This window comes from Xenopus tropicalis, chromosome 4 (assembly GCF_000004195.4).
Source record: "Xenopus tropicalis strain Nigerian chromosome 4, UCB_Xtro_10.0, whole genome shotgun sequence".
NCBI lineage: Eukaryota > Metazoa > Chordata > Amphibia > Anura > Pipidae > Xenopus > Xenopus tropicalis.
In genome coordinates this window covers 137075083-137147171 of record NC_030680.2, presented here as the reverse complement: position 1 = coordinate 137147171, position 72089 = coordinate 137075083, and the positions used below count along the sequence as shown (strand labels likewise).

Here is a 72089-nt window from a genome sequence, read left to right as displayed (position 1 = left end):
TCCAAGGAAGGACCAATAGGGTGAAGACACACGGAGCTACTAGTAGCAGCTATTTGTCACGGATACAGAGAGTACCGAATAGTTTCGGATTTCCTGTAGGTGGAGCTAAGAATGGACTGATGGGAATTCTTCTAGGCTGTGGTCCACTGGGAGATCTTCTGGTAGGTCAGACCCTAACAGTCACAGAGTAAAAGGGTAATGCATTATTTTTATAGTGAGTTTTTGCCTTTTGTTTTGTCTGTTCCTCATTAGCTAAACCTCCCTGTACCCTTAATCCATGTGTTATTAAGACAAAGACAAGAGGAGACCTTGGATGAGACATAAGATGTTCGAGGTCACAGGTAAGGATTGATTTCCGATCATGTTTTATTGACTGGCTCCATAAATAGACTTTCTATGACTCCTTCCTTGTATCTTTCCCTAGGATTTTTGTTCTCCTTGGGAACTAATTGTCCCTATTTAAATGGGTGGAAAGAGCCGATGATGTTGGAGATGCCCTATTTTTGGCCGGCACTGTTGGGCAAGCTTCATACCACGTGGGTTCTTTCACTTACGTAAATGTGCGTTTATTATTATGGCCTCCATTGCTGGCAGCTGCGACAGGTGACTACTCGGGCAGGTATGTTGGCCGACCCAGCACATGTATTCTGGAAATGCTGGGAGGGTGTCTGGTCAGGCAGGAAGACAATAAGAGTTATTTTATGTTTAGAAACGTGCATTCCACGATGAAGAATGTAAACACAACAGCCGCCATTGTTATAGTTTATATTTACACAAATGTCCCTTTAGTCCCTTTGGGTCCCGCCCAGGTGTGGCGTCACTTGTTTAGTGTGGCAGCGCAGGTGGTGATGCCGGCGTTGTTGTGGCGGGAACTGACGCTGTAACCGTCAAATAGAATACAAACTAAACACCCCAGGGCTTTATGGGCAGTTGCTTCTCTAACAATGCAAACCAAGGTGGGGGGGTAGGTTTGCCCTTGATGTCACCTGCTGGCCTTTTACTCAAAGGGTTAATTGTTAAATTGTGGAAAAAATGTGTTTTTGTTCCACAGGAAGCTAACCTTAATAAAATAAAACACAGACTGAGAAAGAATAGGGAAAAATAAAATAAAGATAACAATTAGCCCACAGCTCAGGAATGTGTGATCGACTGCCAAGAATTCAAATAACATGTTTTTATGCGGAGGTATTTGATGGAACAAAGAGCCGGGGTTATCTACGGCCGTACAGTACACTGGTAATGCCCGCCAAACCGGGGGCAGCGTGGGCAGCCAGGAACTGGGAAACCTAGCAGCCGCACAATGGGAGGGGAGGATAAATAAACCAATAAAACGGCACATAATATTATCACCTCTCGGATGCCAGAGAGGTCTTTAGAGCCAGGAATTCCAGCCTGGGCCAGTCCAGCTCTTTGGTTTAGAGTTACAGTTCAGCATAAGCCATTTCAGATCTCGGTTCTAGTACTGGTTCTAGACTTATGGTCATGGTAAATGTCCCCTAAAGTTTGCAAATTGGGCATCTCTGGTTATACTTTTTGGTTTCCAGTTTCCATGTTTTTGGGTTTCCTTCTTCTCGTTATTCCTATTCGTCCCAGTTTAGGTGGGACAGTCCCAAACTGTGGACTCCAAAAAGGGTAGAGAATGTCTGCAACTAGATAGAAGCAAGTGGGAGTAGGTATCTGGGTGCATGTTGGCTTTGTTGGGGCATGGATTTAAATACCCCATTATTTGATTTTCAAATGCTGCATTGGTCACTTTACCCATGATAAAACCTGTGTGTGCTTATGTGTCCATTACAACCCCCAGTGCACATAGGCATCCCTACACTTGATACGTTTGGTACAGGACTGATCAGGGCCGGAACTAGGGGTAGGCAGAAGAGGCAGCTGCCTAGGGCGCAACCATTGGGGGGCGCCAGGCAGGAACCCCTCCTGCCTACCCCTAGTCTGCTCTCTTAGTCATTGCCCCGCCGCTTGTCATGCGGTGGGGGCAATGATCTATCGCGACGCAAACCCCGCCCCCCTCGACATGCGCGAAAGTACGGGGGGTGGGAGGGCGAGCTGGCTGACCGGGTTGCCTAGGGCGCCCGGTCAGCTTGGCCCGCCCCTGGGACTGATGCAGGGTCAGACTGGGCTGTTGGGATACTCCCAGTGGGCACTGACCCCAGAGGGCACCAGAGCCGGATCTGCAGGGCCGGGGGAGTGTTACATTTGCATTTGTTTTCATTATGCATTTCATAGTTCATTACCCAGAGGTAATATGCACTGAGGTACATGTGTTGCAGGTCTGGACTGGGATACAAAATAGGTGCAAAGGCCCAAACAGCCCCCCAGCAGCCCAATAAATAGTGACTGTCTATGGCAGTGATCCCCAACCAGTGGCTCAGGGGCAACATGTTGCTCCCCAACCCCTTGGATGTTGCTCTCAGTGCCCCCAAACCAGGGAGTTATTTTTGAATTCCTGACTTGGGGGCAAGTTTTGGTTGAATAAAAACAAGATTTCCTACCAAATAAAGCCCCTGTAAGCTGATAGTGTGCATAGAGGCCCCTAATAGCCAATCACAGCCCTTATTTGGCTCCTCCATGAGCTTTTATGGTGCTTGTGTTGCTTCCCAAGTCTTTACATTTGACTGTGGCTCACGAGTAAGAAAGGTTGGGGACCCCTGGTCTATGGCATCTTACAGCAGCCCCTCTGGTATTTGCCAGAATTTACAAATTACCAGTTTGAGCCTGACGTGTGGTGTGGGGGCCTCAGTGGCGATTCGTGATAGGGGCTTGGGGGCTTTAAGGCGGGTTGGCAACAAGGATGAGGGGCCTTGGCAGTAGGTCTGCAATGTGGGCCCTTAGAAGCGGGTTGGCCACAGAAGTGGGGTGCCCTTGCAGTGACATTACCAGTAAGCCCAGAAACCCCAGTCCAACACACTTAGAATGGGTGTTTCGTACACAAACAATAGGTGCTAAAGACCCACTAGGTGCAAAAAAGATTAGGTGCCAGTGCTTTCTGTAGGGCATTTAAACATGTGCCAGTTCGTGTGCCCACTCTATTTTCTTTACGGAGAACAAAGATATTTAGCATTGTCCCTCTCCCTTTAATCAAGCCGAGCCGCAGGGAGGCAGCGCAGATTCCGATTCGGGAGCTATATTTAGCTGACAATACTAATGAAAATGGAAGAAGCTCTAAAAATAAGTCTGGGTTCAAGGGTGAACGGAGCGAGTAATTATCTTGTTTCCTTTCCTAGTACACAATACAGAAATAGCTGCCTCGGATTCCTTACAGGAAGATCTGGGACACAGAACAGAGGCGACAGGCCAGGGGAGACGCTGATGTCACCAAGTGTTGGCGCCGCCGTACGCCAAGCTCATCCTGTATACAACATGCATAGAGAATAGGCCCCTGTGGAGGTTTATAGATAATAAAGCAGAGGAGATACAATAGAGATACAAGGGGAAGGTGGAGCTTTCCTTTGATGGGGCAAAACATTCAAACCTGGGTCCATTCAGCTATTGTCAAACTACAACTCCCAGCATCCTCACCTGAACATCTTTGGCTACTCTGAGGGGCAAAACATTACATAAATTAACAATGGCCACTCTCTTCCTACTGTCAGGTAAGTCCCCACCTTGGGTTCAGACACATCACCAAGACTATATTCATTTTTTAAAAAAGCACTAATGTCTACTCACTTATTAAAAGCCACTCCCCAAAAAAATATGAAAAAAAAGTCAAGGGATATACAAGACTGTAATAAGAATTCACTCTCAAACTTAATCCTAATTGGTCTTCAGTTTGGGCCTCTTCCACTGGTTTGAGCCCACCCCAGGGTGCAACCCAACACTGATCACTGGTGTAAGGAATTCATTATTCGGCCAATCATATAGCATTTCTTGTGGTATCTACAGGACCCTTTTTGCACTGGCCAATGACAGTAGTCTTAAGGTGAAGATACACTACAAAGCCCACAGGTTGCTGAATTAGTGGATCTTTATCCAATTTGGCCACTAACATGTGTGTGGAAGTTGGGGTGACCTATTGCTTGGCCCCCAGGTCAACAATCAGATCATAGTAGGGAGTTTTTATAATGTTTTCTACGGCTAAATATGGGTTGGGCACACCTTTGGGAGGGCCCCATATAGATTCTTGCATAGAACCAATTTTTGAGCCCCGGACCCACAACCCTTGACCCAGACCTGCATTTTTACGCGCTTTGACCTGCTACCCAACCTGCAACTGCCTTATCCGCAACCTGATCTGAGACCCGCTGGTTAATTAAACAGGAAGTTCTATTGCTACAAACCAGACGTGACATCATCAGAAGCGGGCAGGAGGTAATAAAAAGTTTAAAAAATGTTTAAAAGAGTAAAATCTAGATAATATAGGTAATATAATATAAGAAATGTGGATAAGACCCACAACCCAAGCTGCTACTCACAAACATGCAACTGCCAACCCACATCTGAAAAGCCTACCTGCAACCCACAGGGTACCCACTTTTCTTGCTGGTACCCGACCCGCAGCAGGGTTCTAACACCAATAAACTGCTGACTTGGGCTTGAGGGGTTGGCAGATTTTGTTGCCCAATATAAGACCAGCTTTCCTAGGTGAAATGCAGCTCGAAAAGACATAAAACGTGTTGTTCGTGGCTTGATTTCCATATACTTGTAGCAGCAGTTCATCTGTTGATTGGCTCTTCAGAGTCATTTATCAACAGAGATATAATTAAGCAGGAATATCCTCACATGCCGTTAGTGGAAGCTGATGATTGGCACTGGAGACACCTTCATTAGAAGTGCAGATTTATCACCTTCCCAGCATTTCCCAGCTGTGCCTCATGTTTTCAGGATACGAATGTGGGAAGATCAATCAGCAGAAGGAAATGGAGGGGGGGGGGAATCTGCCATCATTAGTTATATAGTTATTGATCCACCGCTGCTTCTTTGAGGGTTTCCTGAAAACATGCTCCTCGGGGGAGGAGGGAGCAGGCTTTTTAGTGACAGATATGGAAAACACTGATTTGACATCTGTTCCACCAAGCAGCATTAGGTGCTCGAACAGTTAACAGCTGCCCGTTCATTAAAGTATCGGATTTTAGTAGAATCACATGCTGCCATTGGTGTCTGAATGACAGGCGGATCATGAAGTCCCTCTAGATGCTAGCTGGGAGCTGTAGTAGAAAAGTATTTGAACCCAACCCAAACAAAAATCTTCTGAAACAGAAGAGAAGGTCTTTGCTTAAATTTTGATATGACTGGTTGAACCTTGGACCAATGACTGGAAAACGTGTCCTTATGTTGTTGTAGTGGGTCACCACCTTTCTTGGGTAAGAAATATACCAACCATCTTGAACTGCATGACTAGCATCGTACTAGCCTACCAGAGTACCAGATGATCTCCTGGTGGGCCCAAGCCTTGAGTAATTCTAATCAGCCTTTCCTAACTGACATTGCAGTCCTATACAAACCAAAAAGGACATGTAAACCCCCCACAAAAAAATTACCCGCCCATCTGGGTATTAAAAGGTTAATAGTAAGGCTGCAGCATCCTCTTAATCACTTCAGATTCCTTCTCTTCCTCTAACCCACTTGCCCTCCCCCTCCTCAAGAATTTACTTTGGCTGTTGGCTGCTGAGCATGCTCAGTTCTTCTCAACTCAGGCTACTAAACACGCCCTCCAGTCTAGCAGCCAATGAAGAGATAGCTTTGCTGGTTTCCATACAAACTTTGCACTAGCTGTGTATTTACAATGTTATTCTTGAACCAACAAATGTAATTTTTTAGCTGTAATATTGGTGTGTAGGCGCCATCTCAGTGCATTGTGCCTGAGTCTGAGCTTTCAGCCAGTGCTACTCATTAGAACTGCTTTCAGCTAACCTATTGTTTCTCCTACTCCCATGTAACTGGAGGAGTCCCAAGCCAGACTTGGATTTCTTACTATTGAGTGCTATTCTGATACCTACTGGGAGCTGCTATCTTGCTCCCTTCCCATTGTTCTACTGATCGGCTGCTGGTGGGGGGGGATATCACTCCAACTTGCAGCTCAGCAGTAAAGTGTGAGTGAAGTTTATCAGAGCACAGGTCACATGGCTGTGGCACCCTGGGAAATGAAGAATAGCCCCATGTGAAACTTCAAAGTTAAATATAAAAAAATCTGTTTACACTTTTAAAAAATGGATTTCAGTGCAGGATTCTGCTGGAGAAGTTCTATTAACTGACACATTTTGAAAAAAAACATGTTTCCCATGACAATATTTCTTTAAGTAGATTTTCCAAGAAGGTTGGCTGCCTTGGATTCCTTACAGGAAGATCTGGGACACACAACAGAGGCAAAGGGCTAGGGGAGACGCTGATCTCACCGGGCGCCGCTGTACAGCAAACTCATCCCGTTATCCAGTAAAAGGGCTATTCTAAATCCATGTATATTTTCTGTAATGCCATATTACTGTACTCGCTGCATTTCCTGTAATTCAGTGGTTGTTGGAATTTTCCCTTTATGACTCCCTGAAGGTCCAACCTTTGGTCAGGCCCTCCTCTTGCTTATAACATGGTTACAGATATAAAAACATAGGTGTGTGAATCATTCAGCCATGGCTCCAAGAATATGTGGGAGAACCCATGAGTTTGGCCCCATATCTCACTCTATATGCCATGGCGTGGGTGGGCAGCTTAGAGGGAACACTGACTTAGCAAGAGCTTATTCTGTGCCCACGAGTGCAGAGAAAGCCGAATCCTGCCCACATGCTCTGAGGATTACATATTTTTGGCTTATCCACGCATCCTTCCAAAAGATGTGATTAATAATGAAAGAATGTTATGGCTTGTAAGAGTTCTTTGTCATTTCGTACCGGCTGACTCTCACTCCCGAGTTAGTCCCGTGCACTGCAGGATATGGGGGGGTACATACCGAGAACACCTCCTTACAAACACTGCTTTGTTCCTATAGGGAAGTAGCAAACGTGGATAAAACATGACTGTGTGTGTGAATATGTATTTGTTCAATCACAAATTATGTTCACAGTTTCTACTTTGTTAATGGATAAACGTTATATAGAATACCAAATATATTATACTTTATTAGGTAGACAGGCCTTAACAGGGTCATATTGGGCCCTTCAGGACCCATTAGAGCAGTGATCCCCAACCAGTGGCTCAGGGGCAACATGTTGCTCACCTACCCCTTGGATGTTGCTCCCAGTGCCCCCAAACCAGGTGTGCTGCCAAACAGAGCCTCCTATAGGCTGGCAGTCCATATAGGAGCTAACAAATAGCTAATAACCACCCTTTTTTGGAACCCCCAAGAGTTCATTGAATGCTTGTGTTGCTCCCCAACTCTTTTTATATTTATATGTGGCTCAAGGGTCAAAAAGTTTGGGGACCCCTGCATTAGAGAAGCATCTAGGGCCCACTTGCATAAGCACTAAATTAAGTGATATTGGTGCTGCATATGTATATAGTGGAAATAAAAAAGGGGACCAACATATTCTCCCAAGCAATGCATCCAGAAATATCTTTCTGGCTTGTACCCAGGATTGGACTGGGCTGGTGGGACACCAGGAAAAACCGATGGGCCTCGCCAGGCCAGACCCGATTCCAGCTTGCCCTCTACCACCGCCCACCAATCGTGGCAAAGTAAGTATTATGTGCATAGGGGGTAAGGGGTGGGCACCCAATGGGGGAGTGCAGAGGACCTCTTGTCTTTGGCCAATTTTCTAAAACTCAGATGTTGGCAGGTATACTATACACATGGCTCATTTGTAGGCAAGGGGACACTGACCCAATTTGTCCATTAAAAGGGAATCAAATCCAAAAGGTATAAAACCCACTCCTATAAAGTGGTACCTCTTTAAAAAGTACTTGTTTTGGTTTGAAAGCAGTCTGCCTGGATTAGTGAAAGGAAGCAGCATGGGAAAAATACACGATCTTTCATTCTGAGAGAGCCACTTTGTGTTGTATATTTACCTAAGTACTGTTCTCTAGTCACCGCTCCTAGCTCAGTCTCCACTGCAAAAGAGTCCATGAGTCAGTGGCCCTTTGTCCTGTGTCACAACAGAGCAGCATGACAATTATTCACACGAGAAACAGGGGAGATAAGAAAAGAAACAAAAGCCTATAATCATAGCACCCCTATACTTCTTTTTATCTTCTCAGGCTATAAAGCAATAATTCGTGATAAGGTTTATTCATTTCCTGCTGTAAAGTCTTATGGAAACACAAGTAAAATGAAATAAATCACCATATCCAATTTGATAATTTTCAATGAAAGTTATTTATAACTACTGTTAAAGTCAGTATCTGTATGGCTGTTTATATTCTGCACTATTGCTTCTGACTCCTGAAACAATGTAGCCTAAGCCAGCTTTGATTTCACTCTCTAAATGCCCTTGTTTGAATGTAATCAGCCCAGACAGGCCACATTACAGCTGCTCAGCACAGTGCTGGCCTGTATTCCCTCATACACACGCCCAGCTAATCTTGGAGTCCATCCATTTATATTTTACTATTGGCTTCTGGCAGACGTCAGTTGATGGCTCCTGTGTTACTAATAAACACAAATGCCATATTCCTGAGTACAATTTACTGGACATTAGTCAGGCCAAGGAAAGTGAACACATTGAGTCATTGTTCTGTAGCTGAGTCCCGTGCCCAAATTTAGAGCCTGTCTTTCTCTTATCACCCATTACAATACGTCGCCGGCGCTCATACAATGCACAGAGAGATGTTTTGGCAGCTGCTCACGATTCCGGCACAACAAAGGGAAAAGGAGAGTTGTTTTTGGGAAGTAAGTCATTAAAGAAGCCAACTATCTAGGCGCCAGAATTTCATAGCTGCAATCCCCCCGCGAGACAAAAATAAGCCAATAAAGAAGAAAAAGCACAAGGACAGTAACACACAGAGAGCATCCAGGATCACACCCAGCCTGTGTCAGCCTGCTTCATTATCTGATTCTTCTGAGAGCCTTGTGGCTCTCCAGGCAATTGCCTTAACATTGTTCTATTCTGGCTAGAGAGTACAGTACTGTCATTGGGACAAAAGGGGAATCATTTACTAAATGGAGGCAAGCTGCTCTGCCAAAAAAAAAAAAAAAAAAACACAACAACAACAGAAAATACACAGTATCTGCACTTGGATTTTGTAATGTCCAGGTACAGTATTTATAGCCAACTTACTGTACCTCCATATACAATGGTTTAGATTTCTGTTTGGCACACGTTTAATGTGCAATGGACTTTCAGTGCAGGTAAATTAACTCCCAAACCATTGTGTAAATACTGGAGTTAGTAAAAAGTAGGAAACTAGGGGTAGAGGCACGAGCCTTGGGCACTACTACCCATGCTCCTGCATCTTCTTCACATTTAGCCAAAGAACCGCTACATCTTTTAAAAAGGCAACAGGGTTTTCCATTTTTATATTCAATGTGACCATTGGAAGGAGCAGGGCATTCCCCCCGACCCCATGGGAAACTCGCGGAATTTGTCAGCCAGCAGTGATACTGCCATAAGACACAGCACATTAAGGGACACAGGGACAATTGTACAAGGGGGAGTCCCAGAAGGCTGATCACTTTAATAGACCCAAACTGGAGGCACCTTGGGAACGGACTACATCAGCGTAGCACAGATCTGGCATTTCAAGTACACAGAGGCCCAAACAGCCCCCCCAGCCCAATAAATAGTGAGTGTCTATGGCATCTTACAGCAGCTGCTCTGGCATTTGCCAGAGAATGATGCTTATACTTTTATATAATATCGCTGCAGGTCGGACATGTCACAGTTACATACTCTCATGCTGCGGCCCAGGCCCAGACTGACAATCTGTGGATTCAGGCCAATGTCAGAGGGGCTTCTGTAAGATGCCATAGACAGTCACTGTTTATTGGGCTGGGGGGCTGTTTGGGCCTCTGTGTACTTGAAATGCCAGGGACTAGTTGGAATCCCAGTCCAGGCCTAAATAGGCCCAGCACATTAGCAGTTGCATGGAGGAAGGCTATAACAGTGCAGGTACAGTATTCTCTGCACTCTTGGTTCTGACTATTGAAAAAACTTTGCAACAGCCGGCTGTTTAACAGGCTTGTGAAAGTGCATGTGTGGCATTTTGGGAACCAGAATCTTGGCTATAGGAGAGCTTCAGTATAAAATTATCTGCTTTCAGTTGCAATTACACTTACGAATAACATGAAATCACATTTTGAAAAGTAGCTAAGTGTGACTTTCATTCATTATGAGAAAAAGAAATTGGGGTGTGTAGTTTCCCCTTTAAACCAACCCTTTCGATACGTCTATATCCATTTCCCATGTATGTGCCATATTGAGATGCCCCCTTCATATTACAGATTTTTCCTTTTGTGGGAGAGTTCTATATACTGGGGGACCCTGACTCCAGATAGAGGTGTGAATTTGTTGCTACAACCATGGATCTGAATGTTCTCCATAAAATGCATGCACACTTGTGTACTTTGGAAGAGGACAGCCTATTCTGTTGAAATTTGTCTACAGAATTGGCTGCCCATATACAGGTATGGGATCTGTTATCCAGAAAGCTCCAAATTACAGGATGGCCATCTTCCATCCCCTCCATTTTAATCAAATAATTTAATTTAATTGATTTTTTTTCTGTAATAATAAAACAAGCTTGTATTTGAACCCAGCTAAGATATAATTATTATTAATATTGGAGGCAAAACAATCCTTCTGAGTTTATTTAATGTTAAATAACTTTTTAGTAATCTTTAAGTATAGAGATCCAAATTAGGTAAAGACCTGTTATCTGGAATACTCCAGGTCCCAAGCATTCTGGATAATGGGTACCATACCTGCTAACCTTCAATCACTGTGGCTTGTTCCTGATGTGACCACTAGGTGGCACCACAACATGCACAACAAGAAGCTCTGTAGGAAATGGGTGAATTCAGCAGGCTAACACAGAAATTGTGTTTACAATTGGGTTAATGGAATCATCAGAAAGTTCCCTATTTCTTCTTCTATGGAGACACGTTTTTTTCCATTGTTCGAGATAAACAGTCAGGCTCATTTATAATTTTTTTGTTGAGGAAAGTCCTGATACTGGAACACTAGAAGGGGGTTTTTGGTGAGACACAGTCTAGTTCCTCACCTGAGCGATGTCATTGTTATGATCCTTTCTTTATATCCTGCCAACATGTGACACAGTTCCCTATATGTTCAATCAGTAATCTCTGCCCCAGTGGAGCTTACAATCTATTTGCCCTGCCAGAGACACAGAGTAGATTGTGTATTTGGACTTTGGTAGAAAACTGGGGTTCCTAGAGGAACCCACACAGGAGGAGAACATACAAAGTTCATGTCGCTCATGTCCTGGTCAAAGTCAACCCCAAGACTGCACTTCTGCAGAAGATACATGTGTGCCCATGGTCCACTAATAACTTTCAGCACTGAGCTTATGTTTCTTTAATAGGAAGGTTGGTGGGCCAGCACATACTGCCCAACTGTCCCGCTTTCCGCGGGACAGTCCCGGTTTTGGTAGCGCATCCCGCAGTCCCGGATAGTTCCATGAATGTCCCGCATTTCCGTAATGCGGGACATTCATGGAACTATCCCTGACAGCGGGATGCGCTGGCTGTAGTCAGGCGTTCGGTTCCTCTTCTTCAGCATCTCCTCTATATGCGGCTCCTTGTTCGGCGGAGCCAGGTCCTTTTATAAGGTTGCGCTCGTGCGTATTGATGTCACACGTACGCACGGGCGCAACCTTATAAAAGGGCCTGGCTCCGCCGAACAAGGAGCCGCATATAGAGGAGACGCTGAAGAAGAAGCTGCAGCATCAGCAGCATGTATGGAGGCACTGTATGGGGGGGCTACTGTGTATGGGGGGGCTAATGTGTATGGGGGACACTGTGTGGGGGGCTACTGTGTATGGGGGGCTACTGTGTATGGGGGGGCACCTGTGTATGGGGGGGCTAATGTGTGGGGGGGCACCTGTGTATGGGGGGGGCTAATGTGTGGGGGGGCACCTGTGTATGGGGGGGGCTAATGTGTGGGGGGGTACCTGTGTATGGGGGGGCAAAACTGGTACATAGTTATAACTCACTTATAACTCACTGCCCTTCTCTCTATATTTGTATTTTATATGTAGGAGTTGCTATATTGTTTTCCTTAGGTAGTACAGTATGAGGGTATAGCACATTTGCGTCTGATCCCGCCATTTCAACTATATAAAAGGAGTATTTTTTTTAAAATGGGGGGTGGTAATTGGGGGCGTGGCCACAAAAGTGGGCGTGGTCAAAAACATTGCCGCGCTGCGCACACCAAATCTTTTTGTCCCTCTTTTCATTTTTCAAATGTTGGGAGGTATGCCAGCAGCAGGAGTGTAACTATATAGTAAGCAAACCCTGTAGGGGTACAAAGTAGTGTCCAAACTGGAATATATACAATATATCAGTAAATATTGCCCTTTTACATCCTTTCCCTTGAACCGCCATTTAGTGATGGGCTGTGCGCTCCCTCAGAGATCACATGACCAGAAATAATGCAGCTTTAACTGTAACAGGAAAAAGTGTTGAAGGAAGAGATAGAACTCTGCCCATTAATTGGCTGATGGGGCCTAGCATGTATGTGTGCCTTGGCCAATAGCACATACTACTATTTTTATGAAAATGCTTTATTTAGATGAAGCAGGGTTTTACACATGAGCTGTTTTATTCAATATATTTTTATAGAGGCATTGTTTGAGGGTATCATTTTCCCTTAAGGAACCATTGTTGTGCAAAGAGCAAAACTTGACATCACAAATATACAACTGTTGGTTAAAATTTGATGTAACAAGTAACCACTTGACGGGCACACGTTAATGTTATACAGATCTGATTGTTTGGCACTGTTTGATGTGACATTGTTAGGCACAATTTAACATCACAAGGAGCGCAGTTTGATGTCATAAGGAACTGGTTTAAAGTTACATTTTGACTCTAAATCAGGGGTGGGCAAACTTTTTGGCTCAGGGGCCACACCGCTTTACAGACGGGCTGGGCCGGGCCAGCATGACACCGTTTCCGCTCGTCAGTCCCCAGACACCAAGTCTCGCGTGATGAGACCTGCAGAGTCGGCGGGCCGGATTAAAAAGATCAACGGGATGGACGTGGCCCGTGGGCCGTAGTTTGCCCACCCCTGCCCTAAACAGTGACCCACAGTTCGGTAACCATTGCTCTCAGCCCCCAGGACTGCAGGAAGTGAAAAGGAGCTATAGTGCCTTGTCTGCCGCAGCACTGTACACATGCACCAACCAATAAGGTGCATTAGCAGATGACATTTTTTTCTTTGGCCAAGATGGAATAATCCGTCAAAACTGCACCTCCAAGCTGTCATTCATGCCAAAATATTATGACTGAAATAACTGAAAATGGCCTAGCCATGTGCAACCAGTTACAGCCTCTCCTGTATGCTCCTTAGCACCTTACCCCCCTCACACACAGACATGTGTACAAACATTGCTAGGCAACCCGGCCCCTCCACTCCTGACTGAACCAGCTCCCGGCGCTTGTGAATAGGGAATAAAAGCAGGTATTTTATCTCTCATGTGAGAGTGACTTGCACACCTGCATGATTTGGCAGCAGGAATGTTTTTATTTAGCATATTTCCTCAATCACAACGATAACAAAAGCTGTTTCGTGCTGATTTATGGCCTGTGTTCAACCTGACTCTCAGCCTGGACAAGGCGGGAAGATCTAGTGAAGCATGTGACCAGGAAGCCATGACCTTATAGAGGATGGGGGCTGCCCTTTCTCTAAGCAACAGCCTCTGTCCATAATAAATGGCCATTTGTGTACGCTGTGAAAACAGACAAGTATTTGTAGTATTCAACCCAGGAGCAATATAGTACCTGGCTATATATAAATACACAAGTATCACTAAACACTGTTTATATGCTTTGTCTCTGTATCCAAGCCGAGCGTCACACAGGTGCCTCGTGTCTCCTACATGTGACTCCAGCTACAGTCGCTGCTTTCATTAGCACTAAGGATTCTGATGCAAAGAGTGAAAAGACTGGGGCAGAAAACATTATGGGAAGGAGGGGACAGCAATGGGCACAACAATGGGCACAAAAAGCAGACAAATGATTAGCTTTTAAGTCACTTACGAAGCTAAAATAGCTAAAATAGCCGACCCTCTATGATTATTTTGCAATGGAAGAGAAGCTGAACATAAAATTAATAGTCACATCATGCTATTTCCATTGTGCCAGTGGCACAGTCAGAATGATCAGGTACCAAGGTATGAGAGGGGTAAACCAGTTCCTACAGTGCATTAGGCACAGTCGCATTGCCATTGGGCATTGTCCCCTACAGGGCTGCCCTGTTATACAAAGTCTTCACACACAGACACTCCCTTTTCCCCAGCGGCTCAGTCTATATATTTTATGTCAAATTCTTTTTTTCCCCATTTCTCACGATCTTTCCCTTCAGGCTGCTGCACGAAGCATGATGTTTTTGGTTAAGGACAGCTGCAAAGATTTAATAGGCAGAAGCACTTGGATAATTGTAACCCCATCCAACAATATGACCAGTGCTATGGCTGCATGCTCAGTGAAGAGGAAGAGTTTCAGGGACTTTAACACTTGGAGGAACTACCATATTGCTTGTTTTTCTGAGGCAAAATGAAATACCTTACACAGACTCTACCTGCTTGGCTTTACAGAACAATCATTTTGGAACTAAGCCTGTCTCAGACACTGGATTACCCTTAGACCGCAAATCATTTGTTTTCAAATTTCCACAACTTATTACAATTAGGTCCTTTAAAAACAGCATTTACATTTCCTATATGGTAAATTCCACAGGACAAGACATGACAATGCTGTAATAATCCTCTCTGTCTAGCCAAGTCAGGGCAATGGCACACAGTACGATTTAAGGTGTTTTGCCACCTGAGCTTTTAATAGCTTAGCGTGTATGACAAATGCCCAGAATCCCTCTCTGATTTAGCACCCATGGGTGCCGGTTCCATGTAAAATACCCTAGAACACATGACAAGATAAATACAGTGGCAATTTCATACATCCCAAAACAAATGGCAGGATAACTAGATTGTCACTGTTATACCTGTATATAATACAGATATAGGACCTGTTATCCAGAATACTTGGGACCCGGGGTATTCCAGATAAGGGGTCTTTCCATAATTTGAATCTCCATAACTTTAGTCTGCTAAAAATCATTTAAATATTGAATAAACCCAATAGGCTGGTTTTGTCTCTAGTAAGGATTAATTATATCTTAGTTGTGATCAAGTACAAGGTTTTGTTTTATTATTACAGAGAAAAGGGAATCATTTAACCATTAAATAAACCCAATAGGGCTGTTCTGCCCCCAATAAGGGGTAATTATATCTTAGTTGGGATCAAGTACAGGTACTGTTTTATTATTACAGAGAAAAGGGAATCATTTAACCATGAAATAAACCCAATAGGGCTGTTCTGCCCCCAATAAGGGGTAATTATATCTTAGTTGGGATCAAGTACAGGTACTGTTTTATTATTACAGAGAAAAGGGAATCATTTAACTATTAAATAAACCCAATAGGGCTGTTCTGCCCCCAATAAGGGGTAATTATATCTTAGTTGGGATCAAGTCCAAGGTTTTGTTTTATAATTACAGAGAAAAGGGAATCATTTTTAAAAATTAAAATTATTTGCTTATAATGGAGTCTATGGGAGATGGCCTTTCCATAATTTGGAACTTTCTGTATCCCATACCTGTATAACCATATCCAACGAGTGCCAATGCCATGGATAGCACTCCCAGAATGCATGGCAGGGCAGGATGGCAGTTTCATGTAAAATACCTCAGTATACATGGCAGGATAAATATAGTGGCAGTTTCATGTATAATACCCCATAATACATGGCAGGATAAATGCTGTGCCAGTTCCATGTATAATACCACCTTAATGTTTTAGGAAATCTATTGGTATTGGTTTAGTGACCTTTAGCACCCCCAAGCTCTCATTAAAACCTTTCATTGTTGCCCTTGTACCCTATAGCAGTCAGGTGTTAAAGTCCCCAGCATAATAAATGCACCTGCTACCCTTTCCTCAATGAGAGGCTTTTTATTCCCCACTCCCATTGCAGAGGTGAATGCTCCCCGAGTGAAAGGGTGCAGGAATCATGTGGCATAGTATTTCTTTGTTATTGTTTAACGGATGCACACAGGTCAATATGTGCCTGTGGGGAGTGGGAAACCGTCGCTGGCAGTTCATATCTGAGTGATACAGTCAGTTTGCACCCACACCTGCATGAGTCGCGCACCAGGAATGTTCTTACACAAACGTTTCCGCCAACACCTTGATAACAAAGGCAGGTTATGGGGATTCGAGGAGAAAGGGCGGTAAAAGGTACATTACACAAGGGGGAAGTCTGTAGGGTTCACTAGCTTTCCTGGAGCTTAATCTGCTGCTGGGCACTCGCCATAAATCATTTTGCAATGGAGATGGGAAAAATGCAGGATTTTCATAGCAGGATTCCCACGTTCAGTGTTAAACTATTTCGCAATGCCAGGCTGACAGAGGGTGCTGGGAGTTGTGATTAGCCACAAATATATGCCATATCTTTCACACAGAACTTGTTGTACAACTGCAACTCCCAACATCCCCATACAACAGGGGAGAAAAGGGCTCCTAAATTCATTATTGTCAGTCTATGGCCTGCAAGGTGCTGGGAGTTGTAGTTTTGCTGCACAGCTTGATAAAGGTTTTTGCTTTATGAACCCACCTTCTTTTTTCATTGCAGCAGTCAAAGTAAGGAAGATATTAGGGCACTTTTATAAGCAGAGTGCAATTGGCCATATTTCTAACCCACAATTCAGCATTTTCCTACATAATTCCAGCGGAAATAAGGAGCAAATGCACCTCATGAAATTGTGTCTGATGCTTCAATACGCATGTACATGGTTCTTTAGGTACAAATATAATGCATCCATTGACTAGAGGTGCTACCTGGCCAACAATTAACTGGCCTAGCTGATAAATTACCTGCTGGGGCCAGTTTTACAAATTTACCTAGGTCCCCCTGTTTCTTGAAGTTTTCCCCTTGAGGCACCTTTAAGCATTTCAACCCACTCTCCAGGCCAGGACCTCTGCACCATGATACGCAAATTCTCTGGACCTGACACGTCCAAACTTGGTTACCCCATACAAGATATTTATATGGGCCCCCCATAAACACAAGTGCACAGTACCAAAATGTTACTCTATAATAAACAGTTCATATAAATATAGTTCCATTGAGTAATGGAACTCTATGGCTCTGTGCTGTCATTGCTTAATATGGAAGTTACGTAAGTTTTTGCATAAGTTACGTAAACTGCGTAAGTTTAGGGGGCCCAATGCTCTTGCTGTGGGGCCCAATAACCAGTCCGTAGATGTTTATAAAAAATATCACAAATTAAAAAACTAATGAATGTGCTAATAAGTCAGTATTAGTTTCTTTGAATGTAATGTAAGTTTTTGAAAATGTTATGTCAATTTGTAAGTATAGGGGCCCAGTGAAGTTGCTGTAGGCTGGAAAGTATACATAGGAGATACTCATATAATTCAGTAACATAGCTTCAAATTTAAACAGCTGGGGGGAGATTAATTAAGACACGAACGCTCGGAGTGTTCATTCGAATGCTCCGAGCGTATTTTCGCCGATTTTTTTGCGCTTGCACGACTTTTTCGTACGCTTGTGCAAAAAATTCAGAAAGGTTCTGCCGCTGTTTACAATCGTTTGGTACGAAAATTTTGTGACTTTCGCATCGCCAATGCAATATTATCGTGACTAATATGATTTTTTCATAAGCATTTTTGTGATATTTGCGATCTTCAGAAATTATCGTATCCAATCTGAATTTTTCCCATTCGGGATTCGAACTTGTGTTTTAATGAATCGGCCCCCTGGTGTTACTCTATAATAATGAGCTAATAAGTAGGGGTAATGGAATTTACATTAAGTTTTAATTAATTGGGGGTGAGTGAGGTTTGTCCCTACCTGCCCCGTCAAGCTTCTCTGCCTAGTTTCTACATAGCTTCACATTATGATGTGGTCAACATATCATTCTGGGCCTATTCTGAACCATCCACTTATCAGCACTTTTAAACCCAATTTTGGACACAATCTCTGTGGGTTTTTTACCCACAATGCAGTGTATTAGCTCATAATTGTTTACAGATATTTCAACCTACCAGAAACTGAATCCCAGTGATGTTTGTCCCTAGCCATTGCACACCCAGCTGTGCCCCATTACACCAGAATCACACCCCTTGCCCCCAAGAAAAATCCAGGAGGGTCAACAGGTTAACAGGGCTGGAACTAGGGTTAGGCAAATGAAGCATGTGCTTCCTTTTCTGTTGCCTACCCCTAGATTGGCACCTTTGTCCCCTGTTAATTACCTGGATCTCATGGACAACAAGTGCAAGCATCTACAAGGTCCAGGTAAATAATGAATGAATAAGGTCCTGGACAAGGGGTAGGGCCCAAAGAGGTACATGCCTAGCACCTTTCCACCATTGCTCCCTAGGAATATGCCTTTTCTGTCTATCCCTGGTTCCAGCCCTGGGTAGTTTTATGGTAGGGCAGAGAGGCCATTTGCCCTGGGCCCTCAGCCCTGCAGCAGCAGTGAGGGCAGAGTTTTGTGAAGGTGACCTAGAAGCATAGAAATGGTAAAGACGTCCTTGAGCTTTAACTAGGGGTGTTAGTGGGCTTAGTGCCCCTTAGTTAATTATGAGAGAAGGGACCCCGAAGTTATGTAGTGGCCAGAAAATTCTTCTGATTCTCCTATCTTGACTTGAATGTTTGTTGTTGCTGTACAATAAAAGTAGCAAGTACTGAGCAACACCTGTGTCTCTCCCTCCAACCAACCCCAAAGACCTTATTGTTTGCAGCAGGGACCAACCCATAAGCATTGGCTGGAGTGCAAACAGTCACATGGTGCCGAGACTTACCAAATGGCTGGGATCTCTAGCATGTGCCTGACACGCACCTGTGCTCTTTCCACAATATACACGTGCCTAGTGTTTCACCTTGGAACACACACTAAAATATTAGAGCCCCCATTTTCTTTCCTTTGTTTTACAGACTTTGATAACATCATTAGGAAAACCTAATAATGCATTTGCAAAACGCCCGAGACTCCTTCTTGATAGCTTATCTTACCCATGTTCTTGGATATGACATCAGCTATCCGTAAGCACGAGGCACTACAGTTCACATGCACAACACCACCTTTAACCCACTTTCCACGTGTGCATCTATTTGGTTAGAGTGCAAGTGTGCAAAGGCCAAAACAATGTGGGTTTATTGTAAGCAGGGACTGATGTAAGTGATGGAAAATGCCATGGAACTTGGCTATAATAACAATAACAGCTTTATGCATAGGCAGCCAAGGAACGTGCAACAATGAGGAAAGAGATGTTTTGGATAAATACAAGGACATTTATATGTGCAATAGGTACATTTCACAGCAGGAGATAGGGGTGGGTACTCATACCTAGGCTCATCACACCTGGGCTGATTTGATGGCAAGCCTACCTGCCTACTTTGTACTGAGCCGTCTGACAACTTGCAATATGATCATATACACGGTGGGCCAACTGTGCATATACAGCCAGTGGGGTCCCAGGTTATTTAATCAGATGGAACCCTTTCTCATTCAGCTAGCTAATAACTTTCCCAAAACCCATTGCAAGGACTCCATCATAAACCTACTATTTCTTTGGACACTAGGACATGCATAATCTTTTAGCCCCCTTTTATATGTTATCAGTTAAGAGACCCCCTACACCTGTACTTCCCAAATGGTTTTCCCAAGACATTGGCTGACAAAACATTCAGTCAGCACCTTACTATCCAATGGAATCTCATAGCAGTCACTTCAAAATAGTTGGTGAAGGCCCCTCACATGAAGAGATGGTCAACTAGCTTAAGAGAAAAAAGTGACCAGGTTCATTACAAAGAGTTGTTACTTGTATTTCTTACACTTTTCTTTGCAGCGACTTTTCTATTCATATTCCCAACTCTTGCCCAAACTTGCCTGGTTGCTAGGGTCACTTGAACCCTTGCAAACAGATATCTGCTGAATACCAAACCGGGGAGCTGCTAAACAAAATGCTAAATAATTGGAAAACCATCAAAAATAAAATATGACGAGCAACTGAAATTTGACTATCAATTTGTAAATCATACTAAAAGTTAATTTGAGGTTTGCATTACCAAAGTAATGTGAAGGGTTTTCCATTGGCAATTCCTATTGTTGCTGGTAGAAATTCTTTTTGGAGATAGCAGAGATCTATAACAGGTGACTCAACAACTCTGTGGGCTCTTACCCTTGTAGGATTAAACCCCAGACTGGGTGTCTGGATCACTTATTTATATCCCAATACAGGTATAGGATCCCTTATCTGGAAACCCGTTATCCAGACAGTTACGGAAAGGCCATCTCCCATAGACTCCATTTTAAAGAAATGATTTCCTTTTTCCCTGTAATAATAAAACAGTACCTTGTATTTGGTCCCAACTAAGATATAATTACCCCTTATTGGGGCAGAACAGCCCTATTGGGTTTATTTAATGGTTAAATGATTCCCTTTTCTCTGTAATAATAAAACAGTACCTGTACTTGATCCCAACTAAGATATAATTACCCCTTATTGGGGGCAGAACAGCCCTATTGGGTTTATTTAATGGTTAAATTATTCCCTTTTCTCTGTAATAATAAAACAGTACCTGTACTTGATCCCAACTAAGATATAATTACCCTTTATTGGGGGCAGAACAGTCCTATTGGGTTTATTTAATGGTTAAAAGATTCTCTTTTCTCTGTAATAATAAAACAGTACCTGTACTTGATCCCAACTAAGATATAATTACCCCTTATTGGGGGCAGAACAGCCCTATTGGGTTTATTTAATGGTTAAATGATTCCCTTTTCTCTGTAATAATAAAACAGTACCTGTACTTGATCCCAACTAAGATATAATTACCCCTTATTGGGGGCAGAACAGCCCTATTGGGTTTATTTAATGGTTAAATGATTCCCTTTTCTCTGTAATAATAAAACAGTACCTGTACTTGATCCCAACTAAGATATAATTACCCCTTATTGGGGGCAGAACAGCCCTATTGGGTTTATTTAATGGTTAAATGATTCCCTTTTCTCTGTAATAATAAAACAGTACCTGTACTTGATCCCAACTAAGATATAATTACCCCTTATTGGGGGCAGAACAGCCCTATTGGGTTTATTTAATGGTTAAATGATTCCCTTTTCTCTGTAATAATAAAACAGTACCTGTACTTGATCCCAACTAAGATATACTGTAATTAAACCTTATTGGATGGAAAACAATTCTGGTGGGTTTATTTAATGTTTAAATGATTTTTAAGAAAACTTAAAGCGTGGAGATCCAAACTATGGAGGGGTAGGGGATCTGAATTGCAGAAAGATCCCTTATCCGGAAGACCCCAGGTCCCGAGCATTCTGGATAACAGATCCCATACCTGTATAGTTTTGGCTTTATAGTACTGATCCTGCTATTTACTTCCCCCTATATACCCCTAAATGTTATATAAAGTACAAACAGAGAAGTCCATGTGAAACAGGAGATAAAAGTCAGTGAGATGTTATCGCATTCCATGCAAGTCAAGATTAGACAAGTTGCATTTGTTCCTTGTTTCTATCTCCATATTATCATGGAATATAATAGGCCTTGTTTGTGATAACATCCAGCATTACCTTTGCCCTATAGCTAGAAACACAGCCCCAGGTTACTTGATTGTAGTGTTTAATATGCAGATACTCTGATGCTGGGAACCCCACATTCAGATATAGCATTACAATAGACGACATCTCTGAGTGGGATGATAATTCAGCCCTGGAATTTATTGCAATGATATATAAGGAGATTAATCTTGAGATTAATCACCTCTAGAGGTGGCAGCTGAATGCTTTTCTACTGGCGATAATGTAAATCACTGATAGGAAAACATATTTGTTGCTTTGGGGAGATTTCTTAAAACCAGTGATCCCCAACCAGTGGTTCGTGAGCAACATATTGCTCCCCAATCCCTTGGATGTTGCTCCCAATGGCCTCAAAGTAGGTTCATATTTTTGAATTTCTGGTTAGGAGGCAAGTTTTGGTTGCATAAAACCCAGTATAAAGCCAAACAGAGCCTTCTATAGGCTGCCAGTCCACATAGGGGCTACCAAATAGCCAATTATAGCTATTAATGGCACCCCCAGGAACTTTTTTCAGGCTTGTGTTGCTCCCAAACACTTTTTCCATTTGATTGTGGCTCACGGGTATAAAAGGTTGTGGATTCCTGCTAAAAACTATACAGAGAAGCTGTCCAAGACCCCTGCCCCCCCCCCCCCACACGATTATGGGGTCTGGTTCCCTTATTTGACATGTGTGTGGAGGAAGACTGTATATACTGAAACATATTTTTGGATGCCGCACTTAATGCTACTTTAGACTGCAAGCTCTTGTGGGTAGAATCTCTCATATTCATCATTACAAGGTCAATGCAAAGTTCTGTACCTTATAAAGCAAAGTATAATTGCAACACTGGCACAGGGGCACTATTAGTACAGCCATTTCTGTGGTTGCATTGGAATACAGTCTGATCCCTGCGGTGGCAAGGTAATCCTTCCATTATGTTCATTTCTCCACAGTCCCCTGACAGCGGCATCACTAATACATCTTGTTCTGTTCCAGGATCACACGTACAGCATTCAATAAAGAATGATACCGATCTCAGGAGAGAGTTCAGAGCAATGGCGGATCAATAAAGCTAAAGGAAATGCAACCTAATATCAAAATGTGCCCAGATGTCTCCGACTGCTTTGTACTAAAACTCTGCATCATCATAAATCATTTGCGATGCGCCAAGGCAGAAATCCCTACGTTTCATCAAAGTCATGTAGGTGCTTATACCAGGCTATTGAACCCTGTTTGTTAGGGAAGTTTATAAATGTGTCCAAGTGATAAATTAACCAGTAGCCGAAGAAGAACCAGACATATTTTATATTATTCTTTTATAGTGAATGCAGAATTTATTTTCAGTGAAACTAATTTTCCCATATTTTTGGGCAATGGCACACAGGAAGACTGTGGGTTTTACAGATTTCCCACAGGCAACAAAGTCTCCCAAAAATGCCTTTTCCTTTATTTACATTTGAATGGACGCAGCACTTGTGCCACAATCTGGCTTTGTCGCTAAAAACTTTCTAGCAATAATCCCAGATGGCTGCATGTACTGTGTTTTCAAGAGATGTGTTGGCCACAGTAGCACATATTTCCCATGGGCGCTAAATCTCCCTGTGTGCCATTGCCTATAGACACATAGTATTCCTTTTGAGTCATATTGCATTCCTAGGATCACAGCTTAACTAGCAAAATAGTAGGGGTGCTGAAAAGCTGGGTAGGGGGTGCTGAAAAGCAGGATGTCTGTAGGGCACAGATCCACAGTGGAGAAATGTAAACCCTAGCCTGATCCACTCAAACTCCATCCTCAGTCCCCACATACACTGCCCCTTTCAAGCAGTCCTGCCTAATGGTGGTCCTGCTGGGGAGATCCTGCTGTCCTTTTTCATAGAATATCCCATAGGCTGAAGCTCACCCAGGATAAGGGATAATGTACCCCCTACTGTAAATTATAAGGATATTAGAAGTCACTGAGGGGTTCTGTGACCATATAAAGGCACAAGGCTGCAGGCTGAGATATACAGGGAACTCTGAGTATCACTCATGTATTATAAGGGATAATGTACCCCCTACTGTAAATGATAAGGATATTAGAAGTCACTGAGGGGTTCTGTGCCCATATAAAGGCACAAGGCTGCAGGCTGAGTTATACAGGGAACTCTGAGTATCACTCATGTATTATAAGGGATAATGTACCCCCTACTGTAAATGATAAGGATATTAGAAGTCAGTGAGTGGTTCTGTGCCCATATAAAGGCACAAGGCTGCAGGCTGAGTTATACAGGGAACTCTGAGTATCACTCATGTATTATAAGGGATAATGTACCCCCTACTGTAAATGATAAGGATATTAGAAGTCAGTGAGTGGTTCTGTGACCATATAAAGGCACAAGGCTGCAGGCAGCTGTTGGTAACATGCAGGGAGTTGTGGTTCACTAAATTTGGAGAGCTAAAACTAGACAGAAGCATAATTTTTATAGTGTATATAATATTGTTTGTATGTTTAACTGCAATGTGATAAGCAGCCTCAACACACTTTTGATGGGCAAACTGTAAGCACTTTTCCTCCCCATGTAAGAAATGAAACTTGTAACTTATTTTTCAGAGATTCAAGAGGTTTGGGATTGTGAGATTATTGTGAAATTCGCTCCCCACTCGCATCTGTACCATGAGGCGAGCTTGCAGGTTGCTGACCTAGAACGGTATGTCACAAGGTAATCTTGGCTTCTGAACTATTTCCAAAGAGTAAACTCTGGAACTATTCCGGCTCCAGTTCTCACTTCACACAGAGCCCCGCTATCTAAACATCAGCCGGTGTGTCCCTCGCCCACTGTGTGTGCTCATCCCAAGGCGTGAAGCAACCGATCAAAGAGCACAGTGTGTGTGAGCCCCGACTGCCCGTCTGTCCTGCGGCTAAACCCATTCCCCGGGAGAGGTGCCAGGCATCATTCGGACACACACTGCACAGAGACAGAGGTGATTCTCTTAATAAGAGACTGAAAGAAACAGAACAGGGTCTCCTTGAACCTGTTATTGAAGTACAACTCCCAGCACCCACACAGCACCCACTGGCAGCCATTGGCATTTTCCTCACTTGCAGAAAATGAGGTCTCAAATTGGAATTAAAATGGAGCTGCTACGGAGCAATGCTCAGCGCTTCATAAATCTGTCACCAGCAATTCTACTGGGTCACTGTGACTGTTTGGTTAAATCAAGTCCCAGGGTGTCACACTAACAGGCAGGGCACAGCAACCCTAGGAGTCCCATTGAATCAAAGCAAAGAACAGAGCACAGAATGTCACACAGTTATATGGCTCACAGGAGACAGAGAATCGCTTACAGACAAAGAGGAGCATTCTTTTTATTATGGGATCATTCTCTAGCAAAATAATGTTGGATAAATGTGCCCAGAAAATGCCCATAGCATGTTTCCTGTCAGTTGTAAAGTAGAAAATCCGGCACATACTGTATGTGCTCACCCATACACTGGTGCTAATCGAAAGCCAGGAGTCAAAAAGGTGCCCAGTTCTACAAATAGGCATGAAGTATTTGTGGAAAGGGGGGGCCGAATTACCAACAAAGGTCCCGGCTTGTACCAGTGCAGTTTCATGTCACAAGCAATCAGCCAATCTGATCTGTCTGCTACAAGCAAGAAATTGAAGAGCAGCTCCGATTGGTTGTTAATAGTAAATTTACTGGTGCGATTTAGCAACTTTCAGCCCCAGTGACAGATAATTATATAGTATTACACTGACTGTCAGTGATGGCATCATGCAATGAAATGGGTCCTATTTACTAACACTTGATGCAATGCTGGGTGCAAAAATTGATGCAAAGGCACCCCCAAAAACCCAAGAAGGTACCCCCAAAAACCCAAGAATGGAAAAAAGCTATGGACGAGACAGCTGCACTAGAGAAAACCATTCTAGGCAAGAAAGGCAAAATGTTAACCTTTATGAAAATTTGGCACCACTGGACAGACTGCCTTGGCACCCCAGTCCCCTTTCCCCCAGGAGACCCCGACCGGTGACAATGGCTCCCCAGTGAAAGTTCCCTGGCCCCCAACATTAACACGGGTACCCATGGGCTAGATCTATATAAGTACTAACATCCAACACCAACATATACCAGTGCACAAATGTACATCTGTTTCCTTTTCTTGCTGTTTAATAAAGATATTATTTAGGGGAAAAAAATGGATGCAAATTTGCCTACATACAGATAACATTCTACTTCCGCAGCATTTATTGCCAATATGGTAACCCCAGGCAGAGCTATGCCTTTGAACCTATTAATTCTTACTTAAACATAAAGGGGTCATTTATTATGCAGGACGCTGTGTGCAAAGTGCACAAAAAGGCCACAATTAGGGGTGTAACTACAGAGAGAGAAGGCCCTGCAAGAAAGCAGAGAAAGCTGGCCCAGGGGAGTAGAGGGCCCAGTAAGGCCCAAATTTATGAGCAATTTTAATACATGTTGGTAGAACTGGTCAACTTATGTTTTAGGACCACAAATTACATTTGCTGTGGGGCAGGGCTGTTTTAAGGCCTTGGTGGGCCAAAGATCCAATTGGTGGGCCCCCTTTATACCGTTGCAAACAGCACAGCAAAATATTTTGACCACACCTTACAGAGCTGCATACATAAGTAGTGCTTTATTAATAAATAAATATATACATACACCCACTTTTAGGCCACACCACCCCCTCTTTTACCAAAACATAAACTAGACATGCCAATATAATTACAACAGAAATGGAGACTGAGCATATTAACCCCAGGCATGCCAATATAATCTCTACGTAAAATGAACAATGGGCATATTAATATAATCAGCATATTAACCCCAGCTGTGCCAGTATAATCACTGTAGAAATGGTCAATGAGCACTCCATTAACACCATACATGCCAGTGGGATCAGTGGATAGACTGAAAGCATAACCTGCACTTCCACAAACAGAATACCAATAGCAAAGTTTTCTTTGTGCTTCTATACTGCCTGGCACACTATCTTTTTCTGCCTGGCTTAAATGTCTGTGACACAATCCAACACACACCCAATTGGATTTTTTTCCCAAAAAATCAGTGGTGGGTGAAGAGCGTGGGTGGAGGGGGCAAAAACAATACATAGTGGCACAATGAGACCCTCAAATCAGTAGGCACTGGGAAGATGCCCCATTTGCCTATTTAGTAAAGCACTATGGGTGTCACAGGGTTCACCTGTAGGATTAGTCAAGTTCAAGCAGAACGATAAGAACCATTGGCACTGAATATACAGTGCAACAGTTGCATGCTGCGGGGCTATCTCCCTGACCCTGTTCATGACATGAAGAAAATGTGGATAGAACGATGCTCCAGTATAGAAAGCAGCTGGCAGCTGCAGCCAACCTCTACTTTTCAAAACAAAATGATGCAACCGCCACAGCAGACAGAATGTGTAAATAATGATGAAAGTGTTGCATTTAGGGGCTGCGCTCTGGCGTTGTCTGGCCTGACAAATAGGATTTTATTATCAGAGGGTCACCTGTTTATAGGCAGAAATGGAGTGATCCTGGCACACCTTGCTCTGCGGGATCCAAGTGCCCAGCAATTTTGGTATTATTTTTGGTCACATAAAATATCCAGTTGCCAAATACAATTATTCATGCATGCTAAATAATCCTGTTTTGAGACTGTGTTGGGAACCCCTAAACTTATAGGAAACACTTACCTTGCATATTTCTTACACCCCAAGTGTTTTTCAATTATTGAAATGCAAATCTTGGAGTTTAGTGATGTTACTGTACTGGGCTATTCCATAAGTGCATGAATTCATGGCCTTTTGTATCAACCTTGGCACTCATCAGCAAGAAAGACAACAGGAGAAGGCATCTTCAGTGTCGGACTGGCCCACCAGGATACCAGGAAAACTGCCCGTGGGCCCAGGGGTTAGTGGGCCCTTCTGCTCACCCAACCATTTGCTTTGTATGCCTATACCATGGCCCTTACCAAATTTATATGAGAAGAAACAGAAGAAATGGAAGAAAGGATAGATAATAGTATGTAAAAATAAGTAATTAAGAAATTGAAGAAAGTGAGTGAAAAGGGAAGGAAAGGTAGTCTGGCGAGTGGGCCTAAGGTCTAAGGTTTTCTGGTGGGCCCTTGACACCCCAGTCCGACACTGGGCATCTTCACCTGTTAATTAATTTTTTGTATGTTGTAGAGCAGGGATCTTTTATACCCCTGAGCCACATTAAAATGGAAATTTGTTGGAGAGCAACATAAGCATGGAAATAGTTCCTGGGGGTGCAATAAGAGCTATACTTGGCTATTTGGTAGCCCCTATGTGGACTGGCAGCCTATAAAAGGCTCTGTTTGGCTTTACACTGGGTTTTATGCAACCGACACTTGCCTCCAAACCAGAAATTCAAAAATTAACACCTACTTTGAGGCTACTGGGAGCAACATCCAAGGGGTTGGTGAGCAACATGTTAGGGTTGTAGAGGCTGCTACACTGAAACAACTTGGAAACCACAGTACTAATGGTGTATTATTGCTCTGTAGTCCAGTGAGAAAGGCCAAATTAGAACGTAGCTTGTAATATTAATCATCAAGAAATATATAAAAAATAAAAATATTCAGACACTCACTCTGGCTAAGCCTTAGGGCTATAGGCACTGGCACACAGGGAGATTAGTTACCCACAAAAACCAGAGCATGTACAGTAAAAGCAAGACTTTTTAAAAAAAATCTCTACTGCACATGTAGTGGCCCCATTATTCCGAAGATAGACAAGAGAAGCAGCACCGGATTTCACTATAGGGACCCATAGGCTGGCCCCCTTCTCCGACACCCCCCCTATCCCGGATCATGCTCAAGCAAGTTTATTTTGCTCCCATACGGAGCACTAGGGGACGGGATGCACTGATGTTTTCTGCACGTCCAGTTCCCAGTGCTCCATATGGGAGCAAAATTTCCATGTGGCTGAGCAGAATGCCGCCCCCAAGTTTAAGCCGGCCTAGGCCCGGGCCTTTGTGGGCTCGCCACAAATACGGGCCTGGAGAGGAGGATGAGGATTGTTTGTTCCCAGGTACCCCAGGCTGGTGTGGTTTTCCGCTAACATGAGCACCAATCTTGCGTATCAGGTAAGCGATTACAATCACTGGGAGAAGGCTAACTTTTTGGCACCCCACAGTGAATGTACCTTTCCTTCTCCTTTAAATGTTTGGTGCAGTTAAAATGAATTCAGGTGCAGCTTATGGGCAGCAGGAGACAGGGCTGTTACTGTGAATGGGAAAGTGGGGCCCGATCTGAGTGACTCCCAAAAATCTCAGGGTACCTGACCTGTCAGCAGAGCCCCCGAGATACTAGGTTACGATTTGGAATAGAATCAAGTTCTCTCTGCTCCCAGACACAGCGTCAGTGTGAGGCAGACACCGGCTCTGACAGTATGATGGATCTGTCTGACTTGTCACTTCTTCTTCTGCTCGCCTTCAACCTAGAGGGAATGGAGCAGGATCCCACCGGGCCCTTAGCCGCCAAAGGGGAGGGGGCGCAAGTCTAAGAATAGACATATCACTGAAATGCTGTCATCTTCAAAACAAATAAAGTGCAGATTTTTATGCATTTTTAGACAGCACATTAAATATATCCCCCCCCCCCCCCCCGTCTGTCCTTCTATTGGTATGTATAAAGGTATGTATCAAGCAAAGTGACCGCACTGCAGATGCACAGGAAGCTTTCTGGCAATAACAGGGTTAAGGTCTTCCCTCATTCCCTCATTTTTATATTATTCCAGATGTTCCACGCATTAATGGACAGGGTCTGTCTGACATCAGCTGCTTTACGGGCAGCAAGGAAGACACTTGGTGGGAGAAGGGAAAAGCAACAAAAAAAAAAACAGCTGGTTTTATTTATGTCTGGAAGACTGGAAATTGAGTGTTTGCCCCAAAGGCTGAGCTCATCCTTCCCCTGTAAAATTATTTAAGAGATAAAATAGTTGAAATAGATACAGTTAAATGTCATCAGCGCTTTAGCTCACTATAGAACCTTTGTTATTTTTCTTTAGCGGTGGTCACTCTATATCTGCCATACAGTAAGTCCCAACGGTATCCTGGCCAGTGTATCAATTATTTCCAGGCCTGTGATTAGTATCCCACTGCAGGCGCTATTGGCCAAGGACTGCCCCACCTATGGACTCCCAGTTATTGTTGCCACAGCAGCCAGTGAATGGCTGCAATTTGGGTAACACTCATACAAAGTATTAATACTATTGCCCTATATCTAAAACAGAAAGGGAACCTGTTCATTTGTACTGTAGCTTGACTTCCCAGATATATCTATACTTATATCCGATACGAAGCGCAACGGAGCACAGACTAGAGAGGTAGGCAGGAGAGGCTCCCCCAATCGTTGCGCCCTAGGCAGCTGCCTCTTCTGCCTACCCCTAGTTCCGGCCCTGGGATTAATTATATCTTAGTTGGGATCAAGTACAGATACTTTTTTTTTATTTTTGTTTTTGTTTTATTATTACAGAGAAAAGGGAATCATTTAACCATTAAATAAACCCAATAGGGCTGTTCTGCCCCAATAAGGGGTAATTATATCTTAGTTGGGATCAAGTACAGGTACTGTTTTATTATTACAGAGAAAAGGGAATCATTTAACCATTAAATAAACCCAATAGGGCTGTTCTGCCCCCAATAAGGGGTAATTATATCTTAGTTGGGATCAAGTACAGGTACTGTTATATTATTACAGAGAAAAGGGAATCATTTAACCATTAAATAAACCCAATAGGGCTGTTCTGCCCCCAATAAGGGGTAATTATATCTTAGTTGGGATCAAGTACAAGGTACTGTTTTATTATTACAGAGAAAAGGGAATCATTTAACCATTAAATAAACCCAATAGGGCTGTTCTGCCTCCAATAAGGGGTAATTATATCTTAGTTGGGATCAAGTACAGGTACTGTTTTATTATTACAGAGAAAAAGATAATCATTTTAAACAAAATTAGAATTATTTGCTTATAATAGAGTCTATGGGAGATGGCTTTTCTGTAATGCGGAACTTTCTGGATAAAAGGTTTCCGGATAAGAGATTCCATACCTGTACTTTAAATTCATAATTTTTAATGGGTCGCAAAGCGAGAAAAAACAAAAAACATGAATTGACTAAATAGTTAAAATTTTGCCTAGGGCAGCTTCCATTGATTTCTACATTATCTCCATAAGATTTCAGATGATGAAGTTTTACATTAAAAGTTTTTCATGTTTATTTGTTTATTTATATTTTGCTTAATAAATATTGAAAAGTCGAAATTTTTAATCCACAATTCAAATTCATGATTATTAGCACAAAAAAATGTGAGTTGGGGAAAAAAATTCATTATATGTATCATTTTTTATATACAAGTATGTCTATTATATTTATATACAAGTGATCTATTATCCAGAATACAATGGGACAATAACCAAAAAGAACAATAATGCACTCATAATGGGTGCATCATAATACTTTTTGGTTATATATTATACATAAAGCATTCTCTCTCTCTCTCTCGTTATGTATATATATTTATACATATATATGTATATGCAGCTACACGACATATATATACAGTATATATATATATGTATATATGTGTATATATATATACAGGTATCGGACCCCTTATCCGGAAACCCATTATCCAGAAAGCTCCGAATTACGGAAAGCCCGTCTCCCATAGACTCCATTTTAACCAAATAATTCAGAATTTTAAAACTGATTTCCTTTTTCTCTGTAGTAATAAAACAGTACCTTGTAATTGATCCCAACTAAGATATAATCAATCCTTATTGGATGCAAAACAATCCTATTGGGTTTAATTAATGTTTTATTGATTTTTTAGTAGACTTAAGGTATTGAGATCCAAATTACGGAAAGACCCCTTATCCGGAATACCCTTGGTCCCGAACATTCTGGATAACGGGTCCTATACCTGTATATATAATCACAGACAGGCCTGGGCGGCAGGACCTTGGGGGCAGCATGTCGTGTAGCTGCATCTGATCCTGGAGAACTAGGGATGCGCAATAGATTTCATGCACCAAATCCCCAGGGTGGGGGCAGTGTGGGAGAGGAGTGGGGATGGGGGCCATCTTGCATAGGCGAATGTCATTTTTAAAATTTTTTAAATCCAGGCCTGATGTACATCACTTATCCATAATTAGCACATTCTCAGATTGTCATATCTACTGTATGTACCAATTAACAAGAGGACATATCAGGGGAAAATCATGCCCATAGAAATGACTTGCCTAGCTGCCAGTTAACCCAGCAGAAGCTGAAACAACCTCATTTTACGTTTGCATTAGTAAAAGAGCCCCAAGGTATATTAACAAACAATTATTGTAACAAGCTGATCCCCCCACTCCATCTTCATCCTTATCAAGGGCCTTTCTTAATTACATTTTCTTTTTTTCAGACTTCCAACAGACAGTATCTTTATAATAATAATTATTTTTCTTTTATAAACAGGTTTTCACAAAATAATGGCAAACAACACAACATTGACTGAGGGGTAACATGCACCAGAGCACAGAGTAACCCCCAGTATTAAAAGGGTACCATATACGAGTTTTGTGCCTGAATCGCACTTAATCATAGGCAGTGAGAAACTCCAGACATAAACCCAATATAAAAACACAAAGCCCCTCCCCAATAGCCAAAGATCCACCAATCCCTTTACATGACTTCACAAGTGGCTTATCTAGCACTTAGAAAGAGAATCAGTGTAGGGGTTCAACTAATTAGATGTAATAATACAGCAGGGTCATCAATTATTTATTACAAAGCTTCACGGTAGCTTTAATAAAACAATAAGTTAATATAAATATTCAATAAAGAATGCGTAAAAACTCTATATACACAAATCAATCACTAATCTATCCCAAAAATAATACAATGACATAGATTGTTTACAGTGAAAATATATATATTCCTTCAGTTTCTAAAAATCACATTCTTATTTCGTATAGCAAGTAATATCAAACGTATCATTCAAACCCAACAGTATTTGTGCATGTAAATAAAAAATCCAAAATCTCCTTAACAGTAAACACAACACATCTCCTCCCCTTATGCCCAATTTAACCCTTTCTATAAACTTGTACTGAAAACTGACTTGCTTTACTCACAGTTCATTTAGCAAAGTGCCTTGTTACATTACTTGTGCCCCTATATTTCGCATTTTTAACCTGCCTAATATGTTTTCTTATTCTCTCTTTCTGTGTCCTAATTGTACAACCTACATATTGGTTTCCACATTGCAAACATGTTATCAAATAAATCACAGCTGCAGCCCAAAGGCCGTCCCCAACCCAAGATCGCATACAAGTTTATCCATTTATCTGATACGGAGCACTGGGGACAGGACATGCAGCAATCCCCAGCGCATCTAGACCCCAGGGCTCCGGATGTGAGCAAAGTTCCGGTGCAGCTGGGCGCCCCTATATTTGTGCCACCCTAGGCCCAGGCTTCTGTGGCCTTGCCACATGAACGACCGTATATATTAAATATATATATATATATATATATATATATATATATATATATATATATATAGGAATTATTCTGATAGCTCTTTCCTAAAATTGTAAACTCAAAGCTCTTAGAACCTTGCACTGTTTACTCCCACACTTATATAGGAGATAAGGCCTCACTCAGAGTATATGCCCTCCTATGGACTCTACTAATCCCCCTACTAAGACTCCTGAACACTTATATCAGGCAGGCACAGCACCCCTAAACAAGGCAAGAAGTCTATGTAACCTTGTTTCTTTAATAACAGTATACATATTGCACACAAAAACACTATGATGTCCTGAGCACTAAAAACAGGCCCCATGGGCAATAACAACCTTGAATATAATAAACTTCAAACAAAAGCAAGAACTGGAGAAAATTCCCAAATTTATTCACCCAGTAAAACCAAGAATGTACAGAACTCCAGGAAACCCAGAAAGAGACCCAATAACTGCATATAAGAAATACAAAGACAATCTCCCACAAACACTGAACAAAACAAATTCACCTTTATACTTAGCTTCAAACATAAATGTTAAACCAGACAGCCCAAAATGGTTCAGAACTGAAAATAGGAGCACACAAAATTCAAACAACCACGTCAGCAATGAAACTAAAAGCAGCGTTAACAGATACCAGAAGAATTACAAACCATTCCACTAGGATAGGGATCCCCAAACTTTCTTACTCGTGAGCCACAGTTAAATGTAAAAAGACTTGGGGAGCAACACAAGCACCATAAAAGTTAATGGAGGTGCCAAATAAGGGCTGTGATTGGCTATTAGGGGCCTCTATGCACCCTATCAGCTTACAGGGGCTTTATTTGGTAGGAAATCTTGTTTTTATTCAACCAAAACTTGCCCCCAAGTCAGGAATTCAAAAATAACTCCCTGGTTTGGGGGCACTGAGAGCAACACCCAAGGGGTTGGGGAGCAACATGTTACCCCCGAGCCACTGGTCGGGGATCACTGCACTAGACAAACAATTCACAAACTAATAGGCAATGATGTGCCTCTAACAGAAAGAGTCCAAATATCTGCCCATAAAAGCCTAACAGTATCACAAACTATGTAACCATAAAAGAAAAAAAAAACCCAAATCCAAATATTCCACAACCAAAAGAGAACTAGAAAGGGAAGTTTGAGAACAAACTTCATGTTGGGTTGAAAAACATGAAGTCACTGAATGGGCTCCACCCACTTTCTCTGATCATGGACCACAGTTATATAGTAAAAACCACTGTGCAAAGTTTGGGGACCCTGGTTTTAATAGTGTCTGAATGGCAGCAACTTAAATTTCCCCACCGAAAGTCAACGAGTGACAACAGTGATTGGCGGTTGGTGGCTCCACCCCCTTTTTCTAACCTGGAACTGCAGTTACCCCATTAAAGAACGGCAGCAGTTTAAATTTAAACCAATAAAAGTCAATAGGTGAATTGTGATTGGTGGTTGGTGGGAGTGCCCACTTTTTCTAACCTTGAGTCGAAGTCACCCAGTGACAAACAGTGGGCACCCTGGCATAAACAGTGTGAGAATGGCAGCATTTTAAATTTAAACCAATAAAATTCAATGGATGAAATCTGATTGGCTGTTAGTGGCCCAACCCACTTTTCCTAATTTTTGAACTGCAGTCCCCCAGTGACCAACTTTGCAAATTTGGGGGACTCAGGCATTCATTGTGAGGCTGACAGCATTTTACACTTCCCCATTGTACCATTACCATAGTAAATAGGTGAAATGTTATTGGCTGTTTATTGGCTCCGCCCACTTTTTTCTAACTTGAAATGGCAAATACCCAGTGACTAACTCTGGAAACTTTAACAACTCTGGAATTTATATTTAAATAAGGCAACAGTTTAAATATAAACCAATGAAATCTAATGGGTGGAAATGGATTGGCTGTTGGTGGCTCCTCCCACTTGTTCTAACCCTGAATATATAGTCATCCAGTCACTGACTGTGCAAAGTTTGGGAACCCTGACATAAATAGTGTGAGAAAAGCAGAATTTTAAATTTAAACAAAAAAAATTCAATAGGTGAAGTCTGATTGGCTGTTGGTGACTCCACCCACTTTTTAAAACCTAAAAATGCAGTCCTCTAGTGACCCTGGTGTTAATACTGTGAGAATGGCAGCAGGTTGAATTTCCCCATTGAAAATCAATAGTTAAAATCTGATTGGCTGTTGGTGGCTCCACCCACTTTTTCTAACTCTGAACTGCAGTTACCAGGTGACTAGCTCTGCAGTTTGGAGACCTTAGTATTAATATTTAAAGAATGGCAGCAGTTTAAATTTAAACATATGAAGTCTATAGGTGAAATCTGATTGGTTGTTGTTGGCCCCGCCCACTTTTCTAAACTTGGAACATAGTCACCCAGTGACAAACTGTGCAAAGTTTGGGGACCCTGACATTAAATTTGTGAGAATGGCAACAGTTAAAATTTCCCCACTGAAAACAATGAAAGAAATGTGATTGGCTTTTGGTGGCCCCGCCCACTTTTTCTAACCTTGAGTGCGAAGTCACACAGTGACTATGCAAAGTTTGGGAACCCTGGCATCAAACCAATAAAATTCAATAGGTGAAATCTGATTGGCTGTTGGTGGCCCCGCCCACTTTTCAAAACTAAACCTGCAGTCCCCTAGTGACCAACTGTGAAAAGTTTGGGGACCCTGGTGTTAATACTGTGAGAATGGCAGCAGGTTGAATTTGCCCATTGAAAGTCAATAGGTAAACTCTGATTGGCTGTTGGTGGCTCCACCCACTAAAAACCTTAAATGTGTAGTCACCCAGTGTCTGACTATGCAAAGTTTGGGAACCCTGGCAACAAACCAACAAAAATCAATAGGTGAAATCTGATTGGTTGTTGGTGGCTCCACCCACTTTTCAAAACTAAAACTGCAGTCCCCTAGTGACCAACTGTGAAAAGTTTGGGGACCCTGGGGTTAATTCTGTGAGAATGGCAGCAGATTGAATTTTCCCATTGAAAGTCAATAGGTAAACTCTGATTGGCTGTTCACAGTTCCGCCCACTTTTTGGCATCCAACAATCATCATATTTTCATTCAGGCTGAGCCCATGACGGTGTGATTCAAGTTTGGGGAGAGTAGCCTCAAAGCTGTAAGATTGGCAGCAGTTTCAATTTCCCCATTAAAGTCAACAGGTGAAATTTGATTGTCTGTTGTTACCCCTCTCACTTTGGGGTCATCCAACAAATGTCGCTGTTTCATTTGGGGTGACCCCATTATTATGTTATTCAAGTTTGGGGGGTGTGGCTTCAAAGCTGTAAGAGTGGCAGCAGTTTGAAAATCTTCCCTGTCAAAGTCAATGGGAAAATTGGGGGGTTTGAAGTGGCGCCACAAAAAGACGGGGGGCGGGATCTCTTAGAAAAGTACAAGCAACCTGCTCCGCTATAGGGCGAAGAAGTGTGTGGAGTTTGGGTGTTGTACCCCTAAAACTGTAGGAGGAGTAGCGTTTAGAAAATGGGGGGCGCTAAGAATAAGAAGAAGCGGAAGAATAAGCCAAAGTGGAAGAACAGTCTGTGGGGTTTCAACCCAACATAATAATGATAGAATAACAAACAAAAACTTAGCTACAATCCCTTTTCTGACCACGTTGTGTATTAAAAGCCACAAAAAAACCCAAGAAAACAAAAGCTCTACAGCGTGATTGAGCAATATAATGATATCTAGTAAATTTCAAGTTTACAGACAGAAATAGTGTCAAATAATAAACATAGTAAAGCATTATTGTGTTTCATTCTACGTTTAAAAACAACTTCAGGGTATATGAAATAACACAAAACACAAAACTGTCTCTTCAGTATAAATCGCTTAGTTGCCATTTACCCCACTATCAGTGTTACCATTTGTTACATTTTTACAGTAGATTGAAAGGAATTTAGGGACTTGTATAAGTCAGGAAAAGTGTAAGGAGGCTGTTTGGGTAATTATGTGGTTATACCACGTGGTTATTACATGAAAAACAGAAGCTGTTGTATTTATACAGTTTGTATTATGATTTCAAATGATATGATTCCATAACAATATTGCTATGGTAACCGGTTTATCTCCTACTTGTTGATAACAGTTAATGTGATTATTATTATTATTATTTATATAGCGCCATCAATTTACACAGCACTTATGTGATGTCATGATTGCCATGGTGTCAAGTTTCACTTCTACTGTGTGGTATAAACTCCTGTGATGTCACAGTGTTATTGCCATGGTTACCAGTCTCACTCCTGCTGGGTGCTGTAAATCCATGTGATGTCACAATTCATTGCCATGGTAACCACTTTGGCTTATCTAGGGTAGTCCGAGATATCTCTTCATTCTTTCTCGAGACAGCGATAGGTACAGACCAAGACTTGTCCTGGTCTGTATCTAATCTGCGATTTTTTTCCTGCTTTTCTCCATTTTCAGGTAAGTTCTGCGACACTGGCAATTTGACCAATTACTGACGTTTGTAGTAGGTTTAACAGAATTTACACATTTAAGTAAAAATGTAAGAAGGTTTTGGGGTATCATCAGGGTATAAGAAATTCATGACGTTAGCAGATAAGCAGACACAGTCTGGAAAAGTAACATCCTATTGGACTAGGCTATTGCATTCCTATATAATATTTAGTGATGGGCGAAATTTTTCGCCAGGCCTGGATCTGAGGTGAATTTGCAATGTTTCGCCATTGGCGTATTTTTTGGCAAAATGGGAGGCAAAAATTTGTCGAGTAAAGATTCGGCGTGCGAAACAAAATTATCGCCCACGACAAAAAAAGGGTTTTTTTGACGCACATCATTTTTGATACAACAAACAAACCCCTTTTTGCCACGACCAAGCCCAATTTGCGACGCAGCGTTTTTTTTGACGCACAGTGAATTTTTCCACGGCAAATTTTCACTGAAGTTTCACGAAACAATTTGCCAACGACGAATTCGCTGCGAATCCATGCCTGTCGAAACAATTTGCTCATCACTACTTGATAGCTTTTAGATGGCGTATTTTCACTTTTAGATTTGTAGCAGTATTAACGCATTATAAATGGTGAAAAAATAGATTATATTATGTATAATATATATATTCCAAAAACTTCGCAAATCTTTGAAAAGATTAGCGAAACTGAGGAAAATCCGTTAAATGGCGGAATTTATTTTGATGCGTGTCATTTTTTTGTTACGCGTGACAATTTTTTTACGTGCGCATCAATATTTTTTTAAACTGTTACACACTAAATTGATGCCCCTTTTTGCGAAATAATCCGCCAATGGTGGATTTAATCAAATTTAAGTGTGGACAAAAGTCGACCAATGATGCTTGATTTTGTTCCATTAAGGCTGTAAAATGAAACAGTTAAGTTCGAAATATAGAAACCTGAATATATGTAAGATAGCATTTTTTTTTTACAATTTTTTTTGATATTTATAACTAGTAGTATCCAGAGGTTTGGAGGAATCGTTTCATTTGGTTCTGAAACATAGTTCCATATAAGTGTGTAATCATGTATAAATAATTCAATAAGATTATACTGAATGCTAATAGTGCTGTAATAAAGCAGTAATACAATAGAAGAGCAAGAGCTGTTTATAGGCTGATCCCTATAATCATGTCATGTTCTATCCCACAGAGAGTAACATCATCTGATATATACCATCCGGAGAGAGCAGAAGATGTATAGGGTAAGTTCCAATTCCACTGGTTTCCCTGTCAGGGCTAGTATTAGCTTGGGCACATAGGACATTTTCTATTGGCCGCGGCCCCTAGCATCATTGAGGATTCCATAGCTACATGTTGTAGTTTAATAGCTTATATATATTTAACTTTTATATCTATATAATAATATACGCTGTGGCTCAGGAATCCTTTAACATTAATGAGGCCAATACTATTATTTTCTGTCAGATAACTGTAGTTTATTCTGATACAGGGGCATACACATATATTATCCCATATGCCATTTCCCATTGTGTCCTGTTTAAACAAACAATCCTTACTTTGATTTTTCTCTGTGATAGTAAGGTAGTACAGGTATGGGATCCATTATCCGGAAACCCATTATCCAGAAAGATTCAAATGACAAAGAAGTCTATCTCCCATTATAAGAAAATAATTCTAATTTTTAAAGATAATTTCCTTTTTCTCTGTAATAATAAAACAGTACCTGTACTTAATCCCAACTAAGATATAATTACCCCTTTTTGGGGGCAGAACAGCCCTATTGGGTTTATTTCATGGTTAAATGATTCCTTTTTCTCTGATATAATAAAACAGTACCTGTACTTGATCCCAACTAAGATATAATTACCCCTTATTGGGGGCAGAACAGCCCTATTGGGTTTATTTAATGGTTAAATGATTCCCTTTTCTCTGTAATAATAAAACAGTACCTGTACTTGATCCCAACTAAGATATAATTACCCCTTATTGGGGGCAGAACAGCCCTATTGGGTTTATTTAATGGTTAAATGATTCCCTTTTCTCTGTAATAATAAAACAGTACCTGTACTTGATCCCAACTAAGATATAATTACCCCTTATTGGGGGCAGAACAGCCCTATTGGGTTTATTTAATGGTTAAATGATTCCCTTTTCTCTGTAATAATAAAACAGTACCTTGTACTTGATCCCAACTAAGATATAATTACCCCTTATTGGGGGCAGAACAGCCCTATTGGGTTTATTTAATGGTTAAATGATTCCCTTTTCTCTGTAATAATAAAACAGTACCTGTACTTGATCCCAACTAAGATATAATTACCCCTTATTGGGGGCAGAACAGGCCTATTGGGTTTATTTAATGGTTAAATGATTCCCTTTTCTCTGTAATAATAAAACAGTACCTGTACTTGATCCCAACTAAGATATAATTACCCCTTATTGGGGCAGAACAGTCCTATTGGGTTTATTTAATGGTTAAATGATTCCCTTTTCTCTGTAATAATAAAACAGTACCTGTACTTGATCCCAACTAAGATATAATTACCCCTTATTGGGGGCAGAACAGCCCTATTGGGTTTATTTCATGTTCAAATAATCTTTTAGTAAACTTATGGTATGGAGATCCAAATTACGGAAAGATCCCTTATCTGGAAAACCCCAGGTCCTGAGCATTCTGGATAACGGGTCCATACCTTGTACTTTTTTTAACTATCCATAAAACCGTGTTGATGGGACAGAAGCCTATTAATCAACATTCGTATTTGTGTCATTTTTGTGTTTTTTTTTTTCTACCACAACAAAACTCACTTTTTAAGCACAAATGATTCCATATTTATTAAAAAATCAGAATATGAATAATATGAATACATTGAAATCCTTGTTTTTGTATTTTTAAGTGTTTATCTAGAATTCTGGATAACAGATCCCACATCTGTGCTGTATATAATATAATGGTCCGTATATTTTTGTTTTTGCAGAGACTTGATACTCAGAAAGCAAAACCTATCATTTCTGTGATAAAATCAAAAGAGACTAAACAAGATGGTAAGTACAATGTCTATAACTCTGTACCCTTTATACCCGATACATAACCCCAATACACACAGGCTAAGGCACCCTGGGTATGGGGACCCCAATGGCCCTACCCAACCAATCTCTGGCTGAAAATTGGCCAAGTATCAATCAGGCAGGTTTGATTTTTTAGTCAGATCGAGGCCACATTGGCTCATTGATGTGGTCTTGGCTCCTATCTCTGTCATTGTAATTTAATTGTTTGGCCATATCCTTATAAGATATCCCAATATAGCCCAACTTAGGTGGGCACATTGGGGAAAGATCTGCTTGTTTGGTGATCTTGCCCTGGTAATTTCCTAGTTTATCAAAGTAACCTAAACAAGTGCATTTGCACTTACTGCAAGTTAATATGAGCACGTATGACCTTAGTGAATAGAATCAATACATTCCGAATTGATTGTCAATTCCAATGCTTTGCACTTGGGCCTGTCTTCATAAATGAGCTCTTATGTCAGAATTGCTAGATATATTTAGCATCCTTATTTTCCGATAATTAAAGAGCAATAGCTAGAACAGGGACATGTGTATAATAATACCCCAGTCACTATTTGGCCTGTAGTTGTATATGGGGGCTCCTGTATGGTTTCTTACATGAATAATGTTACGAGTTTGACTAAATGACAGGAGTTACTGCATTGGGCTCCACTGACTTAATTGTTATTATAAAAAAAATGAGGCTGCCAGTAACCTAATCTATCATTTGTTTTGTCCATGCAGTTTTAATGTTCGATGCATTGGTGAAGAAAACCATCCCTGTAGCCCCAAAGAAAACCAGAAGCACCAGGGAAATAGTGGAGACAGCTATAAAGGTCAGTTTCATACCTGTAATAGGAGCTATTTATTACTATACTAATATAATATATAATACAGTATAATAATTAGTATTACTACTAATGTATCTCTACCAGTGAGAGGCTGCTTTGCTGAAAGCATTTTTCTGTAGCGTAACCTTAAACGTAGAAATGTAGGTGCCATGTGACTGTCAGGCTTTGCTTGCTGACATTAAAGGAGAAGGAAAGTTAAGGTGGCCACACGTGGCGATCTGCGATCTTTCGTGCGACCATCGATCATCAGACCTGCCACTAACCTTCAGGGCTGAAACGGCAGATATGGAGGTAGAAACAATAGGATTTCTACCTCCTTCTGCCGATTCAGCCCTGACGGCAGATTTTGCTCAGGCGCCTTCTATGGCGCCCGATCAAAATCTTTTGACCTGGCCGATCGGCGAGTCGATATCAGCAGCCTCCTGCGATACCGGTCGACTCGCCAACTTACCATACACGCACCGAATATGATACGAAACAAGGTTTTGTACGATATTATCGGTGCGTGTATGGCCAGCTTTACACTAATTGGGGGGATGTGAATGTTAGGCACCCCCAGTAATTGTAATTACTTACCTGATTCGCTGAACTGGTGTCCTGTTAGGAGAAAACTGCACCGGCCCGGGGTATCAGGTGAGTTATTACAATCACTGCCAAAATGTTAGGCTCCCCACCAGCGACTGTACCTTTCCTTCTCCTTTATGTACAACTAGTGCAGTAAACTGTCAATGAAATTTCTGGCTTGGAGACAAGTTTTGGAAGCACAGAGACACAGTTTTACTCCAAGCAGAGCCTCCTGCAGGCCAGCAGTCCCCATGGGGCTACCAAACAGCCAATCACAGCCTTTATTTTGCATCCCCAGAGAACATTTTTTATGTTTGTGTGGCTCACCAATACTTTCTAAATCTTTCTAAAAAGAGTTTGGGGATCCCTATTTTGGACCTTAAAAAGTATATACAGCACTCCCCAGTAATATTCTTTAGCAGTGGGTACAATATTTTACTTAATTTGTTGACTTTTCCACATCAAAAATGCAAAAAAAAATGATGGATACTTATGTGGAAATAAATGGGCTATATTTACTAACATGTTTCATTCCCCAAACTCACAGGAAAAGAAGATCTTTAGTATGTCCGGCTGTTATCCTGTCCTGCGGAATTGCCTACAGAGAAGAGGATGGGTGGAAAAGACCATTTGCAGAAAAGGTAAGGCTGCACAAACATTGTACAACTATTTACTGGATAAGGGTGAAAGGGGTGCAATTGGTAAATATGGTGATAGTTACACTGCAACCTAAAACATATTAAAGAGAACATTTACTATAAAATGTAAGTCTCTGGCCCTGTTCACTATTCTGATATACAACCCCCAAAATCCTCTTAACTGAGCTGTTGCTTTGACCGTGCTATTTTGCAGTATATTTGGCCTCTAGAGAACTATAGTTAAGAATCCGTATTCTTCCAATAGTCTCTTAAACTGAAGGCTTTGGCTCAGGTGCCCAAATTAAGATTTGGATTAGGTGCCCAAATTAAGCCTATGGTTACCCTGCCCAGTAGCCAGGTAGTTGAAATATGGGGCAGATGCCCATTTTCTTTCCTGGTGCCTGTTCTCTATTGTTTTCATCAAGTTTAATATGTATCCCTTTAACTTTTGATAAAATACAACTCCCAGCAGCACTATGTACCTACATCCTAGGTGCCCAGGACCATTAAAGCTGGGTCCTCCCTGGTTTATTTTCCAAGAGCCTGTATCAAAATGATTTTCTATTTTATTTCTACATCTACTTACTGTATTATAGGAATTTAGTCTAAATGGAATATTTTTGTTTGCTTTTCAGTGACAGATGCCAACAAACTGGTTGATCCAGATGGAAACCTGAGATTCAAGGTAAACCCATTCTTTCAGCTTTTCTTTAGAGCTAATTTTATCTGATTTATTGGTATGGCTGATCTTGCTAATCTCATATAAAGTAAAGTGAGGGGATTAGCATACTGTATATATATATATATATATATATATATATATATATAGGATATTACATCTTCTAAAAGGGCTTTTTATCTATTTTATGGACTGTACTACAGTTCATATACCCAAAAGCAAGTCCCCATTATAACTGAACAATGGAGAAGCAATGCTGTGCATTATAATTTTAGTCTATAGTTTCACAACTGATTGATTAGAACTATCTTTGTTTCTCTTCTATAGGCAAGGCTTCTTTTCAATGTGGATCCCAACTTTTTCTGGATCCCAAGGGCTGATGCAATGAACTACGACTTACTCAGTGAGGATCAAATCATAAACCACTTCCAAAACGCAAAATGCTTCACAACCAAGGTGAGCCCCTTATACACATGGGGAATGATTTATCAACGTTCAAATTTGAGGGTTTTTTTGTGCTAAAGTAGAAAAATTTGATTTATGGTTCAAAAATGTGAATGTCTGATAGTTATTAAGTGGAAAACCAAAAACTCAAATGTAAAACTTCGGCATCTAAAAGCTTGCGAGTTTATGTAGAAGTCAATGGGAGTTGCCCTAGGCAAAGTCAAGCCATATTTTCAATTCGAGATTTTCAAGTTTTATTTGAGTTTGTAATCTCGCAAATTTGAATTTTTATATTCAAACAAGTTTTCCATATAAATACATAATTCAGAAATCTCGAAAACTGATAAACAAGCCCAATACATTCATGAAACCACATACCAACCACATACCCCTGAAATTCCCATTCATGTTTCATGTTACAGAGCTGGCAAATCAATAGGGAATGTAGGATATCACTGCTTCCTATATAAGATATTGCTTAGTTGCCAAACGATGCAGGTTTTAGAAGCAATCGCCTATATTCCAAGAATTCATAATATGTCTATATTGACATTAACTTTTGTTTATATCTCCCAAGTTTATAATTCCACTAACTCCTTTCTGTCTCTCTGCTAGGCGGGGTTGTGCACCCTATTGGACAGCATGTGTTGGTTTGCAGATGTTGATCCCTATTCATTTGTCCCACGTTGCTACAGACTGAGGCAGAAAGATGAACGTCAGGAATTTATTGGTAAGAGCACTTATACCTTTTGGCTTTTGCTAAGCACTTCTTATTTTAATGTGGGGAGAAGGCAGTCATTTTGGTATTATGGCTCAGTGTTCATAGACAATAATAGAAATACTTTATTCAGAATAGCAGTCCTATGGCAGGCATTAAAGCTATGGGCATTGGCCTTGTTAGATTTATAGTTCCTCTGGTCTCATTTTACTATAGACCATTCTTTCTTGTTTTACAATAGAGCAACGTCTCTAACAAACACCTTCCTTTCCTTTAGATGACTTCATTCAGACAGCTGCCCGTGGCATTTTGAAGTGGGTTTCGGATTCAAACATTCCAGATTATCCATGTGATAATACTCAACCTGGACAGAAACGTTGGATAGGAAAACAAAGCCATACTGAGTGGTTATGTAAGTAATATCATGATTTATTTCTAAATTAGTGCCTATAAGCTTGTATACCGTAGAATGTTCCCCAATTTTATTGGCTATATGTGCATTGACTCGGTCAGTTGTTATACTAAGGTACTGATTACTACAGACTAGTGCCCCCACAACCTTTGGTCATGTGATGTTGTTACAGGCGGTCTTTACGACAGATCATAAACAAGTAGATTAATCATTGTAGACTACTTTATTTCTTTTATTTGCCATAGTATATAAACTGATTAAGTTTGCACAAGCAGTTTATAGTGACCTATGAAATTCTTAAAGAAAAACTATACCCCCGTGCAATGTAGGCCCCTATAAAAATATATGGCATTAAAACAAGCCCTGGCTATATTCATATTTCATTTTGTATGATTTTCTCTGTGCATGGAAGGCACTCTCTAATGATCCTTTTCTTGTTTTGTTTTTAAAGCTGAAAGGACCACTCCCCAACCGACAGTCAAACCGGACATTATCTTGAAGGCTATTGATATTTGCAAGACATATCTGGACAAGTTGGAACACAAGGACATAGACAAAGAACTGCCAAAACCCAAGCCACCGGTGTTTTGGAAAGAATTCTTGAGAGACTATGAACGTGTTATCCAGTAAGTTTTGTCACATAGAATCAAATGCAGGGCGATTCAGTTGTATAGGGCAGGGGGGACTGTTTCTAGCAGGTTTAGAAAAATAATGATGGTTAAAAACGCTGCTTTTAAAGAAAATATGGTTAATCACTAGTGTCAAGTGCTTGTGTACAATAGATAGGGGCTGATTTATCAAAATTTGAGTTTGTGTTTTTTCACGATTCGAGAAAAAGCACAGTAAAAAAACTCAGAATATTCTTAAGAACCACGAGTAGTCTGTATAAAAATATTTAAGGTTTTTAACCCTTATTGAAAATGAATAGAACAATTCACAAGTATCCCCATTCTATACTTGTGTGCCCATATTTATATATGTGAGATAATAAAGGGAAAGTAATGAATTTTCTAAAATCAACCTTTCCTTTGTCTTTTTGCAGCGATGGCGCCACCATAGAGAATGCTACACTCTATGCTACTAGGTGCCATTCTCTCTTACACACTCTTGAGGCAGTGTGCCCTCAGATCGACATTGAAGGTGAAAGGAATATCTGGATTATAAAACCAGGAGCCAAATCCCGAGGAATTGGTATGAGACCTGCCTAATTTGTATATTTTATATGTCACAGTTAATCTGACTGTTCCATTGAGATTGTTATAGATGAAGTTGTTCTGACTGTACATATTTTCACAGGGATAATATGCAAGAACAATTTGGAAGACATTATGTCGCTTCTGGACAGAGACCCAGTGATTCCCAATGATGATTTCTGCGTGGTACAGAAATACATAGAGAGGCCACTCTTAATCCACGGAACTAAATTTGATGTGCGTCAGTGGTTTCTGGTGACGGATTGGAACCCTCTTACCATTTGGTTCTACAAGAGGTGTTATCTCCGATTCTCGTCACAGATTTTCTCACTTAAGAATCTAAACAGGTTGGTAGAGGTTTGACCATTTCAGCTACTTCTAGTGCCAAAGACATGTAGACATCCCCTCCCCTGCTCTCCCCTAGTTTGTTTATCATTCGAAGACATAACTATATTCTGGTGATGTTGCAAGTCAATATGTACCACTACCTGTCTCTTTAACATATTGATCTGCATCATCTCAAAGTAATATCAAATGCAGAAGCCCTGGTGGGCCCTGCACCCCCCCAGTCCGACCCTGCCCTGTCCTGAGCATTCTGGATAATAGGTCCCATACCTGTACTAATTCTTTTAGATTGTAACAATTAAGGTAGTTAAGGTTAAACTATAAGCACATAAACCCTTACAATGAATGGTGTTATTGTTTTTGCAGATCTGTACATCTATGCAACAATGCCGTACAGAAGTACTGTAAGAACTCCCCGGCGCGTCATCCTGACCTTCCTGATGAGAACATGTGGCATGACTATCAGTTGAAGCATTATCTGAAGCTGATAGGCGCATTTCATGCATGGGATGACATAATGTTGCCAGGGATGAAGGAAATTATCATCCAAACAATGAAGAGTGCACAGGATAAAGTAGTGCACAGAAAAAACACATTTCATCTATACGGTGCAGACTTTATGTTTGGCGAGAATTTCCAGCCATGGCTGATAGAGATCAATGCCAGCCCTGCACTGTCAAAAGCCACATCTGTAAGCAGCAAGCTCAGTGCACAGGTCCAAGAAGACATCCTACGTCTCATCCTGGACCGAAGAGAAGACAGCAAATGTGATGTGGGAGACTTTGAGCTCCTATATCAGCAGGTATGTATATAGCAACCAATATTTGTCTATTTATTATTAGTTAAAAGAAACACATACACACACTAAATGGTGGCTGAAAGGCAACCAGTAGACATGGGTTAGGCTGTACAAAGCACTTTTCAAGAATAGGGGTGTAAGGACTAGACACACAAAGGGGGTGATTTATCAACGTTCGAGTTTGATTTTTTTCACAAATTAAGTGAAGATTCGAATTGTGGTTCAAAAACTCGAATGCCTGTTGTTTATTAAGTGCAAAAAAAAACAAAAAAATGTAATACGTTGTCATCTAAAAGCTTGTGAGTTTATATAGAAATCAATGGGAGTTGTCCTAGGCAAAGTCAAGCCGTCATTTCAATTCGAGTTTTTAGAATTTTTCAAGTTTTTTTTTTTCAAATTTGTAAACTTGAAAATTTGAGGTATTTGAGTTTTTTCATACAAACGAGGTTTCCTTATTAATAAACAAGCGAGCATTCGATATGCGAGTTTATTCGATACAGAAAAACAAACTCAAATTCACAAACTCGAAAACTGATAAATAAGCCCATTAGTATGCTGCAGTTGTGAAAAGGTGGCTAATTTGAAGATAATAACATTCATTTCCTGCTGTTCTAACTATTTTACCTTGTTGAATTTTAGCCTAAAATTGAAATGCCTATTTCAAGAGAAAACCTGCTAGTGAAAGGAGTTGCTATTAAAAAGCCGCGTCTGCTACAAAAACGCTATACTCCTAGAATTATCAAACATGACTGCCAGAGTCCTTGCAAGCCAAGTGACTCTGCAGCCGATGAAGAGAAGGAAACAAAGATAAAAGTTCCTAGTACTTTAAAGAAGTTAGATATACTTCCTAAGAAGATAGTACTAGATGATATCAAAGGAGCAACAAAGCCTTTGAAACCCAAGGATCTTGTGGTTCCTAAGAAAGAGGAGCCAAAGCTTTCGATCCTGGATTTCAGGCAACTAAATCCAACTAGAAAACCGCGAGATCACAGCAAAGAGAGAGTAGATCTCCGTCCAACAACCAAACCTATGTTGGAAAAGTTAGATATACTTCCTAAGAAGATAGTACTAGATGATATCATAGGAAGAACCAAGCCTTTGAAACACAAGGATCTTGTGGTGCCTAAGAAAGAAGAGCCAAAGCTTTCGATTCTGGATTTCAGGCAACTGAATCCAACTAGAAAACCGCGAGATCACAGCAAAGAGAGAGTAGATCTCCATCCTACAACCAAACCTATATTGGAAAAGCATCTCAAAGTAAAGGATACGGCAAAAAAAGTGGAATCTGAAAAAGAGACGCTTAAACTTCTCCCTTGTTTATTCTGCAAGGGACAGATTTGCACGTGCCGCAAACCCTCGAAGAAAGTTTTTAGAACTACTGGATTTCCCTCCGATATTTGGCAGATAAGAAAATAAGATAATTCCCGACCCCTCAGGTTGGGCAAGAAGTATGTGCAGTGTAGGGTGGGTGGTGGGCCAAACTGCACGAAGACAATTCTGCTTCAACTTATTAATGAGGATTCGTCATAATAAGCGCTAGAGGCAAACTGGTGACCGTCCTCAGGAGAAGCAAGGTAAGGGACTTAGTCAACAATGACAAATTACCAAGTCTAATACATGTGTCAAAAGAGCATTTTTATAACCTACTGAATTTCTTTTAGATTGTTGGAAGAGAAAAAAATGAGATACACGGCATGAAGTATTTCCTGCATATTCCGTAGCTGAGGGTTAAGGATATGCAAGCCTGCCTGACCCCTCAGGTTGGGCAAGAAGTATGTGCAGTGTAGGGTGGGTGGTGGGCCAAACTGCACGAAGACAATTCTGCTTCAACTTATTGATGAGGATTCGTCATAATAAGCGCTAGAGGCAAACTGGTGACCGTCGTCAGGAGAAGCAAGGTAAGGGACTTAGTCAACAATGACAAATTACCAAGTCTAATACATAACCTACTGAATTTCTTTTAGATTTTTGGAAGAGAAAAAAATGAGATACACGGCATGAAGTATTTCCTGCATATTCCGTAGCTGAGGGTTAAGGATATGCAAGCCTGCCTGACCCCTCAGGTTGGGCAAGAAGTATGTGCAGTGTAGGGTGGGTGGTGGGCCAAACTGCACGAAGACAATTCTGCTTCAACATATTAATGAGGATTCGTCATGATAAGCGCTAGAGGCAAACTGGTGACCGTCCTCAGGAGAAGCAAGGTAAGGGACTTAGTCAACAATGACAAATTACCAAGTCTAATACATAACCTACTGAATATCTTTTAGATTTTTGGAAGAGAAAAAAATGAGATACACGGCATGAAGTGTTTCCTGCATATTCTGTAGCTGAGGGTTAAGGATATGCAAGCCTGCCTGACCCCTCAGGTTGGGCAAGAAGTATGTGCAGTGTAGGGTGGGTGGTGGGCCAAACTGCACGAAGACAATTCTGCTTCAACATATTAATGAGGATTCGTCATGATAAGCGCTAGAGGCAAACTGGTGACCGTACTCAGGAGAAGCAAGGTAAGGGACTTAGTCAACAATGACAAATTACCAAGTCTAATACATAACCTACTGAATATCTTTTAGATTTTTGGAAGAGAAAAAAATGAGATACACGGCATGAAGTGTTTCCTGCATATTCCGTAGCTGAGGGTTAAGGATATGCAAGCCTGCCTGACCCCTCAGGTTGGGCAAGAAGTATGTTACCTGTGGAGTGTAGGCTGCAAGGACTAGATGGACTAGAAGCAAACGGGTGACTGTCATCAGAAGAGACAAAAGGAAAGATGGTGGATACTGCTCTACATCCGACCAATTCGTTCCCAGGATACCCTTCTAGTTTTTTGTAAAATATCGTTTCTTTTATTAATGTTTTCATTAATAAAATGTATGAAAGATACATGAGGATATTTGTTGTAGGTTTGATTTAGGATTCAGATACCCAATTATATTTAGGGTAAAAGGTGGCCGGCCAACCTAACAATTAGAATAAAATGACAGATAAATTAGGGTCTTTTAAATACACTCTTGAATGAATTCATTACTCATTTTAATCAAATAGTTAAACCTTTTTAAAGTGATTTCCTTTTTCTCTGTAATAATAAAACAGTACCTGTACTTGATCCCAACTAAGATATAATTACCCCTTATTGGGGGCAGAACAGCCCTATTGGGTTTATTTAATGGTTAAATGATTCCCTTTTCTCTGTAATAATAAAACAGTACCTGTACTTGATCCCAACAAAGATATAATTACCCCTTATTGGGGGCAGAACAGCCCTATTGGGTTTATTTAATGGTTAAATGATTCCCTTTTCTCTGTAATAATAAAACAGTACCTGTACTTGATCCCAACTAAGATATAATTACCCCTTATTGGGGGCAGAACAGTCCTATTGGGTTTATTTAATGTATAAATGATTTTTTAGTAGACTTAAGGTATGGAGATCCAAATTACTGAAAGACCCCTTATCCAGAAAACCCCAGGTCCCCAGGTCCCAGGGTCCATTGTTAGCAAATCATTTCTATTGTAAAACATTTTCTATTCTATAATAATAAAACAGTCCCTTATACTCAGTGTCAGACTGGCCCACAGGGATACCAGGAAAATTCCCGGTGGGCCCAGGTGTCAGTGGGCCCTCCTTCTAGCCATTTGGTCTAAATTATAGTCATTCCCTATTTCTCTATGGGAAGAAAACAACTAAATATACAGAAGAATAGATTATAGTATATAAAGATAAAAACTAGGAAAATATAGAGACTGAGTAAGAAGTGGATGAAAAATGGTTCGGAGGGTGGGCTCATGGTCTAAGGTTTTCTGGTGGGCCCCTAGGGTCCCAGTCCGACACTGCTTATACTTTATGGAAACTAAGTTGCAAAAACCCATATTGGTGGTAAAATAATCCTATTGCATTAATTTAATGTTTAAATGATTTTTAGTACACAAAGGGCCACATTTATAAAAGTACGATTGTTTCCGAATACAAATTTTTTTAAATTTTTTCTAAGTTTTCTTACTGTGCGTATTTTTTGAGACTTTTTCATGAATTTGCGCAACAATTTGTGCAACAAAATCGTATTTGTCGCAGCAAGTACGAAAGTTTCAGATTCATTCAAGCTTTGGTATCGTGACTTTCCTTGGGCCAGGTTGGAGCTGCAGAGTGCCATTGAGCCCTATGGGAGACTTTCCTTGGGCCGGGTTGGAGCTGCAGAGTGCCATTGAGCCCTATGGGAGACTTTCCTTGGGCCGGGTTAGAGCTGCAGAGTGCCATTGAGCCCTATGGGAGACTTTCCTTGGGCCGGGTTGGAGCTGCAGAGTGCCATTGAGCCCTATGGGAGACTTTCCTTGGGCCGGGTTGGAGCTGCAGAGTGCCATTGAGCCCTATGGGAGACTTTCCTTGGGCCGAGTTGGAGCTGCAGAGTGCCATTGAGCCCTATGGGAGACTTTCCTTGGGCCGGGTTGGAACTGCAGGGTGCCATTGAGCCCTATGGGAGACTTTTCTTGGGCCAGGTTGGAGCTGCAGAGTGCCATTGAGCCCTATGGGAGACTTTCCTTGGGCCGGGTTGGAGCTGCAGAGTGCCATCGAGCCCTATGGGAGACTTTCCTTGGGCCGGGTTGGAGCTGCAGAGTGCCATCGAGCCCTATGGGTGACTTTCCTTGGGCCAGGTTGGAGCTGCAGAGTGCCATTGAGCCCTATGGGAAACTTTCCTTGGGCCAGGTTGGAGCTGCAGAGTGCCATTGAGCCCTATGGGTGACTTTCCTTGGGCCAGGTTGGAGCTGCAGAGTGCCATTGAGCCCTATGGGAGACTTTCCTTGGGCCAGGTTGGAGCTGCAGAGTGCCATTGAGCCCTATGGGTGACTTTCCTTGGGCCAGGTTGGAGCTGCAGAGTGCCATTGAGCCCTATGGGAGACTTTCCTTGGGCCAGGTTGGAGCTGCAGAGTGCCATCGAGCCCTATGGGAGGCTTTCCTTGGGCCAGGTTGGAGCTGCAGAGTGCCATTGAGCCCTATGGGAGACTTTCCTTGGGCAGGGGTTGGAGCTGCAGAGTGCCATCGAGCCCTATGGGAGACTTTCCTTGGGCCAGGTTGGAGCTGCAGAGTGCCATCGAGCCCTATGGGAGGCTTTCCTTGGGCCGGGTTGGAGCTGCAGAGTGCCATCGAGCCCTATGGGAGACTTTCATTGGGCCAGGTTGGAGCTGCAGAGTGCCATTGAGCCCTATGGGAGACTCTCCTTGGGCCAGGTTGGAGCTGCAGAGTGCCATTGAGGCCTATGGGAGGCTTTCCTTGGGCCGGGTTGGAGCTGCAGAGTGCCATTGAGCCCTATGGGAGACTCTCCTTGAGCCAGGTTGGAGCTGCAGAGTGCCATTGAGGCCTATGGGAGGCTTTCCTTGGGCCGGGTTGGAGCTGCAGAGTGCCATTGAGCCCTATGGGAGACTCTCCTTGGGCCAGGTTGGAGCTGCAGAGTGCCATTGAGGCCTATGGGAGGCTTTCCTTGGGCCGGGTTGGAGCTGCAGAGTGCCATTGAGCCCTATGGGAGACTCTCCTTGGGCCAGGTTGGAGCTGCAGAGTGCCATTGAGCCCTATGGGAGACTTTCCTTGGGCCGGGTTGGAGCTGCAGAGTGCCATTGAGCCCTATGGGAGACTTTCCTTGGGCCGGGTTGGAGCTGCAGAGTGCCATCGAGCCCTATGGGAGGCTTTCCTTGGGCCGGGTTGGAGCTGCAGAGTACCATCGAGCCCTATGGGAGACTTTCCTTGGGCCAGGTTGGAGCTGCAGAGTGCCATCGAGCCCTATGGGAGGCTTCCTTGGGCCGGGTTGAAGCTGCAGAGTGCCATTGAGTCCTATGGGAGGCTTTCCTTGGGCGGGGTTGGAGCTGCAGAGTGCCATTGAGCCCTTGGGAGACTTTCCTTGGGCCAGGTTGGAGCTGCAGAGTGCCATTGAGCCCTATGGGAGGCTTTCCTTGGGCCGGGTTGGAGCTGCAGAGTGCCATTGAGCCCTATGGGAGACTTTCCTTGGGCCGGGTTGGAGCTGCAGAGTGCCATTGAGCCCTATGGGAGACTTTCCTTGGGCCAGGTTGGAGCTGCAGAGTGCCATTGAGCCCTATGGGAGACTTTCCTTGGGCCGGGTTGGAGCTGCAGAGTGCCATTGAGCCCTATGGGAGACTTTCCTTGGGCCGGGTTGGAGCTGCAGAGTGCCATTGAGCCCTATGGGAGACTTTCCTTGGGCCGGGTTGGAGCTGCAGAGTGCCATTGAGCCCTATGGGAGACTTTCCTTGGGCCGGGTTGGAGCTGCAGAGTGCCATCGAGCCCTATGGGAGACTTTCCTTGGGCCAGGTTGGAGCTGCAGAGTGCCATTGAGCCCTATGGGAGACTTTCCTTGGGCCGGGTTGGAGCTGCAGAGTGCCATTGAGCCCTATGGGAGACTTTCCTTGGGCCGGGTTGGAGCTGCAGAGTGCCATTGAGCCCTATGGGAGACTTTCCTTGGGCCGGGTTGGAGCTGCAGAGTGCCATTGAGCCCTATGGGAGACTTTCCTTGGGCCGGGTTGGAGCTGCAGAGTCATTGAGCCCTATGGGAGGCTTCCAAAAACATGCACAAAAGGATCAAAGTCAGAATGGTTTTCCCGCTGTTTACGATTGTTCGCATACAAACATTCCGTGACTTACGATATTATTCGGACTATTACGATTTTTTCGTAAGCATTTTCGTGACATTTCCAATCATCAGAAATTATCATATTTAATCCAAATTGTACCCATTTCGTATTTTGTTGAATGTGCCCCAAAGTGTGATGATCCAAATTCCAGAATGATCCCTTATCTGGAAAATCCCAAGTCCCAAGCATTCTAGATACTACATCCTATACCTGTATTAACAGTTCAACACCCAAATCAGTCAGTAACTATAATTGTATGATGCCTAAATAAATAGTTGATAAACAGTGATAATGGATTTAATTAATAAAATGAATCCATATTAAATTAGTGATAATTATAAAATAAATGTGATTATATTAAAACCTAATGAATGGCCCCTACCAGTCTAATACCTACTTTTGATTAAGGAGGGCATTTACTCAGGCTTCTTGCTTATTATGCAACAAAACCGCAACAAATCTGACTGCAAAAATACGCCAGCAAAAATCTATAGAGATTATGTAGAAGTCAATGGCAGATGTCCCTGTTACAACTGAAAGATCTTTCTTTGCTTTGTGGTTTTTGAGGTTTTCAGGGTTTTTGACGCTGGCTTTTGTACGGCAGTTTTTATGTGATAAATCTAAAAAGTTGAGGTTTTTTTTTTTTTCTTCCGTGCTTTTTCAATTTGGATCTTTTGATAAATGACATTTGCGGAAATTTACTTTTGTTTAGCAGTGGTTTATAAAAGCTATAAACCCACGAAAATCTGAATTTTAACATATCTTGCCCGAAATGTATAGTGCAGTTGAAAAAGAAAGGAATATTGGTAGGTGACTAATTAAAAAAACAAAAAACCAAGGTGCACAGTATGCAAAACTAGGATTCACTATTGAGGGGACAAATTGACTCCTATTGGCATCTATGGCTGATGTCTACTTTTACCCAGCAAGATACCCCAACCTCGGTTCTATATTTATATACAGGTATGGGACCCGTTATCCAGAATGCTGGGGACCTGGAGTTTTTCAGATAAAGGATCTCCATACCTTAAGTCTACAAATAAATCATTTAACATTAATTAGACCCAATAACATTGTTCTGCCCCCAATAAGGGGTAATTATATCTTAGCTGGGATCAAGTACAGGTACTGTTTTATTATTACAGAGAAAAGGGAATCATTTAACCATTAAATAAACCCAATAGGGCTGTTCTGCCCCCAATAAGGGGTAATTATATCTTAGTTGGGATCAAGTACAGGTACTGTTTTATTATTACAGAGAAAAGGGAATCATTTCACCATTAAATAAACCCAATAGGACTGTTCTGCCCCCAATAAGGGGTAATTATATCTTAGTTGGGATCAAGTACAGGTACTGTTTTATTATTACAGAGAAAAGGGAATCATTTAACCATGAAATAAACCCAATAGGGCTGTTCTGCCCCCAATAAGGGGTAATTATATCTTAGTTGGGATCAAGTACAGGTACTGTTTTATTATTACAGAGAAAAGGGGATCATTTAACCATTAAATAAACCCAATAGGGCTGTTCTGCCCCCAATAAGGGGTAATTATATCTTAGTTGGGATCAAGTACAGGTACTGTTTTATTATTACAGAGAAAAGGGAATCATTTAACCATTAAATAAACCCAATAGGGCTGTTCTGCCCCCAATAAGGGGTACTTATATCTCAGTTGGGATCAAGTACAGCTACTGTTTTATTATTACAGAGAAAAACACAATATAAAAAAAATGTAATTATTTGATTATAATGGAATCTATGGGAGATGGAAATTTCTGGATAACGAGTTTCCGGATAATGGGCCCCATACCTGTAATAAAAAGTAACAATAACAATAAAATTGTAGCCTCACTGAGCAATAGTCTTCTTGGCTGCCAGGGTCAGAAACCCCTATTTGAAAGCTGAGAAGAGGCAGAAGAAGAAGGCAAATAACTCAAAAAATGTAAAAAAAAAAAATGTTGTTTAAGCTATTACAGGTATGTTTATAGATATCCCCGACGTTATTATTATTATTTTACCATTTCTGATAGTGACAGTGTTCCAAACATCCCTGCTATATTTAGTACCTAGCCTCAGGTAATGGTTGATCTATAAAATGCATACAGGATCTTCCAGTCAGGGTTCTGTATCTCCAGCACTGCAGGCTCCATGCTAAGTCATGGTTTCCCAAAGCAACATGACAAAGAAGCGATTTCTTTGCTTATAGATACAAATATTTTTCTTGATATTCACTCACTCATTGGGGGGGATCCAAACCTCTGCGGTCCTGATGAGAAAAGAACAGGGGGACTGTAAAGATTTTCCACCAGCTATTGGATAACCCTCCTGTGATTATGGTTTAGTGCTACCCCCTTGTCTTAGCCTCCGAGTCAGGCCTCAGGAATTGTACTGAGAACTTATTTCCACAGAAAAGGGGCTTTGGTGTGTGCCAGAAATCTCAATAAAATGTGTTCCATCTGTAATAGATATGAGTTCTAACTACATTCCTCTATCAGGTTCATTGCATGAATATATGACACTAGCCAGAGGGCACCGTGCCATTCGGGTATGACTGGCATCTTTGTACAGATAGGCAGGGAATACAATTTACAATAGAAGTTGCTACTTCAGTATTTATGTCTTACATTTGTTAATAATCCACTCTACATTATGTGATATAAGACGCTGTTTTAGCCACCCAACCTTTGCCACCCAAACACAGCACAGCATTATTTTAAACGTCTTTGCAATATACATTGAGAAAAATCTGCAGACTTTTCATGATTTTAATGTAATAATCTGGTTTGGAACAGTTCCCTAAGCCCCGCCCCCTGTTCCCCTGCTGGTCTGGCTGGCTACTTTGTGACTCAAATAAATGTAACAGTAGTCGCCTGTCCTCAGCCTTCAGCCTGCATCCACCCAATCCCACAATTCCCTGCACACGTGATGTCAATAAGGAAAGGAACATCCCAGTGCAATGCATTGTGGGTTATGTAGTTACTGCATGCTGTCTGTAAGCTGTGGAGAAGTTGTTACAATTTGTAACATCAATGTTTTAGTCCCTCCTCCCCTGCCAGGATTTAAAATGATGCAGAACTGTTTTGAAGCTGGATTTCAGCATATAAAAATGGTATTTATTCATAATTTTTAAAAATGATTCCCTTTTCTCTGTAATAATAAAACAGTACCTGTACTTGATCCCAACTAAGATATAATTACCCCTTATTGGGGCAGAACAGCCCTATTGGGTTTATTTAATGGTTAAATGATTCCCTTTTCTCTGTAATAATAAAACAGTACCTGTACTTGATCCCAACTAAGATATAATTACCCCTTATTGGGGGCAGAACAGCCCTATTGGGTTTATTTAATGGTTAAATGATTTCCTTTTCTCTGTAATAATAAAACAGTACCTGTACTTGATCCCAACTAAGATATAATTACCCCTTATTGGGGGTAGAACAGCCCTATTGGGTTTATTTAATGGTTAAATGATTCCCTTTTCTCTGTAATAATAAAACAGTACCTGTACTTGATCCCAACTAAGATATAATTAATCCTTATTGGAGGCAAAACAATCCTATTGGTTTTAAATTATGTTTAAATGATTTTTTAGTAGACATATGGCAAGGAGATCCAAAAGCCCGGGTCCTGAGCATTCTGGATAACAGTTCCTATACCTGTTATAATAGGTTCCTCCACAAAATGCCCTAGGAACAGGGTCCCTTGCCCAAACATTTCACCCCTGTATATTTTTCACACCACAGCATCTACCAGAAGCTTATTTTCTGCAGTGCTGTCAAAGAATGACCAACTGCTCCATACCAGCCTACTGTTATACTGTGCATATAAATGCTGTAAAATGTGGGTAAGCCAATCACCAACCTAAGGCCCTTGTGTTCTATTCTAGAGGGCAAAGATCTACGCCTATTGGTGCAACCCAATTATTTACTTATACAGCACATTATGTGCATTAAGTGCACAGAACATTCCATCTCTGCATTCTTACATTTGGCACTGATTCTCCTTTGACATGTAGCTTGCTGAGTCACAATGAAAGCAGCAGAACAGCGTCAATCACTTATAAGCATTAAGGTGAGAGGTAGCCAGAGGCTAAGCGGGTAATTATCCTCTAATGAGAATAAACCCATGGAAATGTAATTGCAAGCTCCACTGTGGCAGGGAGTGTTGTGGCCAATAACCATTGAAGGGGAACTAAACTCAAAAAATGAATTGATGTAAACTCATTTGAGCTCTTTTGCACTTTACACAAATTTCAAATGTTGTAGTGGTTTCAGAGATAATAGCAGTTTTATAGTGCTCTTGTCTCAACAGCTCAGAGTGACAGCTACATATAATTTTTTTTCATATATTTTTGCCTGGATCATGTGAACTCAATGCCGGGCATGTGCATGTGTTTTTATGAACCTCTGCAACTGTGGATCAAACAATGGATTTCCATTCATAGAGTTAAACTGAAATGGAGGGCAGGGGGTAAATGTTCCCTTTGAATCCCCTGGTAATCTATACGGTTCAGTTAACCCCACTCTCTCAGCACATAGATGTGTTTCACTCAAGGCCACATTAAATAATTGTTTTCAGTTAGAATGAGTTTACTGGAATCCTGCACTTTACCAACAGGAGAAAGGTCAGATAAACATCAGGTGCGGAGGAGGCGTTAACAGCAAACCACAAGGGGGTCAGCACAGGCATTGGGTTAATGTGATAAAAGCTAATCTAGCAAAGCCATCTTCATTAGGCGAGTACAGCACTTCCAGCCAGAGAGGATCCGGCACAGCAAAGTAACCTGTTTACTGTACTTAATGGGACACCAGGTCCTCAATCACCCAATAGGCCAGAGTTGGGTAATTAACACTCCTCCAGTTATTGTTATTCCACAATTCCCAGCATCTAAGGGTTGCCTACAATGTAGGCCTCTACGAAAATATATTGCATAGAACAGCTTCTGTTCTATGCAGATATCTGTCCTTTAGACCAGGGGTCCCCAACCGCCGGGCCGCAGACCAGTTCCGGGCCGTGGACAGCATGGCAGTGGGCCGCAGCACAACCCCCCCAGCGCGTCGCATGTATTATGTGCCGCACCCCTCCCCTCTGCCTCCGGTTTCGGCAGCTTATCTGGTGGGCCTCCCCTGAAATTGGCCAGATCTTGACTGGGCAGGTTTTATTTTTCCGTAGGATCGGGAACCGCATTGGCTGGTTTATGGGGTTCCAGATCCGACAGCACCTATGCAAGACTTTTTAAGGCACAAGGGACAAACAATTTGAATTAGCCTAATATCGGCCATCATAGGTGGGCATATCGGGAGAAGATCCGCTCGCTTGGCGATCTTGCCAAACGAGCGGATCTTACAGTGTATGGCCACCTTTTTTCATTAAAAATATACTTTTCAAGCAGTAGGTGCCATTGGATAATCCTAAACAGGAATTTGCCATTTTAAGTACTAAAGGTGGCCATACACGTAAAGATCCGCTCGCCTGGCGAGGTCGCCAAGCGAGCAGATCTTCTCCCGATATCCCCCACGTACGGGTGGGTGATATTGGGTGAATTCAGGCTAATTCTGTCATTTGGCCGATCGAATTAGAACGCCGGTAATAGGCGCAACCGGTTCAGAGATTGCATCAACGAGCCAATGCGGTCCCTAACCCAACTAAATTTTTTAACCTGCCCGATCGATATCTGCCCGATTTCAGGCCAGATGTCAGTCGGGCAGGTCCGTCGTTAGTGCCCATACACAGGCCGATAAGCTGCCGAATCGGTCTAAGGGACCGATATCAGCAGCTACAATCGGCACATGTATGGGCACCTTAAGGGTTGCCTCCTGGCTCATATGATTCACATACATGCTAGGTTACATTAGTTTTAAACCTACATGCCAGATATATAACAATGTTTTGACTCTGTTGACTGTGCTAGCATCTATAGATATTATGTTACTTCAGTGCCTGAAAAAGAGACCTAAACAGTCCTATCTGGGTATCTCTATGATACCCAGTGACTGTGCCACTGCCAATGGCCAAAGTATATGCAGGTTATTTGAGAAGCCTACTCTACTGAACTGGCAACCCAAAATAGCTCCCTTGTCACACATTTACTGTGACAGTCACACAAACTGACCTGCCCTCCTGCTCTCTCACTGGGAGGGCAGGAAATCACATGGCTTCTAGGTTGCTGCTAGACTGAAGTCTAATTGCTGTAACGGGGACCTGACAACTGCAATCCTCATGTCCACTTTGTCTCTGTATGACCCTTTAAAGCAGCAAGACAACTAGGGAAAAAGGGTTTCAATGAACAGCAAAGTGAGTTTGAGGGGCAGACAGTAAGGGGTGAGCATGGACAGCATGATTGCCGGTGGCAGGCAATCTGTGGGTTCAGGCAAATGCCAGAGGGGCTGATGTAAGATGCCATAGACACTCACTATTTATTAAGCTAGTGGGGGGCTGTTTGGGCCTCTGTGTACTTAAAATGCCAGAGCCTATTTTGAATCCCAGTCCAGGCCTTCCTGGTGGGTAGCATTGCTAATGTACATGATTTAGTTCTGGCCAGAAGCAGGATAGCCTTAGGCCTCATTGCCAAGCTCAGGGAGACTGATCAATTACTGCACAGGAATTGGTTTTACACATACATGCCAGATCTATAACAATGATTTGACTCTGTGCTAGTGTCTATAGATTTTATGTTACTTCAGTGCCTAAAGAAGAGACCTAAGCAGTCCTGAAAGCTTACATTCAGCAATATGCCAAGTAATCCAATAAAAGGTATCACTTACTCTATATTTTCCCCCCTTTGATCAATGGCTAACATGGTACAATACTCTGCTAGTAAGTCAGTTGCATGAAAGAGACTAAGGTTTCTGGGGACAAAGTCCTTTTAAGTTGCCTTTGATCACTGGGCATATTATGCAGCTCTCTGCCTTGCAGCAAAGGTGTAGTCTCTCAATATTCAGTGTAGAGCCGGGGGCTGTTACTTGTAATTTAATTCTATGCTTCCAGGTAACACAGATCTAACAGTGAGACAGCTGAGCCTGACAAAGCTCCTGGCAGGGAACTATCTTGGCACAGAGTTGGCACCGGAAGCATCATTTGTATGTATACATGTTCCTCGTGCCGCTATAAGTTCCGGTTGAGGCTGCAAACCTGCTGGGGGCATAACGGATGCTGTACAGTCCCTGGGAGTGGAACTGGGGGTGCAGGGAACGTGAGGAGAAGCACAGACACCTCATCAAAGGCTTGCCCTTCTGTCAGCAGTAGGGGGAAAGGACATTCACTGGCTCCCTCTGTTTACTATCTGAGCTCCAGTGATAAGCCAAGCGGCCTTGTTCCTTTTACTTTGATGTATATTTGTGAAGCAGAGATGGAGCCTACAGAGGCCTGCGTTAACCCTGTTCTTGCCTGAGCAGCTGATCGTTTATTTTATTCAAAGCAGCTGTTAATTCTGGGGAAGGGGGACTCGTTTTATCAATGCCAAGTGGTGGAAAATGGGAATGAGAAATTTGGCTTTGTAGCTGGTACATCAAACACATGTGTTATACGAAATGCATATCCTGTTAGGATCGTGGCACACAGAGCATTATTCTCGCTGCCTGCCATTGACTTGGATAGTAATACACTTATCATGACTACGTGTAACATGAGCCGTAAGCTATAGCCCCTAATAAGCAAACTGAATTTTTAGACTGTAAGCTCTATTGGGCAATAGAGCCATCAGTTGTATGTTTTGTGTGTGTTTGATTCATTCAGACACACAAGTTAAGGTGGCCATAAGCATGCTTGCAGGCCCGGATCTGTGGCGAGGCCACAAAGGCCCAGGCCTAGGACAGCACAAACCGCAGGCATATTTTCAAATTTTGCTCCCATACAGAGCAATGGGGACATCTCCCCACTGCTCCCTATGGGAGTTTTAAGCCTGGTGCTTGCGCATGTGCGTTTTGAGCTGTATTAAAAGGGGTATAGATTCACGGGAGGAGGGGGTTATTCTTCCCCTTTACAGAGCGCTGGTAAGGCCCCATCTAGAATATGCTGTTCAGTTTTGGTCTCCAGTGCTCAAACGGGACATTATTGAGTTAGAGAGGGTGCAGAGAAGGGCAACTAAACTGGTAAAGGGTATGGAAAGTCTCAAGGTCACACGCGGGGGGGGGGGCGATAGTAGAAATCCGGCGCTGCATGCTTGGTCTTCCCAGATTTGTACACACAGACACAGAAGTTATTCACATTATATTATGGCACTAAAATATCAATAGAGGTTATACGTTGTCACATTTATTAACAAGGAACTGTGAGCCAAACAGCCACTGCAATTTTATACCCCATCTATCTAACCAGCTTAGGCTGGTCTACAGTATATGATAAAGAGAAACCCCACATCTTCTGGTATGTGTAATGGTGTCAAATGGAAGTAAATTAATATAGACTCTTATGGGGGTTATGTAAGGAAAGGCACTAAGCTTGCCCAGGAGCAGTAATCCATAGCAGCCAATCAGCAGGTAGCATTTACTGGTCACTTGTTTAAAAGCAAACATTTCATTGGTTGCTATGAGTTACTGCACCTAGGCAAACTTAGTGTCTTTTATTACATATGGGGTTAAGGCTATAGGCACATGGGGCTGTCTCTCTGACTGAATTTAAATGGAGGCCAAGGAACAGCAAATTCACTGCCTTTCGTCTGCTTCTGTGTCTGCATGCATATGCACTGTGTCCACTGTTGTCAATCTAAATAGGGCAGAAAAATAAACATATAACTAGGCCGGTATTTTTTTTTCCAGGAAAGGTGGCAAGCAACCCTAGCTGCAAACTGAATGGTAAACGGGTGGTTTTCTCACTGGAAAAGTCAATATTTTGAGCTAAAAAGCCACCTTTAAGCATTCAGCCTAATCCTACGTATGGCACCTTTAGTCTCCCCAAACAAAAATAACACCCTTTCACCTGTCTTTACTCACTCTTTTCTAATATGTAACCTTAAACCTTTCCATATTTGTTACTGAATATGTCTTTGAAGAACTAAATTTGAAAAAGTGTCCAAGTACTAACTAAGTACCCAAACTAAGAGACAGGGTCGAACTGAGCCGTCGGAACACTGGGAAAACATGAGTCCTGGGAAAGACGTTTTGGTTCTTAGTTTTCCATTTCTATGGACTGACCTATATCAAAAAATCCTATTTGACAACAAAGAGCCACAGGAAGAGTTAAAACTGGCCTGTAGTTACGATCTGATCCGAAACTACCCTGGTTGTGATTTAAAACCAAGAGCTTCAGCCTACAGGGTATTCCATGAAAATGGGAAACTCAGAAGGGAAACCTGGATCCATTCCCAGGATTTATGCTGTCAAGCATTTAAATGAAGAGGGTCTCCTCCATCCCATTGTGTCCCCTGTGGAGCCTATATGGTCAGATGCCATAAAATCCAGCAGTATAGGTATTTCCCTGTATCAAGCTCAATTCTGCAGACACAGTCTGCAGTCACTTAAACGGATTTTGTAGTGATTTTTATGGGGTACTTTTTATTTCTAAATTACACTGTTTACATTTAAAATGTTATTCTTGAACCAACAAATGTATTTTTAGCTGTAATATTGGTGTGTAGGCGTCATCTCAGTGCATTGTGCCTGAGTCTGAGCTTTCAGAAGGAAAGCTTTCAGCTAACCTATTGGTAACCTATTGTTTCTCCTACTCCCATGTAACTGGAGGAGTCCCAAGTCAGACTTGGGGGGGTAAGATATCACTCCAACTTGCGGCTCAGCAGTAAAGTGTGACTGAAGTTTATCAGAGCACAGGTCACATGGCTGTGGTATCCTGGGAAATGAAAAATATGGCTAGCTCCATGTGATATATCACAATTAACTATTAAAAGAAAATCTGTTTGCTCTTTAAAACTAATGTGTTTTGTAAAAAACATGTTTTCCCATGACAGTATTCCTCAAGCCCCAGACAGGGAACTGTAATAAAAATTCTGTGTACAGATTAGATAACTCCAGTATCTTCACCTTTACATGCTTTGTGTGTACATGTTACTCCCATAACCCAAGCTGGAAATAAAGTGTATTTCTAAACAGGAGCCTTCAATAGCATTTAGTGAGCTTATCCTCGCTCCTGGGCTGCAGTAAATCTGCTAACCTTATCACAAAGGAATGAGGAGCTTCAGTGTAAACAGGAGAATAATGTTTTCCCTTTCCTGGAGAGCCAGGAGAATGTTTCTGTTTTATGAGACGAGAGAATAATGTTTTCTTCCTTTCTGACCCTTGTCCTATTTAGTGGGGGGGGGGGGGGGACTTTGCTCTGGAGGTATCAGCGCTTCTAAAAAACATTTACACACTACTTTAAAAACAAATTTGAAGGTGGCTGAGGAGATGTTGGCGTCAAAATAAAAAAGTGTTTGTGGCTGAAACAATGTGAGTGATTTATGGTGAAAGAGACTAGAGGAAAGGGTTATTGAGACATTTTTGCTTGTGTATTTTGTGTGATTTTTAGATCTGTCTCACAATCATTTTAATTCCAAGGCAGGTTTAATTAACGGAACATTACAGAGTGTGTCCAGGCTTCAATTATAATAGTATAGGGTTTGATTACTTACGTGCATTAATGTGCTTTAGCCTAGAGCAGTGGCCCCCAACCAGTGGCTCGGGGGCAACATGTTTCTCTCCATCCCCTTGGGTGTTGCTCCCAGTGGCCTCACAGTAGGTGCTTATTTTTTAATTCTTGACTTGTAGGCAAGTTTTGGTTGCATAAAAACCAGATGTACTGCCAAACAGAACTGCCTGTAGGCTTCCAGTCCATATAGGGCAGGGATCCCCAACCTTTTATACCTGTGAGCCACATTCAAATTAAAAAAGTGTTGGGGAGCAACACAAGCATGAAAATTATTCCTGGGGAAGAAAATAAGAACTATATATGGCTATTTGGTAGTCCCTATGTCAGGGGTGGCCAATACGTCGATCGCGGTCCACCAGTCGATCCCCCGTGGATTTCTGGCGGACTGCAATGAAGCCGTACGTATGCATTCACACCGCACTTCCGCATCCCCAGCTTCATCGGACGATCGTGGACGAAAAAAGTCTGGCCACCCCTGCCCTATGTGGACTGGCAGCCTACTGAAGGCTCTGTTTGGCTTTACACTGTGTTTATGCAACCAAAACTTGACTCCAAGCCAGAAATTAAACACCTACTTTAAGGCCACTAGAAACAAAATCCAAGGGGTTGGGGAGCAACATGTTGCTCCTGAGCCACTGGTTGGGGATCACTGATATAGGGGCTACCAAATAGTCAATTACAGTCCTTGTTTGGCACACCCATGAACATGTTGTAGGCTTGTGTTGCTCCCCAAGTCTTTTTACATTTGAATGTGGCTCACAGGTAAATAAGGTTGGGGATCCCTGCCCTAGAGGCTAGAGGCTTTAGCCTGGGGACCCACCATCAAACCTGTAGTAACTTTTGACTGAAGCATCCCATAGATTTTAATTAGCTGAAAGAGCATCAATGAAATCCTTGCTCTGGGTCCATTGGTACCTTAAAGCAGCCCTGGATCAAACACCAAGTAAGGGTCAGTGTATGGCCACCTTTAGAGCTAGGTCAAGTATAGGCGCTTCCATGAAGTTGTGCTTATCTCTGCTGCCTACTACTAGTTCTGTCCCCCTTCATTCTAAAACCCCTGCAAACCCCAAAACAGGGTAGATAGAGCCTTAAAAGTGCTGGAAAGAGATCTAAGGGGGTGATTACATTGAAGAACAGATACAAATACATATATTACAAATAAAGACTTCTTTGCACACTGCACTATGCGGTTGCAGAATGGCTGCAGGCCTCTATGCTCTGTAGGTGCCCCCCCAAGTTACATGTCATTCAGAGAGCCAGGTTAGAGGGTGGCTGGAAGTGTAGGCTGCAACAGGACCCCCCCTATGGCAGGCAATAAGGACAGGGTGCAACTGCACCACCTGATATTGTGCTCTCCTGCTTGCACTGGATTTTCAGTCTGGCAGAGCAGAGTGTAGCTTTCTGTGGGGAGTTTCCCTAAGTTACCCCTAAAAAAAAATTTGTAACAAAAGAGGCAGCAGGTTATTACTAGTGATGAGTGAATCATTAGTGAATTGTTTCGCGAAACTTCCGTGAAAATTCGCCGCGGAAAAATTTGACACACGGAAATTTTTTTTTGTCGTGAGTCAAAACGGTCGTGTCAAATTGGGTGCGGTTGTGTCAAAAAAAAAAATTGGTCACGTCAAAAATGCACAGGCGACAAAAAAATAGATGCAGGCAACAATTGCATTGCGCGAATTTTTTGGCAAAGCGAAACGGGACGAATTCGCTCATCACTAATTATTACTGTTAGATTTGGGGAACCATGAAGCCTAATAATATGCTATATAATGTTCTGGAAATTGTTGGCAGTCTTGCTGGGTGAGTATTCTTATAGTGATTGCTAGTGATGAGCAAATCTGTCCCATTTCGCTTCGTCATAAAATTAGCAAAACAGAGGAAAATTAGCGAAACGCATTTGTTGTGCAAATTTTTTTGTCGCCTGCGTCTTTTTAGGTTGCCCGCGTCTTTTTTGCCCACCCGCTTTTTCTTTACGCGACTGCGCCCTTTTTGGCGGAACTGTGCCCAATTTGATGCACAACAAATTTGTTTGACGTGCGACTAATTTTTTTGCGCCAAATTTTCACTGCAGTTTCACAAAACAATTTGTCAATGGCGAAATGTGGAAATTCGCTGCTAATCCATGCCTGCCGAAAAAATTCGCTCATCACTAGTAGATTTCAAACCCAAAAAGCCTGAAAACTTATGTTTTTAAATTATCGTTCCACATGTCTGAGGTCCAGAATAAACTGAGGAAGTCAAACAAAAAAATCTATGGATTTGGCCATAACAATCCCATGAAGGGCTACATGCAAGCAACCAGGAATAAATGCACAGTATTTACCAAAAACAGCATTTTGTTAACAAACTGTGTGCTACATTGATGCAATTAGCTGGCTCGCAGGCGTAACAATAGGATCAGAGAGACCAGAGACTGAAAGACCAGATCATGTTGGTCTCCTATAATGTTCAGTAGTTGGCCAGTTCAATAACAAAGGCTACATTCACGGACCACCTTTCTCAGTGTTTGTGCGTATCTTGCCACCCATATCCCACAGAGGAAATGAGAGCTGATGTAACTTCCCCGAGGCTACTGAATATCACTGGGAAATCGAAGCAGTAAATCTCATTTCAAAAGAATAGCCATGAAAGCCCTTAATATAATTCCCATGAGAAGGCACATACTTGTTTTGTGTTGTGTATTTTTCACAAGTTGATTTTTAGCTACATAACTGAACATAATTCTGGCGAATTTCACAGCAAAGATCCAGCGGCAGCCTGAGGGCTTTAGGAATTTTTACAGAAAAAAATGTCTATATTAGTATATAGGCACCCCTCTTATTTGCTAATCTTTGATCTAGGTATGGGCCCTCGGACCTATATATAAAATACAGCATGTGTACTATTAATATTCTTATTACATATATGTAATATTTTACACATCAGCCAAGCCAGGGACATAACTGCCTTACTGAAGCAAAGTCTACTTACGGTCTCCAGTCTTTCGTAGAATAATCGGTTCTGTGCACATACTGACATGTATATTAAAGAAAAACTATTCCCTACAATATACAATATATTAAAATAAGGCATTTTCAAACCAAGGGCACACATACAGTACATGCTAGGCCCCATCAGCCAATGAATGGACAGAGTTCTGTCCTTTACTCCCACACTACTTCCTGTTCCAGTCAGAGCTGCATTATTTCCTGTCAGGTGAGGGAGCACACAGACCAGCACAAAATGGTGGCTCAAGGGAAACAATGTAAAAGAGCAATATTTACTGAGAATATTTATGAGAATTACATTGTACATATACACGACTGCCTCCCCACAGTCCTAATTAGGAAGGGTTACTGATGTCCTGTGTGCCACCATTTTGCTACAAAAGACGCTGCTTGTGGTTGAATCTGTTTGAATGCACGACTAAGGCTATCAGTGGCATCTGTATGCTGTACATGAAGGGTCACTTTTTCCACCTTTGTGCCAGCAGGATAGGATTTAATGCATTAATATAACAGAGCATAGATGCAACAGACTTCACCCTTAAGCGCTAAACTCACATATTCATAAATCTGCCTCTAAAGCCAGCCATACACACACCAATGATATCGTTTTCGGTGTGTGTATGGCAGGTCAAAGAGATGGATGATATCGCAAAAGCCTGCCGATATCAGTCAACTCGTCGATCGGCCAGGTTGAAGGCGCCCCAACAAAATCTACGTTCAGGGCTGAATCGGCAGAAGGAGGTAGAATTTCTATTGTTTCGACTCTGAACGGCCCTGAACGTCAGTGGAGGGTAGGGACGAGCCTTTTTGCACGAAAGGTCGAAAGTTGCTTTTGTGTATGGCCACCTTTAGACTTAATTTCCCTTGGGGGAGGTCGGCCACAGCTTTTTTGAACCATGCTTGTTAACCAGATAAACCGTCCTTGCCCTGTTATAACAGAAACATAAGATACCCCAAATGCCAGCCACCGCAGCCATGGTGGGCATGTAAAGTAAACAAGTGTGACAAAACACCTAAAGTGCCAGTAAGGATAACACATTCAAATCATGCACATAAGCTCCACAAGAACAATGTACCAGTAGAATTCTACAACAAAAAACAAAAGGGGTGGGTGGGATGATCAGTTGCCATCTTTGGGAGACCAGACATGCTGCCAGGGACTTGACCGGTGCTCTAGGTGCCCGTGATGGTGAAGGAAGAGGTGGGTATGGGGTTTCCAGCTTAAATACTAGCCCTCCCTCAGTGCTGCAACCAATCCTGCACCCCACCTAAAAAGTCCCACAGTTCCCCATCAGCTCCCCACAGTCCCGAGCACCCTTGGTCAACCATTTGGGTGTCATATACACTGCTGGGAAAAGTGCCATGGCAGAGAGCAAAAATAAATCTGCTCCAAACATGTAAGTCATTGACAGATGAGGGTTATCTGAATACCTCTTCTTAATAGCTCATCCCAGAACTGATACCTAGGAAACAACTTGTTTTGCTCTAAAGCTCCAAAAATAGAATTGGGAGAAGATCTGAAAAACACAAGTTTAATTGTAGAACCAAAAATGGTTCCAAAAAGCCCAGGACACAGCACATTCTGAACTTAAGCAAATATTTTTCTCAGCATCCCTGAGCAATGGCAGAGTTGCAATTAGGAGCAGCGCGGGGCCTGTTGTACATATGCCTGAAATGAGTGATGGAGGGGAACAGGGCATTATCAAGGAGCTATGAATCACCTTCCCTGAGCCTATAGACAAAGTACAGCGGCATATGAGCTTGGAGATTATCAACTTGTTTTCCTCCATCATTTCATGCGCTGCATTAAGCAGATCAAGCCCAGTAAAGCGTGATGTTGTTAGGTACAGGTAACTCAGAAAAGTTAAACATAACAACTGGCTGAAGAAAAGCACAAGCAGGCTTTGGCTCACCATTTACTACAGAAATACAATACAAACATGTCTGTCAACTAAACGGTAACTTAAAGCCCACTCAGGGTTGGACCCACCGGGGCACCCGCCACAGGGGCCCTGCAGGTGCCCACGCCGTGCTTTCCAAAAGTTCTGGCTTCTCAAAGTCCCATCTTTCTATTTATTGTGTCTCTCTGGTCCAGTGCCTTCCCTTAAGGGCGAAGACACATGGAGCTACAAGTAGCAGCTACTTGTCACGGCTACTAAAATAGACAATGCTGATCATTTACTGATAATTGTCTCTATGTGTGTTTTAGCAGAGGGAATTCTCAGTTTTGTCTATGGCAGGGGATTTTCTGGCGTTTAGTAGCCATGACAAGTAGCTGCTACTAGCAGCCCAGTGTGTATTCACCCTAAATCTCACCTTAATCACAATCCCTGTTCATTAGGCACTGAAACTGTAAACTGGGTTATAGTGGGTTACATATTTGTTTGTTGGATAGGGATGTTGTACAAGAGAAAGCACACAGCAGCCCTCAAGCAATATAATCAAAGAGCAGAAGTAACAAGTTTCAGGGCCCCAGCAATCACATATAACAATTATCTTGACAGTAAGATACATTACAAATGTTATCAATTAAAATGGTGTAGGAGACTATTTTGAAAGAGATGTGTTTCTTTAGCCAAAGTCCCCTGCCATCTCACATTTCCCCAAGTGTTTAGGCAGGCTTTTGTTGTTGGAGATGGGAGCAGATTATCTTTATTATGTTAGATTGCTTGCAAGCGGTTGTAGCATTGGCCTTGCCCGGCAGCAATTGCTTTAAAGAATTTCTAATAGAATTTCTGTCTCTGAAGACCCTGTCAAGTCCTTGTCTTTTTTCTTAGAAATCCCATTCACCACCCGCAGTGACTGATTGTCACTTAATTTCGCTCCCCACCAGGCAGAGCACCTTCTGTGAGCCCCGGGATGGATTTTTTCCTTTCCATAGTGTCAGTATATGAATCCTGTTGGCACCATAAAATATCATGATGTGTTTCCCAGAAAGGAAAGTGAAATTAACTGGAAAAGTCTAACTGGAAAGGCATTGATATAGTTTGACATCTACGGTGATGCGTGTAAAATCTCTCTGTTTACATTGTCTTTTAAGGGGTAAAATTGCCTTTGGTAATTCTTCTGAGGGCATCCGGTGACTGCAATTCAAACGACTGAAATGGTCGAAAATTGTAGTCATGACACAAGGCTAAATTATAGATCTGGAATTCCTTGAATTGTTTTTAAAGTTCTGATCCTGGGTTGGGGAGGTGTAGGGGATGGCACTGTGTAACAAAGTGCCAGAGCAGCTGTTTAATCCATGTCACTTTCTAATGATGAAATGAGTCAGCTTGTGTCTTTCAGGGGCTCAACATCCCCTTTGCTGGTAAATATTCTGACACTGCTTAGGGGTCATTTACTAAGACCCTTGGCAGAAGTGAAGAGCACTAAAGTGTGTAAGAGTATACTCCATAGTGGTCATGCAGAAAGTGCTTTTGCACATTTTTGGAATTGATTTTCCCATTAAATTGAGGACTGCATGAACGAGCTGGTGCGGTCTCCGATCCGATGGAAAAATAAAACCTGCCCGTTTGGGGGCCATATCCGGTCATTGATTCAGTCCCCAAACAGACAGTTCCTATACCCGAATTAGCCCGATATTGCCCACACGTAGGTTGGGATATCAGGAGAAGATCCGCTCGCTTGGTGACGTCGCCAAGCGAATCTTACCGTGTATGGCCAGCTTAAGAGGACAGGTAGGGTACCCACCTCCACAGTCTTGCTGAACAAAGGGAGCATTGTGTTCATGGGGGCAACCACAGATTGCAGTTGCCTGTGAAAAGTTTTTAAGGATGCAAGGCAGCGATCAAAGTGCAAAAAATGGCAGTTTGCACCCCCATATTTGCACTTCACATGCTGCCTTCCAGTTTGTAAATGATCCCTTTTGTCTTATACCAAGGTTACAGAAAAATAACATAATTATAGGCTTGTGTCATGATCCACTACAATGGGCAACCAGCCTATGGCTATTCAGGGTATATATGTGTATGTATATGTACACGGCCAATCATCATAAGCCCTGTTGGAACATCTGCAATGATCTTCTTGTCTTTGCATACAAGTGTGTAGAACTCCTATTGTTTTTTTCACCATACCCACCAACCAATGACTGCCCTGATGTCAGCTGCAAAAGGAGGCTTTGCTTTTTAGGAAAGGCATGGGATAAGGCTTGAGATAGGGGCTGTCAGTGGAATGGTCTGGATCAGTGTTGTCCAACATGCAATGTGTCCATTATTGCTCATAACGCATGTTTGAGGGCCGGATTCAATTAAAAGGATGATGCCATACAGTAAAGTCTATGGAGCCTTTAAGCAGACAGAGAGCCATAAAAATCCCTTGGAGTGCCACATCTGGCCCATAGGCTTCCCCAGCCCCTGCCTGGATGAATCGGCAAACAACATTTCATTTGTTGCTCGTAACTTTCTACTAAAAACTATTAGCCCCTGGTCACAAAATGAGAAGCAATATTACCGTTCAATTTCTGGTATAATAGAACAGCAGGGTCCTCGTGGAGATCTTAGAACTGTCTCTAGGTCAG

At 42.0% G+C, this 72089-nt stretch overlaps 2 protein-coding genes across 2 annotated transcripts; both read left to right on the top strand.

The window, feature by feature from the left end:
* Window positions 1-40649: 40649 nt before the first annotated feature.
* LOC116410516 (tubulin monoglycylase TTLL3-like) lies at window positions 40650-47522 on the top strand. The gene is made up of 11 exons (XM_031901358.1): window positions 40650-40721; window positions 41469-41560; window positions 42687-42780; window positions 43413-43462; window positions 43784-43912; window positions 44516-44630; window positions 44896-45030; window positions 45482-45656; window positions 46073-46221; window positions 46327-46570; window positions 46935-47522. The coding sequence occupies exons 2-11, from the start codon at window positions 41474-41476 to the stop codon at window positions 47380-47382; spliced, it is 1626 nt and encodes a 541-aa protein (XP_031757218.1). The 5' UTR covers window positions 40650-40721; window positions 41469-41473; the 3' UTR covers window positions 47383-47522.
* A 438-nt stretch (window positions 47523-47960) lies between these two features.
* Window positions 47961-49677, top strand: LOC116410277. Its single transcript, XM_031900474.1, has 2 exons — window positions 47961-48941; window positions 49029-49677. The coding sequence occupies exon 1, from the start codon at window positions 48019-48021 to the stop codon at window positions 48781-48783; it is 765 nt and encodes a 254-aa protein (XP_031756334.1). The 5' UTR covers window positions 47961-48018; the 3' UTR covers window positions 48784-48941; window positions 49029-49677.
* The last annotated feature ends 22412 nt before the right edge of the window (window positions 49678-72089 follow it).

Bases quoted from the DNA above. Each gene is read 5' to 3' on its own strand.
- LOC116410516 (XM_031901358.1), top strand. From the start codon at position 41,474: ATGTTCGATGCATTGGTGAAGAAAACCATCCCTGTAGCCCCAAAGAAA. The intron at 42,781-43,412 runs GTAAGGCTGCAC...TTTGCTTTTCAG, and splicing joins AAAGACCATTTGCAGAAAAG to TGACAGATGCCAACAAACTG. The intron at 45,657-46,072 runs GTAAGTTTTGTC...GTCTTTTTGCAG, and splicing joins GACTATGAACGTGTTATCCA to CGATGGCGCCACCATAGAGA.
- LOC116410277 (XM_031900474.1), top strand. From the start codon at position 48,019: ATGCCTATTTCAAGAGAAAACCTGCTAGTGAAAGGAGTTGCTATTAAA.